This window comes from Diadema antillarum, unplaced genomic scaffold (assembly GCF_040938485.1).
Source record: "Diadema antillarum isolate AM-2024a unplaced genomic scaffold, OU_Dant_1.0 scf00000030, whole genome shotgun sequence".
Lineage (NCBI taxonomy): Eukaryota > Metazoa > Echinodermata > Echinoidea > Diadematoida > Diadematidae > Diadema > Diadema antillarum.
Genome location: NW_027270919.1, coordinates 3,320,541 through 3,392,629, shown reverse-complemented (window position 1 = coordinate 3,392,629; position 72,089 = coordinate 3,320,541). Strand labels below are relative to the sequence as shown.

Here is a 72,089-nt window from a genome sequence, read left to right as displayed (position 1 = left end):
TATTTCAAATCATGATAATGATAATCATTATATCACTATCATAATCTTATATAATTTATCAAGCAAGGCAGGTTCTGATGACATATTAATAATATTAAAATATCGATCAATTAAAGCAAGCATGGTTATGAGATAAGGAAAAATGATTATTGATTGAACACGAATAGAAAGGCTTGCATTATTGTCACCTTCCCTCCCCAGGTATATAGTATCACGATCATGAGAATGAGTACTAGGGACATGACATAATAATTTAGTGCTTATTTTATTCCTAATGCGAATGAGAAGGAAGAGAATAAGTGTATGAATATGCTTGTACATTACCATCACCAATACATAAAAGGTGTATCACACACTCGTATGTATAAATAACAATATCAATATGAAGCTATAATTGAGTGTATAGTGTTATTAGATATAGTGTCGATAATAGTGCAAAAAAAAAGACACTAAATGTTTTGAAAATGACATAGGGAGCAGTGGAATACAATCCCCATGACCATATGGATGGATCTGAAAGGGTTACTTTCTAGTTTTTCATTAACCAATCCATCATACCTTTAAGATGAAAGCCAGTCTAAAACTTTATCTATATTTCATGAGAATGAAAAAAAAAATCCAGGAGAACACTGCAAAAATGATAAAATCAGATTTTAAAAAAAAGGAAATAATGACATTCTGATATAAAAATTTCGGAAGACACTTCTTGTCCCATTGCTATGAATGAATGAATGAATGAATGAAGAAAATGAAGGACTACTCAGAGTCAACTTTATTGATCTGTATATCACAGTACATAGAAATTTAGCTTCCAGTTCATCCAACTTGTTACACACAAATAATCATTAAACACACATGCGTGCAGACACACACACACAATCAAACAGCAAGTGACATGCCCGAAAGAAAAAGACAGGAAAGGATTCCCATACGGTGGAATTCTTTGAAAAAAGAAAGGTCTCTTTAATAAATAATCAAACAATCCTGAAACATTGAAAATAGACAAGACATGTATGTAACAGAAGTGTATTCAAATCAAATCACAGCAGATAATAAACATGAAGCAAAAATGAATATGAGTCCCCAAGAAGCAGAGCTTGTGAGTGGAGCCCATTGTGAATGTACAACATTTTACAGTGTGAAAGGAAACTTGATTTATAGATGAGACATCTGGGACATTGCCCCTGCAGACTGTTAAAAAACAAACAAATAAAGAAACAAACAAAGAAACAAACATACCCTCTATCATGAAAATCACCTGTTATTTTCTTAATCCGTCATATCTCCAGATGTTCATTATGTGTGCACTTCCTTTATTGCAAATAAATAATGAACCACACATTCAAAATGTGCTTTAAAAACGAAATTAATAAGTGCCGGTAGGCCCGATAGTAAATCAGCGCCCAGCATGCGTTCTTTTTTGTTACATCTCATGAATATTCATTTCAGATCTCAGCGAGCCGTCCGGGTTATTTTCCACACGCATACATTGCGTATTATAGTATGTGCTACGTTTTATCCATATTCGCGCATGCGCTGTGTAAGTCGTACCACAATACGAAATGCGGTAGGACTTTAAAACCCTCGGATAAACTCTTTCACAGGGCTCTCAAAACAGATCATATTGTAAATCGACTTCGCCTGCTGTGATTGTAAGTATCTTATCTAAGAGTAAGGCTACTAATTTCAGTATAAAACCCTGTATTTTGGTCTCTGGTCACGTAAATGCTAAGCCATATCAGGTGCTTCCGTGACAGGATAGGCCTTGCTGTGCGACCCCTTTACGGTACGTATTTGTCCGTATGGGGTCGCTGCTGCGGTTACACAGGATAGTACCACAGGACAGTACCTCACGACTTGTCCTGTGGTATTTTGGGACGTTCCACAGGGCAGTACCACAGGACAGTACCACAGGAAAGTACCACAGGATAGTACCACAGGACAGTACCACACGACTTGTCCTGCAGTATTTTGGGACATACCACAGGGCAGTACCACAGGACAGTACCACAGGATAGTACCACAGGACAGTACCACACGACTTGTCCTGTGGTATTTTGGGACGTACCACAGGATAGAACCACAGGGCAGTACCACAGGAAAGTACCACAGGACAGTACCACACGACTTGTCCTGTGGTATTTTGGGACGTACCACAGGATAGAACCACAGGGCAGTACCACAGGAAAGTACCACAGGACAGTACCACACGACTTGTCCTGTGGTATTTTGGGATATACCACAGGACAGTAACACAGGAATTGTCCTGTGGTATTTTGGGACGTACCACAGGATATTACCACAGGACAGTACCTCACGACTTGTCCTGTGGTATTTTGGGACGTACCACAGGACAGTACCACAGGACAATACCACAGGGCAGTACCACAGGACAGTACCACAGGACAGTACCACAGGAAAGTACCACAGGATAGTACCACAGGACAGTACGACACGACTTGTCCTGTGGTATTTTGGGATGTACCACAGGACAGTACCACAGGGCAGTACCAAAGGACAATACCACAGGGCAGTACCACAGGACAGTACCACAGGAATTGTCCTGTGGTGTATTTTGGGATGTACCACAGGACAGTACCACACGACTTGTCCTGTGGTATTTTGGGACGTACCACAGCACAGTACCACAGGGCAGTACCACAGGGCAGTACCACAGGACAGTAGCACAGGATAGTACCACAGGACAGTACCTCACGACTTGTCCTGTGGTATTTTGGGACGTACCACAGGACAGTACCACAGGACAGTACCACGAGCAGTACCACAGGACAGTACCACAGGTAAGTACCACAGGATAGTACCACAGGACAGTACCACACGACTTGTCCTGCAGTATTTTGGGACATACCACAGGGCAGTACCACAGGACAGTACCACAGGATAGTACCACAGGACAGTACCACACGACTTGTCCTGTGGTATTTTGGGACGTACCACAGGATAGTACCACAGGGCAGTACCACAGGAAAGTACCACAGGACAGTACCACACGACTTGTCCTGTGGTATTTTGGGATATACCACAGGACAGTACCACAGGAATTGTCCTGTGGTATTTTGGGACGTACCACAGGATATTACCACAGGACAGTACCTCACGACTTGTCCTGTGGTATTTTGGGACGTACCACAGGAGAATATCAAACAGCAGTACCACACAGGAGTACCACACAGGAAAATTGTAAGGCAGAATCAACTGAAATTTATAACAAAAATACAAACAAAAAAGCACATATCAATATTCCTCAATTAATTGATAGATGAGTTATGCTGTGAATTATAACAATTGATTTGCCATTACTTATCCTGTCCTATACTCCTACAGTGTTACCTATTTAGTGAAAGTGCTGATGTAAAGCATGACTATTACACGCACCACTAGCACTGCTACAGGCGCCAGTGCCAGTGCTGCGTGTAGTAGTCTTAGTGCACATAAACTTTTTCTTAGACAAACAAGGGTTTTGCCTGCAAACTAACTTTTCACGCCAAGCTGGGGTCGGTGTAGTGTAGTTTCTAGCCGTTTTTATTTCGTCTTTATTTCAAGAGTTCAAGCAAGCCGAGTTAGAGCGCATACCCGGTGACTGTGATGACCGGAATGCAATCACTGGGTATGTGCCCTCATGATCTGCTTAGCGCAATACTGCGGGCTTCTGCATAATACACGAGCTGCAACTCAGAGAAATAAGTAGAAAAAAAACGGCTAGAAATTAAGACTAGGGTCGGTAACACTTGTCGCTATTGGGGCAATGAAAATGACAAACTTACACAGTTTTTGCATTTATTTCATGAAGAATTCATCAAAACTGCACAAAACTATATATGTACATGTTGCTAGAGATGTCATCCATAGAGTGGGATTCATTGTAAGTTATAATATTGTGCATGGTTACCATGGTAACCGGATGACTAAAGGTGACTGGTAACCCCCAAAATGCCTCCTACTGCTGCAAACTTTGATTTTTTTAAATCTTATAGATGCAATATTAAAAAAAAATGATTATTGTTTAAAAAAAGATTTTCTCCTGTTGCCATGGCAACCAGTATTATCCAATCAGAATTCAGTTGTCAATAACTCAAAAACAAAAGCCCAAAATTTCAAAAAGCTCAATAAGCATGTCCTTCCTTCTGCATAAAGTGTACGACATATTTGTGAAGAATATTTTGAAGCATTCTCAAATTACAGCAAAATTTGTAAGCAAATGCATAATAAACGGCCATTGAAAGAAAGATATCATTTTTGAATAGTAAAATGCATGAAGAAGTTGCATCCGTCGTACTTTCAACACAAATATGACTTCAAAGTATAGGCAAATGTATATAGTTTTTAATAATGTATGGACACAAATTTCCCTTAAAAATATAGGTGAATACAGAGAGCAAAGCCAATATTCTATTGTTAGCTCTTTTGAGCATTTACAGAGCGATGGCTATTCAAAACAATCCTGGAAAAGAGCAGAGGAAAACAATTATTGATTGCTTATGTTCTTAAAGGAAGTTTACTTAAGAATGCCGATAAATTCCTTTCTAGAGAAGGAATATACACGTGCGCTGGATTATCCATCAAAGAACAAGGAAAAGTAGAAATTACGCGGTGCGTAATATATGTGACCGTGCACCTCAAAACGAACATAAAGTCGCAAACACTGATTTTGCGTGAGGACTGAAAAGAAGTGAAATAGGTCAACCTAGACGAACTTGACTTTTTCATATTTTCTGATAGAGCGGGTCTTCTTTTACATTATACTAAAATTTGGTATCATAAAACGGGCAGGAAAGTGTGTTTTCTTAGCAATTTATTTCTAACATTTTTGGTAGAATAGTGTGATTAGGTGTGTCTTTAGAATCCCTTTTTCATTTCTGAGAAACCTTGTCCACACTCTTCACTTTCAACTCTAATAACTTTTGAAAGGATAGTGCTACTGCATTGAAAGTTGGCATTGATTATGGACAGAATGTGTTAATGAGGCATCTTTAATTTCAATTTAATCTGATAATCCCTTCATTGTTGTTGCTCTGGTGGTTTACTTCCTGTTTTTTGTCCCATTCATAGCACAGCCAGCACGGTTTGGTAAAGATTAAGCGCTTGAATAGACACTGTACTTCAGAGCCTCTTTTCTCAGTTCACGCTTTTCCTGGGTTTGTGCTTTCTTTCCAATATTTAGATAGGTTAGGATGGTCCATTTGATTTGAGGTATACATCATTTTAAAGCTTAAAGTCTGCTCTTTCGGAATATGGTCTTAACTAAAAATTCATGTCTGGCGACTTTTTGGTTGTTTTGAGGTGCGTGGTCACATATGTCCCCGCCGGAAGTAGCATTTAGTAGCAAAATGTACAATATAGGTAAAAAGATGAAGGTCAAAGGTCAAAGAAGTCAAAGGTCAAAATTCTATGTAGAAGTTTTGAAGCCCTCACCTAGTGCCATCACATAAAGCAAACGGAATCGAAATCGGGTTAGAAATGGCGAAGGAGTAGCATTTTGTAGCCAATGTACAATATAGGTAAAAAAATCAAGGTCAAAGGTCAAAGAAGTCAAAGGTCAAAATTCTGTGTAGAAGTTTTGAAGCCCTCACCTAGTGCCATCACTTAAAGCAAACGGAATTGAAATCGGGTTACAAATGGCAAAGGAGTAGCATTTTGTAGCAAAATGTACAATATAGGTCAAAAATCAAGGTCAAAGGTCAAAGAAGTCAAAGGTCAAAATTCTGTGTATAAGTTTTGAAGCCCTCACCTAGTGCCATCACATAAAGCAAACGGAATCAAAATCGGGTTAGAAATGGCGAAGGAGTAGCATTTTGAAGCAAAATGTACAATATAGGTCAAAGGTCAAGGTCAAAGGTCACAATTGAAATTCTGTATAAAAGTTTCAAAGCTCCCATGCAGTGCTATCATATAAAGCAAACAGAATCAAAATCGGGTTAGAAATGGCGAAGGAGTAGCATTTTGAACATTTTGATCACACACGGACGCACACACGGACGGACACACGGACACACGGACGGACACACACACGTACGGAGCCCGTTTCATAGTCCCCTGCTCGAACTCGTTCGGCGGGGACAATTAAGCGTACTTTTGTGTTCGTTAGCTATTGTAAAAAATATATATATATATATATATAGAATAAAATGAAATATCATGATATGTAAATTTGTATCAAAAAGTGCAGTAATGAATTAATGCTTAGGAGAGAATGAGGGAAAAATCTTGGGCGTCTTTCCCTTTTATCCAGGCTAATTTTACAGTGTAGAGGTAGATAGGTACAGATCTACAATGGGTGAGGTGCACGAAAGGCAAAAGAAACAAACCTGTCTAAATTCCAGATATTTTGGAGGGTTACCAATCACCTGTAGGCATCCAGTTACCATGGTAACCATGCACAATATTATACCTTACAATGTATCCCATTGTATTGCTGACATCTCTAGGAACATGCACATATATAGTTTAAGGCGTTTCGATGAATTCTCCGTGAAATAAATGCAAAAACTGTGATACTGTAAAACATGATACATTCGCGGCATGAATTTTTCGCGAATTGGAGCCGACGGCCTTTTTTGCGGCATGAAATTTTCGTGAACTGGAACTGGTATTCAATGCATATAGTGTAGAAAAGAAATTCGCGAAATTAAAATGCACACGAACATTTCTCGTTTTACAGTAATTTTGTCATTTTCAGTGCCCCAATAGCGACAAGCGTTACCGACCCTAGTCTTAATTTCTAGCTGTTTTTATTTTGTCTTTATTTCTCTGAGTTGCAGCTTGTGTATTGTGCAGAAGCCCGCTGTATTGCGCTAAGCCGAGTGAGGGCGCATACTCAGTGATTGCCACAAAAAAAAACGGTTCGGGCGTCACAATCACTGGGTATGCGCTCTCACTCGGCTTGCTTGAACTCGGAGAAATAAAGATGAAATAAAAACGTCTGGAAACTACACTACTCTGACCCCAGCTTAGCGTGAAAAGTTAGTTTGCAGGCAAAAACCCATGTTTGTCGCGGAAAAAGTCTTTGTGCCCTAAGACTACTACACGCACCACTTGCATTGGCGCCTTTAGCAGTGCTAGTGGTAGGTGTACAGTAGTCTTAGCGTGCGCAGACTCTTCCTCGAAGAATAGGGTCTTGTCGCAACTAAAGTGGCCTGTAAAATTTTATTGATACCATAATTTTGAATCACATACTACCTAGGGGTGTTCCAGAGGGTCCAACCGACCACCCCATGCCGTCAAACCTTTCCTGCGGGGTGGATTGAACGAAGTCATTTTTTTCTGGCTCCCTGCGCCTGGACTATAAATGAAAAACTAGTTCTCCCTAAAACAAATAGCTTCAATTTCTAAATCTGGAACCTTTGAGAAAATCTGAATTAAAAGGCATGTAGCTGTATTTCTTAGCTACTTCTCAAGTAATTCAGTGTAATGTATATCCATCGCTCATGCTTCAGTGAGCATCTAACAGGGGCGGCGCAGCCGTGGGGGCCGTGGGGGCTCGGGCCCCTACACTTTTTGTGCACCATACAAAGGAATACATAAGGTGTCATCACTTTGGGCCCCCACACTTTTTTCAACCCGGAAGTACGTAAGTGGCACTAAAATAGAAATAGATAGAGATCTTGAAGTACGGCGGCGGGAAGGTTAAGCGTTTTCTCAGAAGACCTTTTTTTTTATAACACCCAGAAATGGGAGGGGAGAGAATGAGCTGAGGAGTTTTTTTTTTTTTTGTGCTTGTCAGCTGAAGAAACCCCGGAAGTGGACGAGGACGGGGAGAGATGAGCTGAGAACGTTTTTTTTTTTTTTTTTTTGCGAGTTAGCTCATGAAAACACTGCACCGGCCCTTTGGACATTAGAACAAATTTTGAGTTTTGAATGACGTGCGGGCAGAACATCACGGTAGAGTGACCACAGGGTTACAATTGATTAAATGGCAGGTTGAGCATGTTTCTCGTGGTAAATTTTATCCTGACAGGCCTAATTCATGTTTTGCAAACCTAATATTAAAAAAATGTTTGCACATAGTATGTGTTAATTCACTGTTGAATGAGCACATTATAAAACAAAAGATAACCACACTCAAATTGTAAAGTATATACTGCTGTAATTCTGAATTCACTGAAAATCAATGGCATGAATTTTTTATTACAGTGTTTATAAATTTTGTACAGTATTCCTATGGCATTGTTTGTTAGTTTTTTTCAAGATTTTGCACCTCAACGAGCATGTGGGTCAGGAAAACCCCATCATGTTAATGAATTATCATTTTGTATGTTAGGTTTACCTTTGGTTAAGTATTGAAGCATTCCTGTATTCTGATCTTATTCGGATTTAACCCCCCCCCCCCCCCCCCACACACACACACACACTGTAGTACACTTCAGTGAGCACAGAGATGAGCAATTGTGCTAATTACATCTTTGGGACCTCTCTGGGTGATGAATATTGATTTGGGGTTAAGATTTTGAATCTTGGTGATGTCTTGAAGCCATGCATTAACTCATGGTAAAAATGAGTACTGTATAATTAAACAATGAAAAAGGGTTCCAAATTTCATTTCTGTTAAAGGCGCGTTGTCCCGGTAGTGTTGAGGGCCCTGTTGATGAGAATGCCAATCACCGTTGCACAAATACAAAGATTGCCGAAGTTGACCTGTCATCAAGAGTAAAGCGCATGCTAGGTGTTGATAGGTACATAACATTGTCTTCGCTGTCTCCTATACAAAGGAAACGGATTTACAGTCCATTTATAGGGTAAAAAGGGTTTACTAGCTGCATGTGCTCGTTGAAGCGTAACACCTTGAAGGAAAAGGCACAAAATCACTGCACATGCACATCGGTGTTTTCATAACACAATGAAGAAAATGTCATCCAGTCGAGTCAAGAGCACATAATCAAAGCACTACGTGTACTGCATAATTTCAATATGATTCCTTGTTTCTTTTATACTGTGTTCATTCAACCGTAAATTGGCCAATATCATGTGCAAAAGTCATTGTTAGCTTTCCAAAACATAAATTCCATCTGTTGGAATAAATGTATCATGGGAAACATATCCAAACTGCCATTTAGGCAATATTTACCCCTTGGTCATTAAACCGTGAGATTTTACCCACAAGTCATACAATATGCCAAGAAGCACATAAATTGTACATTGCGTGCCTTCTTATGCTGGAAAATTGACATTTGTTCCAATATTATTGAATCAAATATATATGAAATACGGCTTGTGAATGTCAAAATGTGACCATTTTGCCTTAAGAGGATGCTCAATGAAGTGTGACCTAACGATAGCCACTGAATTCCACATGAAAGTTCAGCTACTTGCTCCTTTGTTTAAATTTCCTAAAAGATTCCTGATTCAGAAATTACAGTGATTGGTTTTAGGGGAGCATATCTTTTGTTTAGTGTTGTTGTATTGTATTATCAAACAACAACTTGGTTCCCCCCACAATACACAAGTCAGTGTTCTTTTTTTCATAGCCATGCCGTCAATCCCTCGTTTGAGGCGAGACCCCTCGAAGCTGATGGGGTGCTATACCCCCCTAACGACTCTTTGTTTGAGAGTTGGGAGTTGAAGTATTTGTCCATTGCAAATTAACTTTCTGCTCAGGCGTGACAAACCTGGAGGCCAAGCCAGGGTTTAATGACTACAGCAGCTGTCATATTACGTAAGAGCATGATAAGGATATCTGCCTGTGGCAGACCATTCAAAGTGCACTCAATTTTCTCTATTGTTTCTAAAGTTTTAGATTTTATATTCTATTGAGAAATTCTATAGTCGTCATTTTGAATTTCGAACGAAAAAATTTGACCCATAAATAACGAAAATACAGGAATAAGAAGGAGAGCATTGTAGAAGTTTGTCGACACACACACGCACCATGGAGCTACATAGCCCATGCCAAAACCAAAACAATCTCCTCCTATAAATTCATAACTTTTTAACGGATTGTCCAATTTTCCTTAAACTCTCACTGTCTCCTACTAATATGCAGCTGCATTTACTCAATCCACATGTCTGTGAGGGTGGACATCCGTTTGTCCTTTAAGGCACTATTGAGATTTGGAGCAAGTATGAAGTTTAGCACTTACATGTGACCTTTGACCTTTTCTCATTTGATTTACAGCAAGAAACACCCCAGAAATTCTCTATTGGCTATCAAGTACATTTACATATTAAGTTTCATGAAATATTGTGCAGGCATAAATTGGAGGGAAACAATAAAATTATGAGTTAACCATGACCTTTGACTCCTGATCCTGAAATTTCCTAGATAGTCACTGCCAGTCAGTACACGTATGCATACAAGTACTGTTAAAGCGGATATTTTCTTGTGAGTAATTTTTCACACTCGGCTTGGTAAGATTGATTTCATGTATTTTTAATCCTGTGGAATCAGGACACCAACTACTGGAAAATATGGCATACAAAAATACAGTTTTCGCCTGCTTTTATTGTAGCATCTGGTTGCCCGAAATGCGTGAAAATGTCTCCATCGCAAAAATTTAAAATTTTACAGTCTACAGTAAGTTCCTCGAATCATTTGGGAAATATTGAGAATACAGTGAAATTGTGATATTTTCACATGACCTTTGACCTCACGTCCCAAAACTCTCTTTGGAGAATCTTTATTTGATAGTAATGACAATGACAAAATGTCATAAAACTAGTTGTATTGCATTATCAAGCAACAATGGTTCCTTTCCTAATACCATAATCACTGCTATTACATTCATGGTTTTCATCTGTTAAGAAAGAAAGATTTCAAAATTTGTACAAGAATGAGTAGCATGATCAGACATATCATCAGGAAAAGGCATTAAAGCAACCAAATATTGTGTGCATGAAGATTCTACATTGTATGTGCAGGATTGTGTGGAAAACCTTGTACTTAGTGACCCTCCACTACAAAACCAACAAAAAGTTGTCAGACATAAATTAGTTTAAGGGCAAATTCTGAAAGAGGGCATGCCAAAGATAAGTTAACTCACACTTTATATCCTAGGGACATTTCAGAGGCCTTTGTGGCCTGAAAAAATAGTGTAAATGGCCTCTGATTATACTACACGTCATAGTGATTGTTATGTAGGAGAAGTATAATCATGTAAAAAAAGGAGAGAAATTTTAAAAAAAAATGACCTTGACATTCACAATTTAGAACAGAAATTCTTTGCCGTAACACATGAGACCAGAAAAAACAATGTTTCTGAAACTTTTTTTTTTACCCTGAAAAGTCCCTAAAAGTATTTCATTTTGCAACTTCTATCTCAGTTTCATAAAAGTCATAACAACCTCACAATTATCAGGTATAATTTTCATGTCTATTGTCATGAGGCAAACAGCTCCATATTCTAATTATTCAAGGGGATGGCTACAAATGTAGTAACTGATCAGTGGGAATGTTGGGGGATGACTATTCCAATCCTTGTGGGATGCATTTAGGAGTACATTATAGATCAATTGTTATGTAAAAATTATTTGCTTCAGATTGGTCTCATATCCACGTAATGTGTAGTTCAATATTTCCAAGTTAGCATGACTGTAAAGTGTCGGGTCGTTAACGATTGCCCGACACTCAACGGTTATAATGATAACTTGGAATCATGAGATCTTGCACAGGACAGCGTAGGTACCAATGCCGTGTACCGTATTGTATCCCAAGTACAATCAATGTAACCTTTAAGTTCATCTTCACAGACATGCAGATTGAGTGAATGCAGCAAGAGAATCCATTTACAGTTGGAGTTTGAGGAAAATCAAGCAATCCATTCAAAAGCTATGAATTTTTGAATTTTCTGCTCAGTCACTGCTGGATGAAAAGATTACTGCAGCTTGTGATGTCACATGTGTAGAACAATAACAAAGAAATTTATAGACAATATTACATACTTGTATTTTCACTTTTTTTTGCATACCTGGGGGGACATTGGACAGGCGGGTGAGTTTGGACAGTTCAGAAAAAAAAAGATTGTTTCACTTACATTTCTTTTGCCGTTGGTTTTTCTGAAAATATTTTTGTAGGTTATGAAAGGGGGATATGTGAATATTTGAATGACTGCACTTCTCTTGTATATATTGCATTACCTTATATGTATTTGGGGCTTTTCTTTGCAGGGTCCATGGAATACTTGAATTTTGTGGCCGTCGAACTTTTGGTACTCTAGGAATACAGAAGTATGGAAGCTCAAGCCTATTTGTTGGATAGTGAATATGAAGTGGTCATGAACCCACCTGTAAACTCAGGATACCTGACCATCCTTACAAATTTCAAAAAAGGTCATGTCCAATTTCACCCCTGAATTTGGGGTCACTTACGGGGTGACTTTGGACACCAAAGAAGTACCAAATGTTCGACGGCTGCGCAATGTTTTTTCTTTCTTTTACAGATGAGATAATAAGGTAGGATGGGGAGATCATATAAAAGACGATCTGGGTCAAGAGACTACAGAAATTTTCCAGAAGAAAGCATGAAAGATGCTGTGAAAGCTTGCAAAAATGGAATGTCGATCAGGAAAGCATCCCCATGTGAAGAATTTAACGTTAAAAGAGGGACTTTGTGTATTACAGACTGAACAATCGGCACACAGGCACACAAGATTTCCAGTAGACATTGCTTTTCATTTTGTGAACCTATGTCCAAGAATTTAAGCAAATATTTCCTGTAGTTGGTTTTACTTTTGTGATTCCTAGGGCCAAGAAAACCTTGTATTTCCAATAGACATTGGCTTTACTTTTGTGATAACTACAGGGCCAAGAAAAGCCTTGTGTTTCCAGAAGACACAATCTTGTTCTTTCTTTCCAAATGCATTTTTTTTTTGAAATAGAAATGTGTTATTTTGCAAACATTTCAAACTGACCTAAAGTTACAATGAACAACATTCAAAGGAAATTACAAAATCATCTTGTACGTGTAGAACTACATACCCCGGTACTTTAATCTGGCCAACATCATGTGTACACTGTACATGCATTTCTTGGGGTAAAACCCCAAATTATTCTTTAAAATTACTTGAAAGTGATTTATGACCCATTTGAATAGTAAATTAACATCTGTAGAATTGGACAACTCAATGATAGTACATGTACAATACCTCACTTATCCATGTGATCAAACTTGCTGACTATCCTAATTGCAAGAAAATTCATGCAGTGCCTTGTTTAAGTAGCATCCTTTTTCATTTTTGTTCTAAACTATTATGAATATTTAGGTCTATTGAAAATTCAGATTTTCAAATGTAGGGGTACCAGTAATTCTATTACTAGTATCTTGAAAAAATTGTGAAAAATTGTGCAACCAAATATCTGTGAATGCCTCTTTAAAGTTAAATTCTTCACATGTTCATTACTGCAGAATTTTGCTTGTAAAAACTACCATACACAATGTATAAATCATTCTTGTGTATTTTGTATACTTGCTGGTTGTTATGAAATATTTCAACATTGTGTTAAAACTTTTTTCAAAACTTGTTATGAAACATTTATACATGTTAAAGTTGTTATAACTTTTAAAAAAACTTGTTAGTAGTCTAAACTCCCCCCTTAGAGAGTTAATCCTTGGACTAACAACAATCCTGTAGGGTATATTGACATGGTTTATATGGTTGTCCAAAGTTGCCCCGAACCCAGGGGGCACTTTGGACAAACTTTAACCAAAAAAAATTAACATGAAATAGAATAAACTGAAGAAGTCTCTATATGGCATGATATCCTCTTTATTAGTACTTGTTAACCCCCACATTAACCCCAGAATTCCTTTGTTCTTAATGAAGATATCAATAGAAATAGTTCAAATTTGTCCAAAGCCACCCCGGTTTACGGTAATGAAAAAAAACACTTGACTTGCCTCTGCCAGAGGGTAGGGGGAATGATACATGTAGTAGGCATGATTCGGCATGCGCTTCTTCACTGTGGATGAGCATGTGTTTCTTGAGTCTATGAGGTGTTCCACATGACTTCCGGCAAATGTGGCAGACGAAGGGTTTTGGAAACTGCTCTGGTACACCATTCTGTACTTCACCTTTTCTAGGAGTGTGTACATAATCTTGTTTGAGAACTTGGCTCTTCCTGTGTGTTTCCAGATTCCAGCCATGTGGAAAGCACCTGGAACTGCACTCACAATTCAACACATTTCTCCAGGCAAGGGTTTCTTGTGAATGCAGTTTCTTGTGCTTGTTAAGATTCCATTCGTTGACGCACATTCCATACTTGTAAATGGATTGCCCACAATGTAGTTGTACTTCTTCAGGATGCACTATTCTCGCATGCTTGTTCAGGCCCGACTTTGTCCAGAAGTCTTTTGAACACAACTTGCACTGCCATTTTTTTTGCCCCTCATGTAGCTGCATGTGTCTTGCAAGATTGGCAAAATGGCCTCCACAAATACGACACTCTTCACTATGGGTCAAAGGCACATTCCCATGAGACCCAGAGTTGCATTCCACAGAAGTGTCTGTTTTGGCACACACACTCAGGACCTTGGCCAGTGGTCTAAGTTTCCCCGGTCCAGACTGCATGTGACTGGATGCCTCTGATGCCAAACTTTTCTCAGCATCAGCTCCACCTTGGACTCCAGTGTCCAGAGCATCATCTATTTCAAAGGAGTCAAACAATTATAGACAACATTTGTCACAGATATCACACAAAGTATTTGAGTGTATATATATAATCATATACCGTAATATACACTCAGCAAAAATAGTAAGTTCCCCCCTAACATTTTTGGATATATTTCAAAAAGTATTTTACGGATTTTCATAATTCAAACGGGATTGGATAGGAAATTTCATTACTCATAGTAACATGAGTGGCATATCATTGCCATCAGATGTCATTATTGGTGTAAAAAAAACGAATTTTATGTCAAAATACATGGAAAAAAAGTTGCACTTCAGGCTATATGAGGCATATTGTGTACATTTCCTATGTAAGTTAGCAAATGACCTTTTTAAATTGTGTAATAGTCTAACACTCAGGAATTTCTTCATGGAAAATTTGTGCTTCCTTATTCAACAGATGTTATGCATACTTTTTAAACAATAGGCCTTTTCAATATGAAAATGTTTGGTAGAAGCCATGTGATTTGTAATTGCAATTTGGGTTGATCACATTAATGTGCCTATGGCTATTTTGCATCATGCGCTCAAGTTGTAGATCAGTTTGTTAATGGAAATGGCATCGAACGTATGGAGTGGCCTGCAAGATCACCTGACTGTAATCCAGTAGAGAATCTTTGGGATATCATTAAGCGGAAAGCGAGCAAGAAGGTGAAAGATGACACTCCACTGCAAGAATTTCAGCGCATCTTGCAGAGAGCATGGGCCAACATTGAGCAGCGCCAAGTACAAACTTTAGTTAACAGTATGAGGAAGAAATTGAAGCGGATGGTGGACATATCAATTATCAAATGCTTTACTGTATGCTCACGAAAGAAAGAGATAGAGAAATATGCAATAACCCATGCTTAAATGTTCAGAATCATGAGTGATTGTTTGATTATTTGTGTAAAAGTCATTGCAAATCACTGAAGTGCAACTTTTGTTTCCATGCATTTTGACATAAAATGCATTTTTTTCACACCAATAATGATATCTGGTGGCAATGATTTACCACTCATGTAATAAAATTCCTTATCCATTTCTGTTTGAATTATGAAAATCGGTAAAATACTTTTTGAGATATGTCCAAAAATGCTAGGGGGGAACTTACTTTTTTTGTTGAGTGTACAACTGTATATAGTGACCGTGCGTCACAAAACGAACAAGAGACTTGGGGGTCTCGTGCTCACCTGAGTATCGCAAGTTCACCTTCCATGCATTCTTGCAGATTCTTACCTGAGAACATTGGAAACATGTGAGGGGTAGCTTTCAGAGCTGTGTCCATTTGCGTATATTTCTTCACACTGGTAAAAATGCCTGCCAAGTACCCTGTACTTTATAGTATGTTGGATTATGCTGTTTGTGGGGGGAAAAAAGACCTAATAAAAGCAATATCACTTTGATTCTAGAGAAGAATATTATTGATATATTCCTCAATTTAGGAGGTTCTGGACTCTACAGGGTCTCAGGGAAAGCATGGTGCCCATTCAAACACTTTGAGATCCTATCCCCATAGGAATGCTATCTGCCAAATTTGGTGAAAAACCAAACTGGGGGGGGGGGGGGGGGGGTAGATAGGGAACCTTAAGGCCCCCAGGTGGGGCATGGTGCCCATTTGATGGAATTGAGATTCTGTCCCCCCAGGCATACTTCCTGGGAACTTTGGTGAATATTCATCATTACATTTTCAAGAAAAAGATGAAAATGTACAATTTGAGCCCCATTAGGACTCCTCCCCACTCCCCTCCCTGCCCTGGGTCCCAAGGGGGGGGGGGGGGGGGGGGCATCCCTGATTCCTCCATGAACAAACTTGAAACTACAGTCATCAATGTAGGCCGACTATCTCATAGTATTAAGTCAGCTCTATCACTTCTGGTTCTAGAGAGATTTTTAAAGATTCCCTAAGTTTTGGGAGATGGGCCCCTCTTGTGCCCCTCGAGTGAGGTATGGTGCCCACTTGAAGAAATTGAGATCCTATTCCCCTAGGGATGCTACCTGACAAGTTTGGTGAAAATCGGTCAAGGGGTTCTCAACAAGAAGATGAAGATGTAAAAATTTTACGCAACACGGATGACAGACACTGGACGAAGAGCAATCGCAATAGCTCGCTTAAGTCTTCAGCTCAGGTGAGCTAATAAAAAGTCGCACCCCTTGATTTTAAGTCAGGACTCAATAAAGGTGAAATGGGTCAACAAAGTCGATATTGGGTTTTCAAATTTTCTGAAAGAACTACCCTTCTTCTACATTATTTTTGAAGTCAGGATCCTAAAATGAATGGGAAAGTGCATTTTCACTAATCAGCAGTTTCTCTACAACTCTGTTTTTGTTTTTGTTTTTTGTAGAATATAATGTGAGAGCAGGTATGTCTGCAAAGAGACCCTTTTCATTTCTTGAAAGCCCTTTGCACACTCTTCACTTTCAAGTCTACTGACATTTGAAGGGCTAAAGTCAATGCTTTGAAAGTTGGCATTAAACATAAACAGAATGTGTTGGTAGAGCACACAATTTTAGCCTAATCTGATACTCTCTTCATTGTTGTTGCTCCAGTCGTTTACACCCTGTGTTTTGTCCTGTTCATTGCACAGCTAGTATGGTTTGGTGAAGATTAAGCGCTTGAAGAGACCCTGTACTTCAGAGCCTCTTTTCTCGCTTCACCCTTTTTCCAGAGTGTGTGCTTTCTTTCCAATATTTACATAGTTTAGAATTGCATGCATGCTCTTTGAGATCTCATAGAGTGGTTTCTGAATATCTCGCAAAACGTTAAAAGCTAAATCCTGACCTCGACCAGAACTGTACACATCCTTCAATGCTCTATTTACAGGGCACAAGGAGGCATTTTCATGTGTTGTTAAATTCGCGATCCAACTGTGATTCGCGAAATTCGCAACAGTACCAGCTCATACAGTTTATTTCTTTTTCTGCTTATACACAAAAAAAACACAAAGTTTCATTTTCAAGCATGCAACTAGGCCTTTAATTCAATGCATTGTGGATTAACTTAGACCTCGATTTACATTGAGTAAATAGGCCAGGCTCAGCCGTTCCTTGCCGTACCAAAATTGGCCATGCATTTGGCCAAGCTCCAGAGGTAGTCTTGGCCATGGCTGAGCTGCGGCGGAGCCCGGCCTCTTCTCACTGTAAACACAAACTGTGCTTAATGTGGTATCAAATTTAGTCTGGCTTCCAGACCCTCTTTCCATACTATTTTGCTATTCAGGATATCGATGCTCTCAACATCAAAAACTAGTATAGCTTCAGGTGGTTTTGTCCTGCAGAGGAATTTGCCTTATACTGCAAAGGCGGCGACACCGCCGCGGGGCGCCGACTTTGTCGCCACGGAGTCCAGTTGGCAAAGGGTCTGGAAACCAGTCTATACCACATTGTGACCAGCCTCCTCTCAATAAATAGTGTTTGTTTGAACCTTGACAATTGTCTCAGTGGCATCTAATCTACCAGTCCAACAAAGACTGTCAAACCATCAGCTTGGTAAGTTGCAAGTTGCTACCTTTGGACCAGAACCACTTCATCATCAAATGCCACTTTTATGGTTTGAGAATAATGCATATTGGTTACATTCCTATCACCATCATTACCTGGTGGGGCGGGGCTCTCTTGGGTGTGTCTGGATCCATGTCTTGTTAGGTGCTGTCTAAAATCTTCATTGCTTGTGAATGCTTCTCCACACTCCTCACACAGAGGTAGCTTGTAAGTCCTGACCACAACTTTTCTTTCCTTCTTCAGTTTTGGAATGGATGAAGTTGAACATGGGTTGGCATCATACTCTTCAGCAACGGAGCATTGAAAGACATACATATTGCATAGAATTAGAAGGTACTGGCACCATTCATGAAGATGTTCATCATAAAGTCCATTCATTTCAGTAAAATGGAAGACTCTTTTAGGGAGTGAAAAGGTGAAATGTCCTTGGCAATAAATGCTTCACTTACCATCAATTATACAGTGTACTACAACTTTAAATTTGAGCATCTCAAATTAGAAGTTACTGGCACCATGGTGACCCTACACCACAAAACAAACAAAAAGTCGCCAGACATGAATTTTTAGTTGAGACCATATTCTGAAAGAGCAAACTTTAAGCTTTAAAATGGTGTATAACTCAAATCAAATGGACTCTCCTAACCTATCTAGATATTGGAAAGAAAGCACAAACTCAGGAAAAGTGTGAACTGAGAAAAGAGGCTCTGAAGTACAGTGTCTATTCAAGCGCTTAATCTTTACTAAACAGTGCTGGCTGTGCGATGAATGGGACAAAAAAACAGGAAGTAAACCACCTGAGTAACAACAATGAAGGGATTATAAGATTAAACTGAAATTATCTCTTAAAGGACAAGTTCACCTTCATAAACATAAGGATTGAGAGAATGCAACAATATTAGTAGAACACATCAGTGAAAGTTCGAGGAGAATTGGACAATCGATGCAAAAGTTATGAATTTTTAAAATTTTTGGGTTGGAACCGCTGGATGAGGAGACTACTACAGCTTGTGAGTCATATGCGTACAACAGCATAAAGAAAATGTAAAAGAAAATTCAACATATTTTCACTTTTTTCGCATAATAAAAGAGCACTTGACTTGCCTCTTTCTAAAGGCAGGGGGGATAATATTACCCATAACATTTGTCGGTAACGAGTCAGGGGAATATGTACTTTTTTCAAAAAATGGAATTTTGTGAAATTCTCTTTATATTTTCCCTATATGTGACCCGCGACAACGGTTTCAGGCAAAAGTCGGGCATTTTGAAAATTCATGTTTTCACTGAATCACATTGCCCATTTCCTCAGCTTTGCATTGATATAAAACACTTGTATTCTTCGGCACCATAAGTTGGCATGGAAAGCGAGATAAAATGCACTTTTTAAGTTGTTCGCCTGACAAAATTGCGAGAAAACGGGCTTTGAAGTTTCACCTCTTACTCAAAGACAATGTCCGAGCGGAGATGCGAGGTGAGAATCACCCATCCGTACGATGGTGCCAATCGATGTTAAGCTCCGCCTCTAGCAACCACATCGCCTTCTGATTGGCTCACTAAGAGAGTCAAATTTCCCGGGCGCGTTTTTTTTTTAAGACGGCACAGATTGGGGCATGGCGCGTGTTAAACCTATGGGAAAAACGTTGGGTTAGGGTTTTTGGTTATGGTTATGGTTAGGGTTAGGGTTAGGGTTGGGGTTAGGGTTAGGGTTAGGGTTAGGGTTAGGGTTTGATGGTTAGGGTTAGGATTAGGATTAGGGTTAGGTTTAGGGATAGGGTCCCCGATAGATTTTTAGTTTCCCCAATCTGTGCCGTCTAAGAAAAACACGCTTCCCGGGCACCCTTCCTAGTAGCTCAGCGTATGGAGCCGAAAAACAATGCGGTTCGCTCGAGTTTGTTTTACCAGTACGTCTTTCAAGATGGCGGATACGATAATTGCACGTATTGTGTACATTGTGTATGCTATACGCATGACGCAATGGCATCCACACGCCATGACCATGTGCATGTAAACGGGAGCTGGTGGCGAATCCACACATTTACAAATCGCGTTTTCATTGTTGTTGATTTGACTTTATCATTGACGACCCTTTTGAAGGCAGAAAAATGCCAGTGCTGGCAAGGGTCATGATTCCTGTTTGTTTTGGCTTTTACAAGCCGTGCATATGTTGCCTTGTTCGGTGGTGTTCATTATATCAAAACAAACAAACAAACAAACACGTACGACTCGTTTGGTGCGATCTTGATGTGTAGTATTTGAATATAACTGGTTACATGTGACCTCTCCTTTCCTCTCATCATCCTTCCCTTGAGTCAGTCTGCTGTCATAATTCTTACTACATGTAGAAGTAGACTATTTGTTTCCTTTTCACACGATTATGTCGTGCTACATGATTTTTGTTTCACTTCCGTTGTCGAACAATGCGGTAGAATAGTTTGGATAGAAAGCCAAACGAAGAGCACGCACTACAGAGCGAGCGTATAAACCACTATAACAAGAACAATGGAGCATGTAATCATGCACGCGTTGCGCGTGGACAAAGCATTCCCAAAACGCTGCAACTGGTGTCTCCGAAGGCCGAATTATGTAAATGTGTGCGACGCACCAGCCAATCGCATGCGAGACCCTGCGCCGTAGCAACGCTGGGGATATTGGCGCGGCGTTCGAAAGAAGCTCGAAACTGACGAGTGCGATCCAACATAGGGTGCTTAAAATTCCATTTTCGATAGGAAAAACATAGTCTTATGCTATGAAATTTAGTGTAGATGTAGAAAACATATCAAAGATTCGATTTCTGCAAAAAACCCAAATCGACAAAAATAATGGTAAAGATCTTTGTACCCCGCCTAGGAGTGAATTTGCTCTTGCGACTTTTGCCTGAAACCGTTGTCGCGGGTCACATATTGTTGTACGCATGTGACATCTAAGTTATTCATACACTGCAGTAGTCTTCTCATCCAGCAGTTACTGCACAAAAACTTTAAAAATTCATAACTTTTGAACGGATTGTCCAATTTTCCTCAAACTTTCACTGATGTGTTCTACTAATATTGCTACATTCTCCCAATCCTTATGTTTATGAAGGTGAACTTGTCCTTTAATGTGACAGGCCCAAAACCCCTAACGTGCCAGAGGTTTTTACCTAGCGAATGTTTCGAAACTGTTGTTTTTTCCTGAGTTCATTTAAAAGAGGAAGAGTAAGGGAATAATGTCATGTCATTTTCAGAAAATTTTCCTCCCCGACTTTCGAATCCTTTTGTTGCAGCGGGTCACATATTTTAGGGTCTGTCGGGATATGCCAAACATTTTTTTCTTGGCCCTATATTTTATCATACATTCTGCATTCTTATTGCTACAACAATACTTTGACAAGAACTGCGTCAGTATGACAGAAATCATTTTACATGCACACTGTACCTGCTTCAGTGATGTCTTCCATCACCTTCCACAGGGATGCATATTTTGCTGCTTCATTTTCATCATCTTCTTCCTCCATCTTAATCCATGAGACTGCCATGTCCATCTGTTGTATACTGGAAGGGAGTCTGCAACTGGAAAAAAAAGACAAGCAAAGGGACTGAATCTGTGATCACATGAGATGAATGAGAGGTTCTTATTTACAAATGTACATTTGTACAGGACATGAGACCGCATGTGACACACATCACAAAACCAACAAAAAGCTGCACACTCCCATTTCGTGTGAGGACTATAAATGGTGAAATAGATCGACATAGTAGTCTAGACTCTTTGATACAACTTTTTGACAGGCTGAGAGTTATTCTATATTCTTCAATTTCCTGGGAACGTAAACAAATGGGAGATGACATTTTTAGCTGTTTTAAGTACAACATTTTCAGTAGAATATTCTGATTAGGTATCTTTTCATGTTTTTTATTAACCCTGTACACACTTCACTTCTAACCAAATCACTTTTGAAAGAATACACTAAGTGCTATTGACAGTGTTCAAAGCTGGTGTCAGTCTTATGATAGAATATGTGACCTGTCACTTGAAAATCAGCCGCACGTTGCTGGCATCCAAATTAGAATAATTAGACTTTAGTCGAGGTGCCAATAAAAAAATTGAAAATTCAACTTTTAGGCTGATTGGAAATCATATGGTTTTATCTATCGTGAGCTAAAATTTCAATACATCATGCTTACCAGAAAAGAGGGAAATAATTATTTGTAAGGATTTTTTTTTTCGGCTTCCCAATTTTTGCTAAACAGCTTGAGCAAGGGCTACTATGTATGTTCAGTAAATTTCCTAAGTTTCGCCCCTAGCAACTGCTCAAAGCTGACTGGCTGGTGATGACATAATGAAGTTGTTCATTGCCCAAGTGCAAAATTCAGACCATAATCGATATTATAACTCAGGGCATTATTGTTCTATTAAAGAGATGCAGACTTCAGTGCAATAGTTGGAGCAAACAATAATGACAGCGTGCGCCCTGTCGGGCAGGTAACCGGACATAATCCCGTAATCAGTTGTGGTCCTTCCTGTTGATTTACAGGTGCATGTCCCTCGCCTGGCAAAGTATACACTGTAGTTCTGAATGGCTTGGGCTGCGTGGCTTTTGTGCTTACTACTCTGCCTGTTACACATGAAACATTTATGGGGTAGTTGTGAATGAACATGTTACCAAAGAAATATTAGAGTATTTGTGAATGTACTGTTTATTGGCTGTTCACAGTACACAAACAGCTACCAGTTTCATATACATATTAACCAATTCGAAAATTTGAGGTCTTTGTCACACTTTGATACGTGCCATGTATAAAATTTCCAGTAAAACCACAATCCCGAAAAAAAAATGTGACCATGTAGGACCAATATAACAGAAAACTAGAGATTGGTGCTCGGCGGGTCGCGCAGCTGAGCACATCCCCCGAACCCACAGCATCATACATCATCGCAATATATAGAGCTCACACAGAAATTTCATAAATTTTATAAAATACAGTTATCGTGGCAACAATAATCCTGTCCACATTTTGCCTCTGGGTACCAAATTTCATGACAATAATATGATGCAGCGGTGTAACTCTGCAGTGCTCTGTCAAATTTGAAGATGATCATATATAGAAGAAATGCAGCCAGTAGAGTGCTCACAAGGAAATCTCTGCTATATCCACAAAAATTCTTGTTACCATGGCAACAATGTCTCTGCCCACACCAAAAATAGGCGGCCTTGCTTTTAATACCATAATAGACCTTCATGCCAAATTTGAAGATGATTGGAGAGAAGAAATGCAGCCAATAGAGCGCTAACAAGAAAATCTCTTCTACATCGTATTTCCACAAAAATTCTTGTTACAATGGCAACAATGTCTCCGCCCACACCAACAAGGAAAAGTAGAAATTAGGCAGTGCGAAATATATGTCCCCGCCGGAAGTAGTAGCAAAATGTACACTACAGGTAAAAACTCAAGGTCAAAGGTCAAAGAAGTCAAAGGTCAAAATTCTGTGTAGAAGTTTTGAAGCCCTCACCTAGTGCCATCACATAAAGCAAACGGAAGTGAAATCGGGTTAGAAATGGCAAAGGAGTAGCATTTTGTAGCCAATGTACAATACAGGTCAAAAATCAAGGTCAAAGGTCACAGAAGTCTAAGGTCAAAATTCTGTGTAGAAGTTTTGAAGCCCTAACCTAGTGCCATCACATAAAGCAAACGGAATTGAAATCGGGTTAAAAATGGCGGAGTAGCATTTTGTAGCCAATGTACAATTATAGGTCAAAAATCAAGGTCAAAGGTCAAAATTCTGTGTACAAGTTTTGAAGCCCTCACCTAGTGCCATCACATAAAGCAAACGGAAGTGAAATCGGGTTAGAAATGGCGAAGGAGTAGCATTTTGTAGCCAATGTACAATACAGGTCAAAATCAAGGTCAAACAAAGAAGTCAAAGGTCAAAATTCTGTGTAGAAGTTTTGAAGCCCTAACCTAGTGCCATCACATAAAGCAAACGGAATCGAAATCGGGTTTAAATGGCGAAGGAGTAGCATTTTGTAGCCATAGTACAATATATCTAGGTCAAAAATCAAGGTCAAAGGTCTAAATTCTGTGTAATAGTTTTGAAGCCCTCACCTAGTGCCATCACATATTAAAAAGCAAACGGAATTGAAATCGGGTTAGAAATAGCGGAGTAGCATTTTGTAGCCAATGTACAATATACATGTAGGTCAAAAATCAAGGTCAAAGGTCAAAATTCTGTGTAGAAGTTTTGAAGCCCTCACCTAGTGCCATCACATAAAGCAAACGGAATGGAAATCGGGTTAGAAATGGTGAAGGAGTAGCATTTCGTAACCAATGTACAATATATAGGTAAAAAATCAAGGTCAAAGGTCAAAGAAGTCAAAGGTCAAAATTCTGTGTAATAGTTTTGAAGCCCTCACCTAGTGCCATCACATAAAGCAAACGGAAGTGAAATTGGGTTAGAAATGGCGAAGGAGTAGCATTTTGTAGCCAATGTACAATATAGGTCAAAAATCAAGGTCAGAGGTCAAAGAAGTCAAAGGTCAAAATTCTGTGTAGAAGTTTTGAAGCCCTCACCTAGAGCCATCACATAAAGCAAACGGAATCGAAATCGGGTTAGAAATGGCGAAGGAGTAGCATTTTGTAGCAAAATGTACAATACAGACCACAAAAATCAAGGTCAAAGGTCAAAATTCTGTGTAATAGTTTTGAAGCCCTCACCTAGTGCCATCACATAAAGCAAACGGAAGTGAAATCGGGTTAGAAATGGCAAAGGAGTAGCATTTTGTAGCCAATGTACAATACAGGTCAAAAATCAAGGTCAAAGGTCACAGAAGTCTAAGGTCAAAATTCTGTGTAGAAGTTTTGAAGCCCTAACCTAGTGCCATCACATAAAGCAAACGGAATTGAAATCGGGTTAAAAATGGCGGAGTAGCATTTTGTAGCCAATGTACAATTATAGGTCAAAAATCAAGGTCAAAGGTCAAAATTCTGTGTACAAGTTTTGAAGCCCTCACCTAGTGCCATCACATAAAGCAAACGGAAGTGAAATCGGGTTAGAAATGGCGAAGGAGTAGCATTTTGTAGCCAATGTACAATACAGGTCAAAATCAAGGTCAAACAAAGAAGTCAAAGGTCAAAATTCTGTGTAGAAGTTTTGAAGCCCTAACCTAGTGCCATCACATAAAGCAAACGGAATCGAAATCGGGTTTAAATGGCGAAGGAGTAGCATTTTGTAGCCATAGTACAATATATCTAGGTCAAAAATCAAGGTCAAAGGTCTAAATTCTGTGTAATAGTTTTGAAGCCCTCACCTAGTGCCATCACATATTAAAAAGCAAACGGAATTGAAATCGGGTTAGAAATAGCGGAGTAGCATTTTGTAGCCAATGTACAATATACATGTAGGTCAAAAATCAAGGTCAAAGGTCAAAATTCTGTGTAGAAGTTTTGAAGCCCTCACCTAGTGCCATCACATAAAGCAAACGGAATCGAAATCGGGTTAGAAATGGTGAAGGAGTAGCATTTCGTAACCAATGTACAATATATAGGTAAAAAATCAAGGTCAAAGGTCAAAGAAGTCAAAGGTCAAAATTCTGTGTAATAGTTTTGAAGCCCTCACCTAGTGCCATCACATAAAGCAAACGGAAGTGAAATTGGGTTAGAAATGGCGAAGGAGTAGCATTTTGTAGCCAATGTACAATATAGGTCAAAAATCAAGGTCAGAGGTCAAAGAAGTCAAAGGTCAAAATTCTGTGTAGAAGTTTTGAAGCCCTCACCTAGAGCCATCACATAAAGCAAACGGAATCGAAATCGGGTTAGAAATGGCGAAGGAGTAGCATTTTGTAGCAAAATGTACAATACAGACCACAAAAATCAAGGTCAAAGGTCAAAATTCTGTGTAATAGTTTTGAAGCCCTCACCTAGTGCCATCACATAAAGCAAACGGAAGTGAAATCGGGTTAGAAATGGCAAAGGAGTAGCATTTTGTAGCCAATGTACAATACAGGTCAAAAATCAAGGTCAAAGGTCACAGAAGTCTAAGGTCAAAATTCTGTGTAGAAGTTTTGAAGCCCTAACCTAGTGCCATCACATAAAGCAAACGGAATTGAAATCGGGTTAAAAATGGCGGAGTAGCATTTTGTAGCCAATGTACAATTATAGGTCAAAAATCAAGGTCAAAGGTCAAAATTCTGTGTACAAGTTTTGAAGCCCTCACCTAGTGCCATCACATAAAGCAAACGGAAGTGAAATCGGGTTAGAAATGGCGAAGGAGTAGCATTTTGTAGCCAATGTACAATACAGGTCAAAATCAAGGTCAAACAAAGAAGTCAAAGGTCAAAATTCTGTGTAGAAGTTTTGAAGCCCTAACCTAGTGCCATCACATAAAGCAAACGGAATCGAAATCGGGTTTAAATGGCGAAGGAGTAGCATTTTGTAGCCATAGTACAATATATCTAGGTCAAAAATCAAGGTCAAAGGTCTAAATTCTGTGTAATAGTTTTGAAGCCCTCACCTAGTGCCATCACATATTAAAAAGCAAACGGAATTGAAATCGGGTTAGAAATAGCGGAGTAGCATTTTGTAGCCAATGTACAATATACATGTAGGTCAAAAATCAAGGTCAAAGGTCAAAATTCTGTGTAGAAGTTTTGAAGCCCTCACCTAGTGCCATCACATAAAGCAAACGGAATCGAAATCGGGTTAGAAATGGTGAAGGAGTAGCATTTCGTAACCAATGTACAATATATAGGTAAAAAATCAAGGTCAAAGGTCAAAGAAGTCAAAGGTCAAAATTCTGTGTAATAGTTTTGAAGCCCTCACCTAGTGCCATCACATAAAGCAAACGGAAGTGAAATTGGGTTAGAAATGGCGAAGGAGTAGCATTTTGTAGCCAATGTACAATATAGGTCAAAAATCAAGGTCAGAGGTCAAAGAAGTCAAAGGTCAAAATTCTGTGTAGAAGTTTTGAAGCCCTCACCTAGAGCCATCACATAAAGCAAACGGAATCGAAATCGGGTTAGAAATGGCGAAGGAGTAGCATTTTGTAGCAAAATGTACAATACAGACCACAAAAATACAATGTACAATTATAGGTCAAAAGCCATCACATAAAGCAAACGGAAGTGAAATCGGGTTTAAATGGCGAAGGAGTAGCATTTTGTAGCAAAATGTACAATACAGACCACAAAAATACAATGTACAATTATAGGTCAAAAGCCATCACATAAAGCAAACGGAAGTGAAATCGGGTTAGAAATGGCGAAGGAGTAGCATTTTGTAGCCAATGTACAATACAGGTCAAAATCAAGGTCAAACAAAGAAGTCAAAGGTCAAAATTCTGTGTAGAAGTTTTGAAGCCCTAACCTAGTGCCATCACATAAAGCAAACGGAATCGAAATCGGGTTTAAATGGCGAAGGAGTAGCATTTTGTAGCCATAGTACAATATATCTAGGTCAAAAATCAAGGTCAAAGGTCTAAATTCTGTGTAATAGTTTTGAAGCCCTCACCTAGTGCCATCACATATTAAAAAGCAAACGGAATTGAAATCGGGTTAGAAATAGCGGAGTAGCATTTTGTAGCCAATGTACAATATACATGTAGGTCAAAAATCAAGGTCAAAGGTCAAAATTCTGTGTAGAAGTTTTGAAGCCCTCACCTAGTGCCATCACATAAAGCAAACGGAATGGAAATCGGGTTAGAAATGGTGAAGGAGTAGCATTTCGTAACCAATGTACAATATATAGGTAAAAAATCAAGGTCAAAGGTCAAAGAAGTCAAAGGTCAAAATTCTGTGTAATAGTTTTGAAGCCCTCACCTAGTGCCATCACATAAAGCAAACGGAAGTGAAATTGGGTTAGAAATGGCGAAGGAGTAGCATTTTGTAGCCAATGTACAATATAGGTCAAAAATCAAGGTCAGAGGTCAAAGAAGTCAAAGGTCAAAATTCTGTGTAGAAGTTTTGAAGCCCTCACCTAGAGCCATCACATAAAGCAAACGGAATCGAAATCGGGTTAGAAATGGCGAAGGAGTAGCATTTTGTAGCAAAATGTACAATACACACCACAAAAATCAAGGTCAAAGGTCAAAATTCTGTGTAGAAGTTTTGAAGCCCTCACCTAGTGCCATCACATAAAGCAAACGGAATCGAAATCGGGTTAGAAATGGCAAAGGAGTAGCATTTTGTAGCAAAATGTACAATATAGGTCAAAAATCAAGGTCAAAGGTCAAAGAAGTCAAAGGTCAAAATTCTGTGTAGAAGTTTTGAAGCCCTCACCTAGTGCCATCACATAAAGCAAACGGAATCGCAATCGGGTTAAAAATGGCGAAGGAGTAGCATTTTGAAGCAAAATGTACAATATAGGTCAAAGGTCAAGGTCAAAGGTCACAACTGAAATTCTGTGTAGAAGTTTCAGAGCTCCCATGTAGTGCTATCATATAAAGCAAACAGAATCAAAATTGGCTCATAAATGACAGAGAAGTAGCAAATTGAACATTTTGATCACACACGGACGCACAAACGGACGGACGGACAGACGGACACACAGACACACACAAATACGGAGCCTGTTTCATAGTCCCCTGCTTGAACTCGTTCGGCGGGGACAACAATAGCCATCTTCGTCTTATCTCATACACCTTCATGCCAAATTTGAAGATGATCTAAGAAGACCTGCAGCCAGTAGAGTGCTCACAAGCAGACCCTATTGGATTTACCTTTTCATGTATAAAGACTGAACAAGCGAGGCGCCATCACCAAAAACCATAGGCATCTTTGTCTTATCATAATACACCTTCATGCCAAATTTGAAGATGATCAAAAATAAAGAACTGCAGCCAGTAGAGCGCTCACAAGCAGACCCTATTGAATTTATCTTTTCATGTATAAAGACGTAACAAGCGAGGGCGCCATCTCCAAAAACAAAAGGTCTCTTCATCTTACCATAATACACCTTCACGCCAAATTTGAAGATGATCGAAGAAGAACTGCAGCCAGTAGAGCACTCAAAAGCCAGACCCTATTGAATTTACTTTTTCATGTATAAAGATGGAACAAGCGAGGGCGCCATCACCAAAAACAATAGGCCTCTTCATCCTACCATAATACACCTTCATGCCAAATTTAAAGATGATGGAAGAAAAACTGCAGCCAGTAGAGCACTCACAAGCAGACCCTATTGAATTTATCTTTTCATGTATAAAGACGGAACAAGCGAGGGCGCCATCACCAAAAACAATAGGCGTATTTGTCTAACCATAATACACCTTCATGCCAAATTTGAAGATGATCGGAAAAGAAACGCAGATGGTAGAGCGCTAACAAGGAAATCTCTGCGGTGGCGACGGCGGCGGACGCGGACACGGCGCGACGAGGCCAAATCCATAGTATCCTCCGAACTCTGTTCGGGGGATACCGGGTACAATAAAATTCTGGAATGGATTTGTGTACCGGTATGCTTGTATTCGCTCAGAACCTCTCGTGAACACTGATGGAGTCGGAATTTGTAGCTCCCGCAATTCCAGCATTCGCTCCAATGAATATGGAAGGGGTACGTGCAAGCTTTTGTGTCTTCCGCGTAATCCTCAGCACCCATTTAAGTATTATGGAGCTGGTAGCACTGCACTTTCCGCGTATTCCTTCAACATCTTCACCTTCAACATTATTTGTATTGTACATCAATGACCTTCCTGAGTGAGGTGCTCACAGTCCAACTGTGTACAGCAGAGAGAGTGCAAAAGAGGGCAACCAGGATGATCCTCTCTTTGAGACAGCGGTACCTGCCTAGCCTCACACCACAGAAAGGCTTTAACTCCTCAACATACAATGTACCTTGACCGAAAGATCGGTCTGTATCTATTCGTCGGGGAATGTTCCGCGGAGACTGCGTCTGGCTTCACGGATCCCCTCCTCTACGGAGGACAGCGATAATGGCAAAATATAAAAGAGTCCTCCAGACAGACGGATCTTTCTGTAACATACCATGCCTTGCATGTACTACCCAAGTACCAAAAAAAAAAAAAGAAAAGAAAAGAAGAGAAATGCCAGGACTGCGCAGTGTGTGGCTAAATCGTTTTCGTGTGCGTCTTCACTATGTCATTATGTGGAAAGTGTATTATTACCAAAGAGATTATACCACAAGAGGGTGTAGTCCAGTGGGGAGGCAGCCACGCGAGGGAGCTGCCATTTCACGTTGTGGAAGCCGCCATTGCACGGATCCTGTACAGTTATTAATCAGTAGATGGCAGCGCAATGTTTAATGCGCTCGACTTGAATATTCGGCACAGTGACCTTGCGTTGTTTTATTGTGACATCACAATTGTCATGTTCAAGCGTCATAATGGTGCTGATGTTGTTTGATTTTATGGCGTGAGTTGGGAATGTACGCGAAACAATCGTCATAAGGCTGCGTTCACATAGAAGTATTCGTTATTCGTTATTCGGTATTCGCTATTCGGGCACCGAGTACACCATCGCCCGCACCGTCAACTCACCATCCCATGCAGTGAGGATTTCTTCCTCCTACAGTACCCAGTATCCCAGCAAATCTTATTAATAATTTCTAAACTGCATCAGAATGTCAGTCTACATGCTTATTTTTGCTAAAGGGTAAATCCAGACCAAAATTGTCATTATTTCATAAACGAGAGACGGCATACGCTGCAAGAAAATCGAACAAGCTCGATTCCCACTTTGTTATACTATTCGCAGCTATTCGGTACTTTCGAATAGTGCCCTCTTATGTGAATCGGTGTCAGGAAATCCTATCGTTCGATTCAAGCTATTCGCGTGCCCTCGAAAACGAGCCCCGAATACCCCGAATAGTATACTTCTATGTGAACGCAGCCTAATGCTCAAGTACTGTCTAGTCTACACCCAAGTTCCCACTGTTTATTTTGCGAACAACAAAAAGGTCTGGACTCTACCAAATAATGGTTCAAATGATTATGATATCATCATAGTCCTAGAAACTATATAAAACAATTAACCAAATTGTGATTCTGAAAATGAAAATGTGTAATAAAGAATAGCATATCATTCCAGATATGATACGAGAAGATATGATTTGAACGTAGACTTAGATCCAGTGCCAGGAGCTGAGTGTGCGCTCCCTCTTCAATTTTGGATGCACTATTTGTACGCACACGTATGGCGACTACGTTTTTACCGTACTCTATACTATAGACTCTAGTAGGGTGGGACATCCAATTACCGGACGCTTTTTTTCGTGGCTTTGATTTCCGTACTCAGTGGATGAAATTTCGGCTAAAAATAACACCACTTATTCACAGACTCCTGGAAATTACGAATTCAGCCAACTTATGTCAATTCTTCGTTCAGTTTTTAGAAAATATGCTTCAAACATACCCCTCTAAAAATAATTGTATTTTGCGCGGTGCTACATCGCATTGTATTACCGGACGCGATTTTCGTAATCGAATAATCGAGGTCTTTCGCACCTAGTCCTTGCACCAGAGTCATAATTCATCCCACAAATCACCGTACACATTCTCACCGAGTGGATGACAAAGAAAAAATCGGCAAATGAGGCTTAAATTTTGTATTTTACGGTAAAATGTCTGTCTTGGACATTTCGAACAGTTCACACAATAAAGCCTTGTGAGAAATTGACAACTGGTTAGACTCTATACTTCTAGTTTACGTGCTTTGTCTATAGGAGCTGCACGCGTGGGTGATGAGCTGCGGGCCCCTAAGCGCACAACTATTCCGCATCGTTCGCGTTTGAAGACGATAGCTACAAATTTCCGATATCAATCAGTGAACTTTTGGTTTTATTGGAATCTTCAGCATTTTTCCTGTATGTGAGTGGGATTTCATAGAATTTCAGTCATGAAATGTGATTCAAACATGCATAAATATTAACTATGAAGAAGTGCGGGTCACTCAACTATAAATTTGAGGTAAAATGTGAATTTTTTTCGTGTTTTTACATTTTTATGTGGCGTTTTTTGCGATTTCGGTCCACACAAAGTTTTGTGAGGCTAATCTACGAAGTCTCGCGCGTACAGAATGTCATTAGTACGCAAAAATGTGCGTGTCCGGTAATACCATGCGTCCGGTAATACCTTGACCGAAAGATCGGTCTGTATCTGTCCGTCGGGGAATGTTCCGCGGAGACTGCGTCTGGCTTCACGGATCCCCTCCGTATACAGACCGAAGTCAATGATTGCGGCTCCTGTGTGGAGCAGTCGCGCACAGATCAAACGTTACGATAAACCAAATTTCAGACAGCTTTTTTACATTCAAACAAGTATGACATGACATGACACATTATGCAGCAATATTTGGGATAAATTTCTCACATTGTGCAATCGAAATACTCACATAACCTCGGTTATAATGCAGAAATTTTATCGATATCGCAACATCGCCGTTCGCGAGCAGTAAGTCGCCATTTTGAATCTGTAACAATTGCTAAGCCAATCACATGCGAGGTACTTGTTTTAGTAAAACAAATACGTAGAAACTACCTCGCATGCGATTGGCTAATAGATTCATAGTGTATGTTTCTGCAGTTTGGATGTGACGACGCGACAGGCTGTGTTTTACGTTGAAAATTCTCCTAAAATGTTGGATTATTCATTAATCTGGTGAGTGTAACGTATTCTTAAAAAAATAATTTCACCATACAAGCTTAAATTTGCCGACCTAGGGCCGTGAATTAGACGCAATCGAGAAGGGTGAGGTACCGGGGTACCTCACCCAATTTTCCATAGAGACAGTGGTTAAGAACATCCACACAGCAATGGGTACTGCAACCTTCCGTCTGTCTACGGAGGACAGCGTAAATGGCAAAATATAAAAGAGTCCTCCGGACAGACGGATCTTTCTGTCTAGGTAATACCATGCTTGCCCCTACACATGTACATGTAGTTGTTGTAGGTACTGTATCTCTTTGATTACACAGTCAGGACAGTAGTCATCATCAAATTTAAATTTAAACACTAAAATTTCAACGTTAAAATGAAAAAACTAAGAATTACATTTAGTCACAAAACATTCTAGATTCTATCTAACCAGTAAGCATGGTTAGAGAAGAGAGAACTATTGCTGGCTATATCATATTGTTGCCTTCTACTCTATGACATACAAATTGTATGGAATACAATGACAAAGTTACTCACCAACTGTATTTCATGTAGGTGGGACTAAGATTACGTTGAAAGCGATTAATCCTTATTTTTGTGCGCACTTTACAGCCAAATGATTGCAGTGATCAAGTTTAAGCGATAATTCCACGTCATTTCCTTCCGAATTAAGATCCTGGCGGACAGTAGTTGTAAAAAAGATGAATTCTGATGACAAGATAACCCAGATTCTAATTCTAATCGCTAGCGAAGTGTGATTTCTAATCCTCTATTCGAACTGCGTGTACGCATTTGCACCACCGAAAACTATGGCTGGCCATCGCTGCCATCATGGAATTAGGTCCATGGACTCATGAACCTATTACATACGTGTATTGATGTCGGTCTCGTGGACAGTATGACTTGTGGGTGTCGGCCTAGTGATCCCACGAGGCCGTGGTAGGGTCTCTCAGTAAACACCTCTAAAAGTATGACAGTACTAAATTTTTACATAGCATGTGTATAGACTGCTCCATTCTCTTTTCAACGTAAGGAAATAAAAGTAAAAATGTGCGGCCCTGGCACTGATTAAAAAAGCAGACTTTAAAGAAACCCCTTTATCTGAAAAAAAGGGGGAAGAACAAAAAAAAAATGATTTGTCCTCGTGAATAGCGTAAGTTTGGAGGGTGTCGAAAAAAGACTTCACTAATATTGACATCCCGCCCAGTCCTTCTCGGGTCATCGATTTCTATCTCAAGGAGCCTAACCATGTCTTTTGACTGCATTAGTCCTTGCCTCCCTTCTAGAGGCAGACCATGAACCTCTGGGGAAATCTCAAAATACGAACGATTTTGTTTTCTACAAATTTAACAAGAATGCATGATCGCAGACACTGTTGAATATACAGTTGTACTTACATTGTACAACAACAAATCAAAGTTAAAAAGCAGTACAGTATTGTTGCCCATATTTTATACCTGTAGATATTTCACAAATAAAAAGACGTCACTTTTCTGCACGGTGCGTAATGTGTCGGTCTCGTGGGCCTTGTTGGCTTAGTTGATGAGTTGTATGACTCCTGAGCTGGATAACTCATGGTCTGTATGACTTGTGGGCTGTATGACTCGTGGGTGTCGGTCTCGTGAGGTGCACCCATTTTTCGCCCATTTTATTTCATGAGTCTGGTCGAAAACTGCCTATCATGGTGGAGTATTTTCCGCACATATTCAGGCCGAGATACAAACATGAAAAAGTGCTCTAATTGTTGCTTTTTGTGACCATCATGTGACAACTTAATGAGATTTTGCACAAGTAAAATCATAGAGATCTGTTCTGATTAACCACACAAACTCGTCAAGTAGAAAAAATGGGTCTAGGAACACTACCCCCTGGAAAACCACCCCCGGATAACTACCACCCGGATTATTACCCCCCAGGAAAATTCCCCCCTAGGGCAACTAGGCCTACCCCCGGACAACTACCCTCCAAGGGCAATTACCCTCCAGGGTAATTACCCCCTAGGACAACTACCCCCCGGACAACTACTCTCCTAGGGCAATCACCCCCCAGTGCAATTCCCCCTCGGATAACTACCCCCTGGGTAACTACCCCCCGGAGAACTACCCTCTGGATAACTACCCCCGGAGAACTACCTCCTGGGTAACTACCCCCCCGGAGAACTACCCCCTGGGTAACTACCCCCCGGATAACTACCCCCCCCCCCCCCCCCGGATAATTACCCCCGGATGATTACCCCCCGGATAATTACCCTCCGGATAACTACCCCCAAGATAATTACCACCAGGATAATTATCCCCAGGTTAACTACCTCCTCCTCCGATAACTAGACCCCAGATAACTTCCTCCCGATAACTACCCCCTCCGATAACTTCCCATGGATGATTACCCCGGATAAGTAGGCTTACAACTCCCCCTCCCCTATATAACTATCAAAAGGAAAATTACCCCCAGGACAGTGCACCACGTCAATTACCCCCCGGATAAGTACCTCCCGGGTCATTGCCCCCCCCCCCCCAAACTCTTACTTTTAATAAAAAGAATATTATTACTACAGGAAACGAAGTTCTTTGTATCATTTGCCAGGAATCACGGAGATGCCATACTGATACTTCATCTTATGAAAACAACATCTTAAGGATTTACGATTTGTATCTTTTGCATTTAGGACGATTTATGTACAAGCTTACTCCCTTCTGTATTTTGACTCTATGTTCATCAAAAACGAAATGTCCCTGCATATCCTACCCGGTAATCCAGTAAATGTCAATGCCTTTAACCAAAACTATTTTCGCTAAATCTGTACAGTGTATTTTCTCTTACTGTTCCGAAATTTCGGATTTCTCTTGATAGTAGTATAAAAGAAGTTTTAAGTTTGAATGCCTTTACCATTGAACTAAAGACATTTTGAAGAAATGTTACACTTCACTTTTTGCAATATTTTTTTTAACCACAATCGTCTATCGTTTACCACAACTCCATGCAACACTTCTTTATTTTGAGCTTATATCTCATGCCTCACGTGCCCTGGTTTTGACCCATCATCTTCCTCTTCCCTCTCGCTTTTCTCTGTCCATGTACCGTGAAGGTAGTCTATTCATGTCATTCATTACTCACCTTTCCTCTTTCTCTCATTACCAGGGATTTATCTCGTGTGTGTTCAATGTGCAGTGCACTCCCGTTATGACGAAATGCTCAGGACCGGCAGTTTTTTTATTTTTTTCGTTTTAACGAAATTTCGTTATAACCGAACAAATATGATATGCAATGTATAACGAAAAGGAGGAAACCACGCATAAAAAAAAAAAATGTTTGTTGAATCATCATCATACGCTGGAAAGCTATGTGAAATGGGAGAGTACCTTTTTAATTTTGTTTAAATATTACATTTTAAAAAGAGCATAAAGTTGTTTGTGGTGTCACAAATGTAGAGAAAATGACGGTGTATAGGATTTGGTTACAGTTCGTTATTCTAAAGGTTCTTTTCTTACTTAAGTACGTTACTCCGAAGGCTCCTTATTCCGAAGTTTCGCCATTCCCGGGATTCCGATGGTTTGTTTATCTGAAGGTTCGCATTTCCGAAAAATCATTATTCCGAAAGTTCATAATTTAGATTGAAATAATATTGTTCATTTTCCGAAGGTTCGTTGATCTGAAAATGAAATGAGGTTCGTCATTCTGAAGGTTGATTATAAATTTAAAAAAAAAATAGAAAGGTTCACTATTCAGAAAGTCCGTTGTTCCGAAGGCTTTTTCATCCGAAAATGAAATAAGGTTCGTTATTCCGAAGAAAGTTTGTTAATGAAAAAAAAAAATGAGAAAGGTTAGTTATTTCGAAGATTTCTTTATCTTAAGACGATTATAAGGATTGCAATTCTTAAGTTTTGTTAGTCTACTCACTTTTTTCCACCATGGATTAACGATTCTTTTTGTAATGTTCCGATTAACGAACGTTTTGAATTCCTATCATTTTCGGTCTAACGAACCGTATAAGAATAAGAATAACAACCATATTTTATTATCGGATTAACAAACCTTTGGAATAACGCCAAAATGTGCTTAATATTTCATTTCCGAACTATTACGGACATTTAGTTGTATCAGAATCTGTGTGTTTTGTATTAAAGGACTTCGGAACAATGAAGCAAACCTTATCTGAATTCAGATTATTGTATTACAATAACGCAAGATCCCCTCGGAAACTGTGCGTGATACATGGAGTGAACATACAATGACGTGAAGCGTTCGCTCATGCATGCAGAGACGCTATAAAAATGCTTGTTCCGCTACGCATTTCGTTGTAACGGAGCACATTTCTGTTGTTTTTCTTTGTCAGTGGCGCTCAGAAAAGACTTCGTGATAACGAAAATTTTGTTATAACCGTCTTCGTTATAAGTGAATTTTGTACCATAGACTTTAATGGCGATAATTTTGGGACCAGAAGTTTTGCTTCGTTATAACGAAATTTCGTTATAACCGTGTTCGTTGTAACGGGAGTACACTGTATCTTTATTTGTGTACTTCGTCTCTGTCTTAATTTGCTTTCTTTACATTTCATCAATTTTGTAACTGTTTTACTATTATACCATTAACGCTCATTTCAGAATTGCCCTACTGCATCATTGGGCGTTAACAACTAGTATATCAAGGATGCGGAAAGAGATTGTCACATCCTTGGTATGATCACCGCAGAGCATTACCTCCCTTGACAATTACTCCTTATTAGAATTAGGCTCCAAACAATCACCCTCTTGCAATAACTCCCCCCCCCCCCAGAAAAGTACGTCTCTCATTGTCATTTTCGAACAACGTTTGCTATTTGAATTGAAAAAAAAAACAAACATTTTTTTCATATCGTCTGGTTTTAGTCAAGACCTAACTTCAGATTTTTAACATCTTTTGGGTGAGATAATTAGAAACCCCTTACGAAATATTAAAGAGCATGTTATTCCAAGAAGGATTCAAGTTTTTGTGAAAAAGAAAATACATGAAGTCTTACAATGGCCGGGATAAAACAGAGCAGCCCTAATGTAAGAAGGATTCTGTCAACTACAACTCTCTAGATCTATTCAAAAAGAGGATGCAGGACAAAAGACTTCTTTAACAACTAGAGGTGTTTTGTAAAAAAGAAAAGAAAAGAAAAAGAAATACACGTTGTACCGTTAAACTCTTGATATTTTACTCTTTCTAATCAGACTAGCTTATATTTGAACTGGATTTCTCCTTAAAGTGTCGAGAACATTTAATTTGGAAACTAGCACAATTCTACTTGTATGTAAAATAAGCTGTAATTTTACTCAAATGACAGATTAGGGCACCGTTTGATAAAAGTTGCCAGTGATGACATCTTGTTAGTCTTTAATAATTTCAATAAAACCATGGGTTCTGCTTGATTAATAAGCTCGAGTCACTGACTTGTTACCATGGACCTGCTTTGATCGACCTACAACGACTGGTAATTGTGTGGAACTGACAGCTTGTCAGGACTGATAACTTTAATAAAACCGTGCCTGGATCCTATCAGAAACTATGGCTTTATATCGAAGGGTCCCTCGCTAATGTTATGGGAATATGAATTACAGTGAAATCAACTCTCCTTTTCTTATGTTTATCGTCTAATGTGTTATAATGGTAGAAAATGACAAGCCAAAAGAGTAAATGATGACAGTGTAAGAGAAAGGTGCATTAATGTAGGGCCTACATGAGCTTAGTCTTCTGATATGGTATATGAACTTATGGAAAAATTACAACGGGTGTATGGTAACTTACGGGGGGGGGGGAGAGGGAAGGTTGTCCAGTGGGTAAGTATCAGGAGGGGGGGGGGGGGTTCGGGGTGTGGTTATGGGGGGGTATCTCGGGGTGGTAATCCGGGTGGTACTTATCCTGGGGGTAGTTATCCGGGGGGTAGTTATCCGGGTGGTAGTTATCCTGGGGGTAGTTATCCGGGGGGTAGTTACCCAGGGGGTAGTTCTCCGGGGGGTAGTTATCCAGGGGGTAGTTATCCGGGTGGTAGTTATCTGGGGGGGGTAGTTATCCGGGGGGTAGTCATCCAGGGGGTAGTTACCCAGGGGGTAGTTATCCAGGGGGTTAGTTATCCAGGGGGTAGATGTCCTAGGGGTAACTGCCCTTGGGGGTAGTTGCCCTAGGAGGGTAGATGACCGGGTGGTAGTTGTCCTAGGGGGTAATGGCCCTGGAGGGTGACTGCCCTAGGAGGGTAGTTGCCCTAGGGGGGAATAGACCTGGGGGGTAATTATCCGGGTGGTAGTTATCCGGAGGGTAGTTGCCCAGGGGGTAAGTGCCCGGATACGAGAAAAAAGGCACAATTCTGAGTTATCATACATTAATATTTCATAATTATGTTTAGCGTAATCTTGAGTTCAATTTGTACACTAGGCAATCGCCTGTGTATTAGCTTACTTTTTCGGCAGTGTTGCAACAATGAGTACTATAAAAGAACATTTTCTTGTTTTACTTGAAATGTTTTCAGTTGCTGGGACACTTTTACAAACTATTTTAGTTACTTTGTAAGTGGGATAACTGGGGTAATATAAATTTTGTCTGACCTTTGAAGCATGTCAATGTCAACAAATTAGTGTACATGTGTAGTAAACTTGAAGTGTATGAAACATATCGTTATGTTAATAATAATAAGGTACTGAATATAATTTTCTTGTATTTCCTCACCACTGCCATACACTCTTCTGCTGTCACCCTCTTTTCTCATACCTGTACCTCTCTCTCTTTCTCGATCTTTTGCATTCATGCTTGCAGTTATTGCATACACACATGCACACGCACACACACACACACACACACACACACACACAGCCACGTCCCCTTCTCTCTCTCTCTCTCTCTTTAGGTACTACACAGCTCTTCATTCCAAACACAAAGTTTTGAGAAATAATGAAAGCATCCACACATTTGATATTGCCAGAAATATACTTTTCTGTAAAAACTTTAATTTCCATTTTCAGCTTGCCCTCTTTAGTCATGTTATACTGGTTGTTTCTTGAGGACTGCATGATTAATTTCACCATGAAGACGCATGCGCACGCAGCACAGTTGTATAGCAATCAAGCTAGAATGAAACGGTACGTGACATCAATTATTATAAAAGTCTGGGTGATTGCAACGTATTTAATAGCAGAATGGTCACCATTGTCTGATATTCTTGAAACCAAGCTGCATGAAAGTTACAAGCAAGTCATACAAAGACATTCTTCTGAACAAAATGTGACATCGAAATACTGACAATCCAAATTTTGGAAAAGGTACATTGATTGTGATAACATCAGTTCTCATCAACGAACACTGAAGTATTTGACATCGTTTGACTTTTGGGGTTATAACATTAGAAATAACCGATAAACAAAACAAAAAATAACATTAAAAAATCTGTCAACGACACCAATATTGTTAGATGCTCATGATCTAAAATCACTGCAACATGTAACACAATGTGAATGCATTTTATTTCTTTGAGTGTTTACCTAGTTTATCAAGAAAAACAATCATTTACTGCTGTATAATGTAATGACAGAGATAAACCCACATCAGCTCATCGTTTGACACATGATGGCTGAAAAAACAAAAAACATGCCTTGAATAAATTGAGATTACAGAAATGTCCAAAATTGTCTGTCCCTCTCAATTCCACTTTCAAATTTGATTTTTTTTCTTTTCTTCATGACCAGTCTTTCTCTTGATTTTTGCTGAAAACAAAACAATGCAAACATACAGTCTGTAGATACTCATAATACTACAATGTACTTCACTTCAAGTTTCTTACTGTACGATGTATTGACCCACAATGCAACATTTGAAATGGTCATTTTAAGCTTTTCTTCAATTACAGTGTACTTTGTGAGGTACACTGCTGTGCATGTCACTAACAATTCTGTTGCTATATCTCAATTTTCTTTATACAGCACTGCAAACAAATCTTCAGAATTGACATTTACGACTATACAAAATGGATACATGAAATATTTACTGGCAAAAAAGAAAATGGTTCTGCATACCAGAAGTTTGCACGAACATTTTCAACAATTACCTCAATGTGCTAAAAATGTTATCTTACAAAACGTGCAAAAACATACATGCACAGTAAGACAAATTCTCACATTTTGTAAAAATGCCAGCTACAGGAAAGATAAGAGCGAGCAAATTGTAGGTTAAATGGCATCAATTATGCATACAATGTCAACTTTCATTATCAATGTCACAAACAAGGAAATCTCCTTAAGAATTTAACTGTGTCAAAGAATTCACCATGCACGACGTTCACCTCGGTTGAACTAATGAAAACTTTCATGTCAGAACATCAAAGAGTTGATTTTATGAGGTAGATTCTTTGACATGATAATTACACCATACATGTAATCAATACTGTTCAAACATTAGATTCAAATAGAGTCTTTATAAATGGGTCACAGTTATCATTCATGTCATGATCAATCATAAACTCTCACTAGATAAAACAACGCTGTCATTATACATGTACACTAGGAATATCAAATTGATCTGCCACAGCCACAGTACTTTAATGTGGAAATATAAACTGTGTAGCCATGAGATATGCAGGCCTAACTGGACAGAAGTCTCATACATTGTATACCACCACTGGCAAGCTACACATATTATTTAGCCCACCATATTCTCTCTTTTGTTATGTTGAATCATTTTTTTATTGTCTGTATGTCTTACATGATTCATTTATATATTTTGTATTACTTATAATGTTTGATGTACACATGTATCACTCATAGGCCTTTTTAGGCCGGCCGTCCGTGTGACGGGTGTGATCTTTAAAGAATAAACTACAACTACTACTACATGTCTTGGCACATGAAGAATAGAAGAAGTAACATTAAAGCAACCTTAACACCCCATTCTTTTTTTGTAAGATACCACTCAATTGCAACAAAAATTCGATTAGAATGAAGTTCACTGGGCCAGATTGTCATTTGTGTGTGTGTGTGTGTGTGTGTGTGTGTGTGGGCTGGAAGAACAGCTGTTTTGTGCTAGCGGTAGGCTAAACTCTTTGTTTCCTCATGTGTTCATCCAACCTGCAACAGTGGACCCATGATTTGTGGTACATGTTGCAGGTGTAGGCCTACAACACATGTGGAGGCAGCCATGCTCAAGATCGTACACAGACATGTGGGGATCGAGGGACCCACTCTGTGCTAAGCACTTTATATAAACTTTGCACCGGAATGGCTTCTCCCTTGTGTCCACCCTCATTATGGTAAATCATATTTTTCTTTAAAGGACAAGTTCACCTTCATAGACATGTGGGTTGAGTGAATACAGCAATATTAGTAGAGCACATTGAGAGTTTGAGGAAAATCGGACAATCCGTTCAAAAGTTATGAATCTTTAAAGTTTCTGCTCACTCAAGGCTGCTTGAGAAGACAACTATAGCTTGTGATGTCACATGAGTACAGGTGATAAGCACAATCAGGGTATGCAATCATGACTTTCTCACTTTAAAAAATTGTAACTTCTAAAAAGAATGCACCAACTGACTTAAAAATTCACATGCAGCATGCTAAGACATCAGTAATCACATATGGTAAGACAATAGCTAATTTCTTCATATTTACTGTTAATTATTAAAGATTAATTACCAAAAAGTCCACCAAAACCCACGTAATGCGTCAAAAAAAAAGCGTTTTACAACTTACGTAAAATCAAGATTTGAGGTCCATATTTTAAGTCTACCCCTATGTGTTTGGCATCAAATTAATGGATTTTTTCCTAGTATTGCTTGCATGCAATAAAAAATAGTGGTTCTTTCAGCTGGAGAAAGTTATAAGGTCTGAAATCCCATCCTGGTAGGAGTGTAATGCTGGCTTATTTTTGTGACATTGTGACCTTTTAACCCATGCTGTACAGCTATACATGGAGAAACAGCTTATTTTTCTGCTTTTCCTGAAAGTACTGAAGACACACTACAATATGGTGCGCTGTTTGCCAATAAATGTTCAGCCAGTTTTGAGTTTTAAGCCATTTTCAAATGCTGAGTAAAATAAGTGCAGCCGTTTTTCAGTATTTTCAGTGAGGTACTGCAGTATATCCTAATTTGACTACTTTAAAGAATCTTTTCCCCTTATTGAATATCCTTGTTTTTTTGCCCATGAATTGTACATGTGTAGAAATCTATTGTGTGAAAATTTTAGCAAATTTGAGCAATAGGAACTTATTTTTTTATATTTTTACAAATTGCTGAGCATAAAAAAGTGCGATACACGCCCATGTTATACTGCATGAAGGTCATATGATGTGTTCAGTGTTCATATTTCAATGCTTGTTCAATTTCTAAAGATATCATAAGCAAAAAAATAGTATTTTGGCTTAATATGTCATTGTTTGAGTGTCACAGCTTGGATATCAACTCAAGTCATCATAAATCTCACATTCATTCTTCTATCTGTGTTTACAAATATGAGAATTGATCCAAACACTGTGCACACATTCAAGGTCAAATTGTACAGATAATTTTTTGATGAAAAATATAATATCTTCCAAAGTACCAGCCTTAATTTCATAAAAAATTGTAATAATGGCCACTATATGTCTGTTACCTATTCCTGAAAGTTTCCCCTCTTCACTCTTTGGCAAAAGTGAAATATGATAAAATATGTAAAAGTGGTTTTATTTGAATTCAAAATAATGCCTACAAAATTGATCATCCATTTCGAGAAGTGAAAATATGAAATTCATTCATATTTTGTGATATGTCATGGCTATGTGCTGGTGGTGAATGAAAGGGATATTTATGAGGAATATCTAACAGCAATATCAGATGAAAAAAAAACATTCTATTTTTTAATGAATTTTTCCAATATATAGGTCATTTCAATGTAATTCGACACCCCTAATTTAAATGCTAATTTATGCGCAGTTTAATGCACAATTTTGACTCTTTCTTTACATGAAATGAAAATTTGAACACTCAGCTACAACAAACAAAAAAAAAAGCATTTTCACCAAGTTTTTTTCATTTTTGCCCTGTTACACAATTGCATACCCTGATTGTGCTATCGACCTACAACAATATAAAGAAAGAATAAAGAAAATTCAACATATTCTCACTTTTCTCGCATAACAAAAGAACACTTGAATTCTCTCTTTCAGAAGGCAGGGGGAATGATATTACCCTTAACATATGTCAGTAACAAGTCAAAGAAAGGTGCACTTAATTCAAAAAGCAAAGTTTTGTGAAATTCTCTTTTTATTTTCTTTATATGGTTGTATGCATATGACATCATACACTATAGTAGTCTTCTCATCCAGCAGTGACTACTCAGATACTTTAAAAACTCATAACTTTTGAACGGATTGTTCGATTTTCCCCCAACTTTCACTGATGTGTTCTACTAATATTGCTGCATTCACTCAAGCCACATGTTTATGAAGGTGGAGTTGTCCTTTAATATTACTTTCCCACCCACTTTGCCCTGCTCTCTTTTTACAAAAGAGTGCTTGGATCTCTCCCACTCCGGCTCACTCTGGTTTTCATGTGATTTCATCCTCTTCTTTGACACATCAAGAGAGGTTGCCCAATAGTCTCACTAAACGAATCTGGGTTAGCAGTATTATATGTGTGCTTGGGACCATGCAAAGACATATGTGCCGTTTGAGGTTCGTATTCCATGAGAAGCACTATGGACAAACTTTACAGCGGACTGTCTTCTCCCCTGTGTGCACTCTCATGTGGACCTTCATACGGTGCTCAGATATGGATTTCCCGCACACTTTGCACTGCTGTTGTTTGCGTCTCTTCACTTGGGACTTGCTTTGGTCTTCATATGAATTCATCTGCTCTTTTGACACATCAAGAGAGGTTGTGCTCATAGCCTCACAGTAATTGAATCTGGGTTAGCAGTATCATATGCTTGGGACCAGGCAGACATGTGCCGTTTGAGGGATTCCTTTCTTGCGAAGCACCTTGAACAAACTTTGCAGCGGAATGGCTTCTCTCCTGTGTGCACTCTCATGTGGACCTTCATATTGTCCTTCAATATAGATTTCTTGCACACTTTGCACTGCTCTTGCTTGTATCTCCTCAATTGGGGCTTGCTTTGGTCTTCATATGAATTCACCCACTTCTTTGACACACTAAGAGAGCTTGTCTTATAGTCTCACTACACGAATCTGGGCATCAAAGCATTATTATATTTGTTTTTGGGACCGAGCAAAACCATGTGCAGTTTGAGGGACCATCTCTGTATGAAGCACCTTGAACAAACTTTTCAGCGGAATGGCTTCTCCCCTGTGCACCCTCATGTGGACCTTCATATTTTTTTCTTACTATATATTTCCCACACACTTTGCACTGCTCTCTTTTTTCATAGCATTGCTTGGATCACACCCCCTCGGGCTTACTCTGGTGTTCATGTGCTTTAATCCTCTTCTTTGACACATCAAGAGAGGTTGCCCTAAAAGTCTCACTAAACGAATCTGGGTTAACGTTATTATATGTATCCTTGGGACCATGCAAAGTATGCCGTTTCAGGGAGTCCATTCTTGCGATGCACCTTGAACAAACTTTGCAGCAGAATGGCTTCTCCCCTGTGTGCACTCTCATGTGGACCTTCATATTGTGCTTCAATATAGATTTCTTGCACACTTTGCACTGCTTTTGCTTGTACAGTGTATCTCCTCAATTGGGCCTTGCTTTGGTCTTCATAAATTCATCCACTTATTTGACACATTAAAAGAGCTTGTGTTCATAGGCTGACTAAACGAACCTGGGTAAGCATTATCATATTTGTGCTTGGGACCGAGCAAAACCATGTGCCGTTTGAGGGACCCTCTCTGTGTGAAGCACCTTGAACAAACTTTGCAGCGGAATGGCTTCTCCCCCGTGTGCACCCTCATGTGCAACTTCATATTTCTTCTGCTTATAGATTTCCCACACACTTTGCACTGCTCTTTTTTTACAAAAGAGTGCTTGGATCCCTCCCCCTCAGGCTTACTCTGGTGTTCATGTGATTTAATCCTCTTCTTTGACACATCAAGAGAGGTTGATCTCACTGTCTCACTAAATGAATCTGGGTTAGCAGTATCATATGTGTGCTTGGGACCAAGCAAAAGCATGTGCCGTTTGAGGGAGTCCCTTCTTGCGAAGCACCTTGAACAGATTTTGCAGCGGAATGGCTTCTCCCCCGTGTGCACTCTCATGTGGACCTTCATCTGGTGCTTAGATATGGATTCCCCGCACACTTTGCAGTGCTTTTGCTTGCGTCTCTTCAATTGGGGCTTGCTTTGGTCTTCATATGAATTCATCCGCTTTTTTGACACATTAAGAGAGCTTGTGCTCACAGTCTCACAAAAAGAGCCTGGGTAAGCATTATCATATGTGTGCTTGGGACCAAGCAAAATCATGTGCCGTTTAAGGGTCCTACTGTGTGCAAAGCACCTTGAACAAACTTTGCAGCGGAATGGCTTTTCCCCCGTGTGCACTCTCATGTGCACCTTCATATTTCTTCTCATTATAGATTTCCCACACACTTTGCACTGCTCTTTTTTTACAAAAGAGTGCTGGGATCTCTCCCACTCCGGCTCACTGAGTTCATGTGATTCAAGCCTCTTCTTTGACACATCAAGAGAGGTTGCTCTCATGGTCTCACTAAATGAATCTGGGTAAGCGGTATCATATGTGTGCTTGGGACCAAGCAAAAACATGTGCCGTTTGAGGGAGTCACTTCTTGCAAAGCACCTTGAACAGATTTTGCAGCAGAATGGCTTCTCCCCCGTGTGCACTCTCATGTGGACAGCCATATGGCTCTTAGATATGGATTTCCTGCACACTTTGCACTGCTTTTGCTTGCCTCTCTTCAATTGGGACTCGCTTTGGTCTTCATATGAATTCATCCGCTTTTTTGACACAGCAAGAGAGGTAGTGCTCATTGTAGTCTCACTAAACCAATCCTGGTTAGGGTTATCATATGTATGCTTGGTGCCATGCAAAGATATGTGCCGTGTGAGGGAGTTCTTTCTTGCGAAGCACTTTGAACAAACTTTGCAGCGGAATGGCTTCTCCCCTGTGTGCACTCTCATGTGGACCCTCATATTGTGCTTAAATATGATCATCCCACATACTTTGCACTGCTTTTTCTTGCCTCTCTTCAATTGGGGCTTACTTTGGTCTTCATATGAAGTCATCCACTTGTGTGACACAGCAAGAGAGGATGTGCTCATAGTCTCACTAAACGAATCTGGGTTAGTTGTAGTGTGCTTTAGACCATGAAGCAAAATCATGTGCAGTTTGAGGGACCCACTCTGTGCGAAGCACCTTGAACAAACTTTGCAGCGGAATGGTTTTTCCCCCGTGTGCACCCTCATGTGCAAGTTCATATTTCTTCTTATTATAGATATCCCACACACTTTGCACTGCTCTTTTTTTTCAAAAGAGTGCTGGGATCCCTCCCACTCCGGCTTACTCTGGTGGACATGTGATTCCATCCTATTCTTTGACAAATCAAGAGAGGTTGATCTCACTGTCTCACTAAACGAATCTGGGTTAGTTGTATCATATGTGTGCATGTGACCTTGCAAAGACATGTGCCGTTTGAGAGAACTTTTCTGTGAGAAGCAACATGAGCAAACTTTACATTGGAATGGCTTCTCCCCCGTGTGCACCCTCATGTGGACCTTCATATTGTGCTTTATTACAGATTTTCCGCAAACTTTGCAGTTCTCTCTTACAATGAAGGGCTTGGATTTCTGCGACTGGTGTTTGCTTTGATGTTCATATGATTTCCTCGTTTTCTGTGACACATCAAGAGAGGTTGCCCTCGTAGTCTCACTAAACAAATCCTGGTTAGCTGTATCATGTGTGTGCTTGAGACCATGCAAAGACATATGCCATTCGAGGGTCATATTCTGTGAGAAGCACCTCGAACAAACTTTACAGCGGAATGGCTTCTCCCCTGTGTGCATCCTCATATGGCGAATCATATTTTTCTTTAATATGGATTTCCCACATACTTTGCACTGTTTATGCTCAAGTCCCTTCAAAAGCTTGCCTTGGTGTTTGTGCGATGTTGAGGCTGATGGGGCTGTGTTAGTCTTCTCAAAATTCACTGAGGCTGTGTCATCCATTTTATCTGCAACTGGAAGGCACTTTGTATTTCTTGCAACATGTGCAGAATTGCAGTGTTGGTCGGATTCTGCTATATTAAAGTCTTTCTGCATTTCACTTTGAATAGGTGTGCTTGTTCCAGAAACAGAATCCTCATCGCCATTTACAACACTGTTCTTTGTTTCACCTGTGGAAATAATGAAATGACATTAAACTACAAAGTAAACACGAAGTAAAAATAAGTTTGCCCTAAAACAAATAGCTGTAATTTCTAAATCTGGAACCTTTCAGAAAATCTGAATACAGAGGCATGTAGCTGTATTTCTGTAATAGCTACCTCTCAAGTAATTCAGTGAATATCGATTGCTCATGCTTCAGTGAGCATCTAATAATGATACTCTAATAAGGCAAAATAGTCAATTTTTTAAGTTCACAAGCGAAATTTTGTAACTTCAATTTAATGACATTGGCACAATGCTGGAATTTCCAGCATGAGAAGGTAGACAGTATACAATTTATGTTCTGCCAGTCGTAACATATGACAAGAGGGCAGAATATCACGGTTGAGTGACCACAGGGTTAAAGATAAAAGTTTTGATACCTCAAAAGTTTCCCTGAGTTTCCTTGTCTTAGTTTGTGTTTCAGGTTAAAGTACCTTTCATATAACTAACACTGTGAGACTTACTCGCCCCAAAGTGCTCTCATGTCTTAGTAGTCATGCAATAATGGTTTCGTACAATACGTGTATATTGATTGTCGCGGTACCGTGTCGAGTCAATCTAATGGCTCGTTCGAATTTTTCAGAGCCCGCTCTGCTCTGGTACAAAACCATTATTGCAGGATTACTATTACTATTACTCTTATTCAGATAACCCCCCCCCCCCCCCCCCCACACACACACACACTGTAATACACTTCAGTGAGCACAGAAATGAGCAATTGTGCTAATTACATCCTTGGGGCCTCTCTGGGTGATGAATATTGATTTGGGGTTAAGATTTTGATTCTTGGTGATGTCTTGAAGCCATGCATTAACAGAATAGTAAAAATGAGTACTATAAAAGTGGATATTTTTGCGCTTGGCTGGGTAAGAAGAGTTTTGCGTGTTTTTAATTCCGTGGAATCAAGACATGACGCACAGGAACATATGGCTAACAAAAATATTCCCGTGCTTTTATTTTCGTGGTAGTTTCTGGTTGCGCAAAATGCGGGAAAACTTCAACACTGCGAAAATTCCACACTTTTACAGTATGAATAACCAATGAAAAGGTGCCAAATTTCATTTCTGTTAAAGGCACATCCCTTATAAAAATCGTAGGTTGCGGCAAGCTTGCAGCAAGCTTGCAGTAAGCTTGCGGCAACCTTAATTAGCTTGTATTAAAGAGCGCAAGCTTGCACATGCTTATTGCCATCTTACTGCAAGCATGATACAAACTTGGCATCCCCTGGTAAGCTTGCTGCAAGCTTGCGGTAAGCTTGCAGCAACTTACCATTAGCTTGTGGACGATTGCAAGGTCGCAGATATGATTGCAAAAATAATCGCAAGCTTGCAGATAAGTTTGCAAGACCATATGAAAGCTGTGCAAGCTTACGACAAGCTTGCCGTGAGACAACTAACAGCTCTGCAAGCTGGCCGTAAGCTTGAAGGTAATGCAGAAATCTCCGCAAGCTTACCACAAGCTTGCAGGCCATTATCAGAATTTCTGTGAGCTTGTCGCAAGCTTGCAGGTTGTTAAAGAAAACTCCTCAAGCTTACTGAGCTTGTGAACTGCCATAAAAACTTAACATTGAGCCCTTAAAGTTTGTTGACCCCTGCCTGTGACCTTTGACCTTGTGGTGACCATCCACTCTCCAAGTGACATCTACTATCTAAGTTTGGTAATAAACGGACCTGTGGATCAAAAGTTATGACCAATAATAAAAACACGCCACAAAAATTTAACATTGGGCTCTAAAAGTTCGTTGGCCCATGCTTGTGACCTTTAACCTTGTGGTGACCATCCACTCCCCAAGGGACATCTACCATCCAAGTTTGGTCACAAATGGAGCTATGAATCAAAAGTTATGACCCATAATAGAAATGCACCATAAAAACATAACATTGGGCTCTAAAAGTTTGTTGACCCATGCTTGTGACCTTTAACTTTGTGGTGACCATCCACTCCCTATGGAAAGGGACATCTACCATCCAAGTTTGGTTACAAATGGAGTTACGGATCAAAAGTTATGACCCATAATAAAACGCACCATAAAAACTTAACATTGGACTCTAAAAGTTTGTTGACCCTTGCCTGTGACCTCTGACCTTGTGGTGACCATCCACTCCCCAAGGGACATCTACCATCTAAGTTTGGTCACAAATGAAGTTATGAATCAAAAGTTATGACCCATAATAGAAATGCGCCATAAAAATTTAACATTGGACTCTAAAAGTTCGTTGACTCCTGCCTGTGACCTTTGATCTTGTGGTGACCATCCACTCCCCAAGGGACATCTACCATCCAAGTCTGGTAACAAACAGACCTATGGATCAAAAGTTATGACCCATAATAGAAACGCACCATAAAAATTCAACATTGGGCCCTAAAGTTCATTGACCCCTGCCTGTGAGCTTTGACTTTGAGGTGACCTTCATATACTAGTATGGCAAAATGTGAAACTTCGTATGACCCCTCTTCCCTCAAAGTTTGATTGCAATTGAAGCCTAGAGTAAAGAGTTATTGAAGTTTTTGTAGCGTTACAGACAGACGACGGACGGACAGACGCCGCAGGTGATTCCTAAGGGTGGGATTTCACGGAGCATGCGAACGATTTGCGAAGGACACGAATGACAAAATCCAACATTCGGAAAAGTTTTTCTCCGAATGCGTTCCGATAATGAAGCCAAAAACTATTCTTGCGCAATTTGTGCGAAGTTTCCATGACGTATGTGTGAATGTCGTGTGTATCATTGCAAAAGTACAGCATGTTACGTACACGAGGAACACGCGACAGAAATGCGAACAACAACAAATTTCCAATAATCATGGGATAAAATGTACCCAAGGAGAGGTGGAAGCTGTCTTGAGTTGAATTTTTTTTCTTTCCTCTATTTCTCCTTTCGTTTTCTCTCATTTCTCTATCGTGTGCTTGCCTACATTCTTTTTCCTAATACCTACAATGTATTTTAAGTGTATTCTGCGATTCTTTTTTTGTATATCAAACATTTCTTTCTCTTTGCTAGTCTTAAATTTCTTTTCTTTGATGTTTAGCTGTATGCCACAAAGTCATACATCCCCCAAACGTGCGCTAAACGTTCGCGAGAATGTCTCAAAAGGTACGCGAACAGTTTGCGATTACGTCGTAAAATGATCGGAAAAACTTCGCAGATTTCGCCTAACATACGCGAGACATTCTCCAAAGTTTCGAAGTCTCTTTGGGGTTTCACAAACATTTTGCGAACATTGCGCGTGTCTTGCAAAGGTCTTCCGCCTATGACGAGGCTTTGAAGACACTTTCGAGAACAATTCACGAGCAAATCACGACCAACTGACCAAGTGTGCGGAAAAGGTTTGCAAAAAATGTCAAACTTTTTAAAAATAATCGCCGTAGTAAAAACGACATTCGCGAACAACTGACAACACTTCTGAACCCTCACATTCGTTTGGCGAACTTTTGCAGACTAAAATACGAATGCTGGATTTTGCCCTTCACGTCCTTCGCAAATCATTCGCGTGCTCCGTGAAATCCCACCCTTAATCTCCCCACACCTCAGGTGGGCTCTACAAAATTACGGCAAAATCCATGAGGAATTGCTTTTTTGTGTTTTTAGATAAAGGGATATGATATACACTGTATCATACGCTTTGGATATTCCCTTTGCCGTCTTGAATAAAGGCCAAGCGCTGTGGACATCATAACCTTTGGATATTCCCTTTGCTGCATTGAATAAAGACTATGAAAGCACACCACACAACAAAACACCTGTAGACATACAGAAGACAGTGCTCTTCTTTGTATAGCAGTTTGTCTTGATTCAGAAGTATAAGGATATAATCAAAACGAGACCAAATTGGCTAAAAACTCATTTATTATGACTAAGCTATTGTACTCATTTGGAAATGCTATCACACCTTGACAAGCATATCTATGCCTGACAAACAAAGTGACACCAAAAAGGTTTTGCCACCTCAGGTGGTACCAATATCTGGCTTGGGCCATGGACTACATGTATTACAGCTTATGATATGAGACAGAACGTTGTACCATTTATTTGCTAGTGCTTCAGAGTGTACTTTTTATTGTGCAAGTATATATGTAGAATTAAATACATTAAAAAAAAGAATACTCTACAAAAACAGGACATTTCTTACCTTTGAGAACTCCCACGCTGCAAGATTTGGCTTGCGCTTCTTCATTGTGGATGAGCATGTGTTTCTTGAGACTATAAGGTGTTCCACATGACTTCCGGCAAATGTGGCAGACGGAGGGTTTTGTAAACTGCTCTGGCACACCATTCTGTACTTCAACTTTTCTAGGAGCGTGTACATAATCTTGTTTGAGAACTTGGCTCTTCCTGTGTGTTTCCAGATTCCAGCCATGTGGTAAGCACCTGGAACTGCACTCGCACTTCAACACATTTCTCAAGGCAAGGGTTTCTTGTGAATGCAGTTTCTTGTGCTTGTTAAGATCCCATTCCTTGACACACATTTCACTCTTGTAAATGGATTGCCCAAAATGTAGTTGTACTTCTTCTGGGTGTACTATTCTCACATGCTTGTTCAGGTCCCACTTTGTCCAGAAGTCTTTTGCACACCACTTGCACTGTAATATTTCTTCCCCCTCATGTACTTGTAGTCCCATGGGTTTTGCATGATTGAATAAGCAGCCTCCAGAAACATGGCACTCTTTGCTGCTTGTCAAGCACAAGTTCTCATGAGACCCAGAGTTGTATTCCATTGAAGTGTCTGCTCTGTCACATGCGCTTATGACCTTGGCCAGTGTTACCGGTACAAGTTTACCAGCTAACGACTGCATATGACTAGATGCCTCTGATATCACACTTTTCTCAGCATCAGCTCCGCCTTGGACTCCGGTGTCCAGAGCATCATCTGTTTCAAAGGAGTCAAACAATTATAGACAACATTTGTCACAAATATCACACAAAGCATGTGCGTATAAGAAATACGCATGTATATATGGTCTTGTTTCAGATCAACGGTGCAACTGAGGGACAAAATGGATAAAACTTAGAATTGTTTTTTATGCTTCGAAATGTTGTTGGACATTTCTCTCAGGGTTGGTATTTAATGGGGAAAAAATTTTCAGAGCTCATGTTTCAATGAAAAGGAAATTCATACAGGGAGGCAAACTGACACATGAAGCTAATTCTATAAAAATCCATTTTTCCATTTCTTGACAAAGAAGCATACAAATATATAACTTCTCTTTCCATCTTTATCAATATTTACTGCTTGGAATATAGACTCAAAATTTAAGCTACCATTTTTTTTTTTTTTTTTTTGATAGGGAGATGTAATTTTGCATATTTGAGGAGGAAAATGTAAAATATTAATTTTTTACAAAATGACTGTTTCTTTTTGTAATTTCTTTACTAAAAATGAGAGAACATGGATCAGTAACGGTGTAAATAGAAAATGTGCTTAGGAAGTAACATAATGATATAGGTATCACCAGATTTCAGTCATTTTAACTTATGGTGATATTTTTCTGGCTCAATGTTTCGGATGTGACTGTTAACAAAAGGCCATTGTTTTGGACATGACTCAGTAGTTAACATACAATTAAAAACACACCTGAATGTGAAAAAAAAAAAATTAAATACATTGTCAAGTAAAAAGTAATGTTACCACTGATGTCTCACGTCCAAATAGTATTTATTATATTCCACATATCATATGTACTAAGAATGTTGCAATTGGATTGGTCCAGAGCTGATCATGTGATGAAGCATAGTTTTGCCCATCACATCACCTGAGAAGAAGAGTTTGTTACACTCTATGTTGATAGTCCCTTTTGTTTCGCTGATCTCCACACAGTCCACAAAGCCCTAATGCAAGATGTGTACCCGCGAAATAATGCACTGTGGACTACCATGTGACCTCGGTCACTTGATAGTACACAGTGCAACACACTTTCACTTCAGTGCTGCCCGGTTCGCGCAGCAAGTTCCTTGTTTTGTCATCTACGCACATGTGTAGCCTAAGCCCTAAGGATACATAAAGACAGCTAAAACGGTTTCCAATGTGGAATAAAATCTGAATTTCTAGGACCCTAGATGTGGAATATAAAGCAAATAATCAATTTTCAGTTTCAGGCAATGAGATAAACTATCACTTTCTCAGCGATCTGAATGTGTACACTATCTTTCCTCAGCTGCGCTTCGGAAAGATAGCTACATCCAAATCGCCTCTGAAGTGATAATTTATCCCATCACCTTCATCAACGTTGATTATTTGCTTACTATAATGTAAACATCAGTTGTTTTTCAAACTAGCAGACTTTGTATAAACCGCAGAAAGATGATGTGAAAGATAATATCAAATATGAGTTACATACAATAGATAATTCAGGTTTATTTATTTTGGAACTCTACTTCCAATTTATCCTCCACGGATGAGTAAATGAAAGACACTCAGCTATCCCTATCCCAGGTTCATTTTATAGGCATACTTGTGTCTCTGGACTAGCAGGTGCCGTAAAATATTAGTTGTGGTTAATTCTACATCTTGTACCGTGTAAATTCAATTCATTTCAATTCAATGCAATTCACTTATTTCTATACTTCTCATTTATGGACATTATAACAGAAATCAAACAAGTTCTTTCACCTTGTAAACAATGTGCAAAACACAAACAATATACATGGTGATAATTAACAGTAATTATATGTAATGATAACTGGTCAAAATCGAAATCGACATGGGGTTGATCAAAGACAAGGCAATCGCCGAATTGTGTCTCGCCCATTCGCGTACAAGGAATTAATATTTTTTTTAAACTCCCACATGTTAATTGACCTGCTTATGACCTTTGACCTTGTGGTGACCTTCAACACCCTAAGGGACATTCACCATCCAAGTTTGGTCACAAACGGACAAAGGGATCAAAAGTAATGAGCCATAATCGAAACGCGCCATAAAAACTTAACATTTGGCCCTAAAAATTTGTTGACCCCTTTCTGTGACCTTTGACCTTGTGATGACCTTTAACTTCCCAAGGGACATCTACCGTCCAAGTTTGGTCACAAACGGACATAGGGATCAAAAGTTATGAGCCACAATCGAAACGCGCCCTAAAAGTTTGTTGACCCCTGTCTGTGACCTTTGACCTTGTGACGACCTTCACCTCCCCAAGGGACATCTTCCATCCAAGTTTGGTCACAAACGGACAAAGGGATCAAAAGTTATGAGCCATAAACGAAATGCGCCCTAAAAACTTAACATTGGGCCCTAAAAGTTCATTGACCCCTGTCTGTAACCTTTGACCTTGTGGTTACCTTCAACTTCCCAAGAGACATCTACCATCACCTAAGTTTGATTGCCATTGTCGCAACATGTGCTGAGTTACGTGTGATAAGAGAGTCTTGCAAGTAAACTTTAACGTATGACCTCAAATGACCTTTGACCTTATCATGTGACCTCTTATGGCATCATAACATGAAGGCACCCCCAGTGCATCCATCACCCAAGTTTGATTGCCATTGTAGCAACATGTGCTGAGTTACGTGTGATAAGAGAGTCTTGCAAGTAAACTTTAACGTTTGACCTCAAATGACCTTTGACCTTATCCTGCGACCTCCAACGGCACCATAACATGAAGGTACCCCCAGTACATCTATGACCCAAGTTAGGTTGTAATCCAAGCAAGTAATGTGAAGTTATTTGTCAAAAGAGAGTCTTGCAGGTAAACTTTAACATAGAAAAGAGAGTCTTGCACACACTCTTTAATATATGACCTCAAATGACCTTTGACATCATCACATGACCTCTGACAACACCATAACATGAAGATACCCCTAGTGCTTCTATCATTCAAGTGTGGCTGCCATTGCTGTAACAGATGCCAAGTTATGCATCATAAGAGAGTCTTGCAGGTAAACTTTAACATTTGTGACGGACGACGGACGGACGACGGACGGACGGACGACGGACAGATGCCATTTGGATCCCTTAGTCTCGCCTTCACCTCCAGTGGGCGAGACAAAAAGTACAACGGGACCTACATGAAAGCAAGCTTGTTTGGCTGTAAGCCCCGAGTAATCAGTGTTTGTGAAAAAGAAACGGTGAACGGATAGAAGATAAGACCAGATGATGTAATGGTGTCAAATAAGAAAAAAAAAAAACTAAAATGTGAACCATTACTGTTACCGAGCTATCACTGGTTTCAGGAGTACAACATGATTTGCATAATCATAAAGCCTACTTTGGTATACACAATATAAACTGTTGTTGCATTACAACTATCGCCAAGATATGATCAGTAAGACACAAAAAGTAACATGTACAGCTATTAAGCCATTTGATGCCTGCCGTCAAGCTCTGTATAGAAAGTTAGAGCGAGGAAGAGGGAAAGAAGAAGAGAGGGAAATGAAGTAGAATGTGGAATAGCTGATGATGAATTTCCGAGAGTCTGACAGCAAGGCCCAAAATGGAATCTGCAGTGGGTTGACAAGAGTGTTTGATCGGACAATAACATACCACAATATTACATAAGACATTGCAATTACAGACAGTGTATTCAGTTTCTGCAAGATATGCACTCAATAAAGACTCTTTTAATTTGCGTTTAAAGTAATATAAAGACGAGCAGCTTGTTATTTCGGGGGAGAAGTCATTCCAGTATCTAGGGCCCGTATATATTATCGTTTTTTGAGCGAAAATTGTTCGAGTACGTGGAAGGTGAAATGCGTCACTTTGGCGTGTAGGATAATTATGAATCAAATAGTTTTTCCTGAACAGGCAAGTAAAAACATCCGGTAACTCCTTGGCAGAAGATTTATACATAAAATATGCCGACATTGTAACTAAATAAATCTGATGTTTTCAGTATCTTATTTTTGAAAAATAAATCATTCGTGTTTGACAAACATCCCAAATGGTTGATATTTCTGATGGCACGTTTTTGAACACGGGACAGTATATTAAAAAGATTTCTAGGTGCATTCCCCCAAACAAGAATACCATAATCAAGGTACGGAGTAATCAAAGTAGAATAAAGATTAAGCAGGATTTGACTTGGAAAAACACTCTTCAGTTTATTAAGAACACCCATATTTTTGGAAAGAATATTACTTTACTGACGTGGGATTTCCAAGACAAATCACTGTCAATAAAAAGCCCTAGAAACGTTATGCTACTAACTTGATTTAATTCAGTTTCATTAAACTTAATGTTACAAGGTTCCCATATAAGTATTTGAATTTGAATTTTCTTTCGCAAATGACAAAAAGTTAACAGAAAATTGTAAACAAAAATGTATAGTATCTTGGGATGTTTTGCATTCATGCATAGGTGATACCTTCATATTGCTACAACGTACATGTAAATCTACACATCATTAGCCATGCATTTAAAGGGGATTCAAGCATGGGTGATACCTTCATACTGCTATGTGTAAATCTGCACATCATTAGCCACGCATTTATTAAAAGGGAATGACGAGTAACTTATCAGTGGGTATCAGTGGGAATGCTGGGGGATGATTGTTCCAATGCTTGTGGGATACCACAAAAATTGGAAAAATCATCCCCCAGCATTCCCACCGATTCCCACTGATCATCTACTACTGAACACTAGCCATCTCCTTTAACAATAATTGGTGCTCTCTCTGTGAATTTATTTTTTCCAAGCACTAAACTGATTCTCAAAGACCCTCAATTGTTAACAGAAAATGTCATGTCCAAAACACCAATCTAAAGTTACAACTGTAGTGTCACCTGTACATGAGGTGTTGTACTGTTCCAATGGTGAAAGGTATTTAGTATGACTTCTCTTCTTCCACAACAGCAATAATGAGATTTTAACTTTGGAAAGCTTCATTACATAATATTGATTACCCGTACCCTAAAACCTGCTGCAAATTTTTTCCCTGAAAAATGGCAATTTTGGACCACTTATGCCTCGCTGGCAAGGATGGATTGACCACAGAAGTTTGTTATGCTACGGAGGGGGCCTCCTGATCTCGGTCGTAGATCGCGCAATCGCGCTGAAAATTGGCACACACATTGTCTATGATGTAATCTACAGTACCACGAAAATAATTTGTGTAAAAAAAAATATTTTAATGATAAATTATGCTTGCCTAATTTAATCAAAATGATACACAGAATCAGACAATTTGCAATAAATCACAAAATAAAGTGCGAAACAGGCACATTTTTTGAGTAAATATTATTTTTAGTGTCTGTAGCAAATGTACGAGAAAAACAAATAGTGCCATCATAAAAATTTCTGAAGTATTTTATTGTTTTATTTTGAATTTCTCATGTCTTTGTTTTCAACTTTATTTCTTTTATTGTTTTTTTTTTTTGATGAAATTTGTCCATGACATTGTTCTGGACAAGAAGTGATATAATTGTTTTTAATCAATAAAACCCCCCCAAAATCATGCTTTATGAAATTTGCCTGTAAGCACAGTTTGCATTGAAATTGTACAAAAATTAATGTTTTCGAGCAACATTTGGTCTGACATGCACGTACGCATTTATGCGCAACTTCGGAACCGCGCCCGGGCATTGCAAATTTGGTCTCAAAAGATGCGGGAGACTCAAAAGAAAAGTCATGAAACATCGCGCCGATAGCTTTTCGCGATAGTGATACATCACGCGGAACGTCGAGGGGAAGGCACCCCCTCCCCCCCCCCCCCCCCCCTCCCCCCCCCCCCAGCCTAGTTAGAGTTTAAAAAAAAAATGGAAGCTTTAAGGTGCATAGTCCTGTTGAGGGCACTGTTGATGATACTGCCAATCACTGTCAGCATTGATATGAAGATAGCCAAAGTTGAGCTGTCATCAAGAGTAAAGCGTGTAGGTGTTGTTAAGTAACGTTGCCTTTGTTGTCTTCTCTGCACATCACGCAGTCTGTAGCAATGCCAGGGTGCGTGCATATGTGCTTCTTATTATGCCATCACAAAAGAAATTTGCTAAAGCTGTCATTCCCCTAAGCCTAATCATGAGCCGAACTGTGATTAGACCACTGACTACAGTGAATTGGACTTCTTCAGACTCGGGGAAGTGAGCCACAGCGTAAGAGCCAAAGAGGAGTCGATAACATATAGGTCTCTATAGGAAACTTGCGTCGTGCGTCCGCGTACACATTTGACAATGCACCTTTAATCTACGCAAAACTGAGACCTCAAGCTGGGGTCGCTGGGGTGACAAGACCTTGTATCTGCAAATTTGGTGAAAATGACTTTTTTGGATTAATGGTCAAATAATGGGTTAAGTGATGTCCTGTCCAAATCCTAACTGTCTTACTCCAAAAATGAAGCCACCACGGCATGTCACAGGAAAGATGATCCCATTCGTCACAGTTCTTTGCTGCCATGTTTTTTGGCTCTCCTGAACATTTGACATTTCGTAGATACGAGGTCTTGTTGCCCCAGCAAGCGACGATATGCAGATCACAAAGCCTATTCACATTTTAAGTATTGGAATTTATAAATAAATGCATTGTGGATTAACTTAGGGCCTGTTTTTTTATACCAAAATTCTTCCTATTAAAAATAAGACAAGAGACCCAGGGGTCTAGCGCTCACCTGAGTATTGCAAGTTCACCTTCCATGCATTATAGTAGACTCTTGCCTGGAACACTGGAAACTAGTCATGGGGGTAGTTTGGGAGCTGGGGCATGGTGTCCATTTGTATACTAGAAGCACTTGCAATCAAGCACATGTATCCCCCGACCCCATCTCCCATACTCCATCTGGATTACTTTTTAGGCCAGAATTTTGTATGATATGGCAACTGTTGTACACATAGGATACAATAAAATCCAAATAGGTGTAGGTGTATGGATTTGACTATGATTCATTTACATACCAAATTTGAAAAAAATCGGTCAAGAAACAAGGCAGGGTCTCACATACAAGCAGATCCTGTAAAATTTACCTTTTCATGTATAAAGACGGAACAAGCGAGGGCGCCACCACCAAAAACAATATGGGCATCTTTATTTCACTTTAATGCACCTTTTTGCCAAATTTGAAGAAAATCTGATAAGAAATGTGGCCCATAGAGCACACACAAGAAATGAGCATTGGCATCCAAAGTCGGAACACTGAGGGTGCCGTCACCACAAACTGTTGTGTCCTTCATGTAGAATGATCACCCATACTCCTCCCAAGCGAGTCTGAATAAAATCTGTTGGGTAACAAACAAGTTATTGCATAAATAAGCACTTTTGCAAATTTTGATATGATCAAGATGACCTTTGACCCTGTAAAAGGTGGAACGGTGAGGGCAGCATTATCAATAGGTATAGATGTATAGATTTGACTATGATACATTTACATTCCATATTTGAAAAAAATTGGTCAAGAAACACGGCCAGCGTCACACACACCAGCAGGCCCTTTAACAGTTACCTTTTCATGTGTAAAGACGGAACAAGCGAGGGCGCCATCACCAAAAACAATAGGCGTCTTCGTCTTACCATAATACACCTTCATACCAAATTTGAAGATGGTCGAAGAAGAACTGAAGCCAGTAGAGCGCTCACAAGCAGACCCTATTGAATTTACCTTTTCATGTTTAAAGACGGAACAAGCGAGGGCCTCATCAACAAAAACAATAGGCGTCTTCGTCTTATCATAATACACCTTCATGCCAAATTTGAAGACGATCGAAGAAGAACTGCAGCCAGTAGAGCGCTCACAAGCAGACCCTATTGAATTTACCTTTTCATGTATAAAGACGGAACAAGCGAGGGCGCCATCACCAAAAACAATAGGCATCTTTGTCTAACCATAATATACCTTCATGCCAAATTTGAAGACGATCGGAAAAGAAACAAGCTGATGGAGCGCTCACAAGGAAATCTCTGCGGCGGCAGCGGACGAGGCCAAATCCATAGTATCCTCCGAACTCTATTCTGGGGATACAATTATATCACACTGGTAAAAATATCTGCCAAGTACACTGTACTTTATAGAATATTGGACTGTGCAGTTTGAAAAAAAAAAAAAAAAAGACTTAAAGCTCTATCACTTATCCTGGTTTTAGAGAGGAACAATAATTGTAAATATTTCTTACTGTTGGGGGATATTGGGCCCCCTAGGGGCCCCCAAGGGGAGCTTGGTGACCTGTTGGGCAAATTGAGATCCTAATCCCCTGGCAGGCTACCTGCCAAGTTTGATGAATATTCATCAAGGGGTTTTCAATATGAAGATGTACAATCTAAGTCCCCATTTGGACCCATTCCACCCCACTGGGTTTGGGGGACAACCCTGATTCTGCTATAGACAAACTTGAAACAACAGTCTCATCAATCTGTACTGATTTATTGTATGCACTTAGCTTAATCACTTCTGGTTCTAGAGAAAATCTTTAAAGGACAAGTTCACCTTCATAAACATAAGGATTGAGAAAATGCAACAATATTAGTAGAACACATCAATGAAAGTTTGAGGAAAATTGGACAATCGATGCAGAAGTTATGAATTTTTTAAATTTTTGTGTTGGAACCGCTGGATGAGGAGACTACTACAGCTTGTGAGTCATATGCGTACAACAGTATAAAGAAAATGTAAAAGAAAATTCAACATATTTTCATTTTTTTCGCATAATAAAAGAGCACTTGACTTGCCTCTTTCTAAAGGCAGGGGGAATAATATTACCCATAACATTTGTCGGTAACAAGTCAGGGGAATGTGTACTTTTTTCAAAAGATGGAATTTTGTGAAATTCTCTTTATGTTTTCCTTATATTGTTGTACGCATGTGACATCTAAGTTATTCATACACTGCAGTAGTCTTCTCATCCAGCGGGTACTGCAAAAAAATTTTAAAAATTCATAACTTTTGAACGGATTGTCTGATTTTCCTCAAACTTTCAATGATGTGTTCTACTAATATTGCTACATTCTCTCAATCCTTATGTTTATGAAGGTGAACTTGTCCTTTAAAGATTCCTTACTGGAGGGGGTGGGTTGGGCCCCCCTGGGGGACCCCCAGGTAGAGCATGGTGCCAATATGATGGGTTTGAGATTCTATCCCCCTAAGGATGCTACTTGCCAAGTTTGGTGAAAATCCATCCTGGTATTTCCAAGAAAAAGATGAAAATGTACAATTCGGTCCCAATTCGGTCCCAATCTAGGCCCCCTGGGGCCCCCAGGAGAAGAATGGTGCCCATACGATGGGTTTGAGAATCTATCCCCCTAGGGATGCTACCTGCCAAGTTTAGTGAAAATTCATCATGGCATTTTCAAGAAAAAAATGAAAATGTACAATTTGGGCCCCATTAGGACCCCTCTTCACCCCATCCCCTGGGTCCCAAGGGGGGCACCCCTGATCCCGCCATGAAAAAACTTGAAACTACAGTCATCAATGTACTAACTCATAGTATTGACTAAGCTCTATCATTTCTGGTACTAGAGAAGAAGTTTTTTTAAGATTCCTTAATTTTAGGGGATTTGGGCCCCTTTTGGGGCCCTTCGGGTGGGGCATGGTGCCCATTTGAACAAATTGAGATCCTATCCCCCTTGGGATGTTACCTACCAAGTTTGGTGAAAATCGGTCATGGAGTTCTCAAGAAGAAGATGAAAATGTAAAAAATTTATGCACGACGGACGATGCATCACGGACGACGGACGAAGAGCGATTGCAACAGCTTAGGTGAGCTAAAAATAGAAGGTTTAATCTATGCAAAACTGAGACCTCAAGCTCTAGGTGATAAGTGAAAAAATATAGGGCATTTTTTTAATCTTTGTAACAGCAGGATTTGTCACTCTCTCAACTAATTTCAAATATTGTTATAAGCATCTTCACTATTACAATTCAGACATCCTTTGTCAAAATATCTACCTGCCACATGCTAAACAGCTCTTCACATAATGTAGAATTTTCATCGTTAACTTGACATATTTCTTGCCAGGTTTGCATTGCTAAAAAATAAAAATTCATCACCATCACAGTCACAGTAGTTGTCACGGCTGCTTGCTCGTACCTGGAGTTCTCCTGGCAGTGAAGATTCAACATTGACAATTGTATCAGTGGTATACATGGAACCTACCAGTGCCTCAAAGACTGTCAAACCATCAGCTTGGTTAGTTGGAAGTTGCTGCCTTCGTCATCACATGCCACTTTTATGGTTTGAGAATAATGCATGTTGGTTACATTCCTATCACCATCATTACCTGGTGGGGCAGGACTCTCTTGGGTGTGTCTGGATCCATGTCTTGTTAGGTGCTGTCTGAAATCTTCACTGCTTGTGAATGCTTCTCCACACTCCTCACACAGAGGTAGCTTGTAAGTCCTGACCACAACTTTTCTTTCCTTCTCCAGTTTTGGAATGGAGGAAGTTGAGCATGGGTTGGCATCATAGTCTTCTGCAACTGAGGATGGAAAGACATACATACATTGTATAGAATTAGAAGTTACTGGCACCATTCATGTATATGTTCATCATAGAGTCCATTCATTCAGTAATGGACTACACTTTTGGGGAGCGACAAGGTGAACTGTCTGTGGCAATAAATGCTTTACTAACTTATACTAGGTACAACTTTAAATCTGAGCATCTGAAATGAGAAGTTACTGGCACCATTCATGAAGATTAAAAGTACATAATTATTCAGATCACAAAGCCAATACACTTTACTATTGGAATATATCCCTGGGGAGTGGGTAAAAGAAGATATGAACTGTCCCTGGGAATAGTTGACACAATGTACACACACGTGGATGAAATAACAAGGCAAGTGCCATAATGTGTCTCACCCATTAACGTACAATTTCTTGTACGCGAATGGGATATAACAGATTAAAAAAAGAGATATAACAGATAAAAAGAGAAATAAAAAAGTGAAAATTTATGGCAAAAAAAAATGTGTCATGAAAACTTAACCTTGGGACCTTAAAGTATGTTGACCCCTGCCTGTGACCTTTGAACTTGTGGTGACCTTTGACCGTGCAATGACCATCCACTCCCCAGGGGATATCTACTATCCAAGTTTAGTCACAAATGGAGTTATGGATCAAAAGTTGTGACCCATAATACAAACACGCCATAAAAACTTAACATAGGGCTGTAAAAGTTTGTTGACCCCTGCTTGTGACTTTGACCTTGAGGTGATCATCCACTCCCCAAGGGACATCTACCATCCAAGTTTAGTCACAAATGGAGTCATGGATTAAAAGTTATGACCCATATTAGAAACGCGGCATAAAACACTTAACATTCGGCTCTAAAAGTTTGTTGACCCCTGCTTGTGACCTTTGATCTTGTAGTGATCATCCACTCCCCAAGGGACATCTACCTTCCAAGTTTCGTCACAAATATAGTTATGGATCAAAAGTTACGCCCCATAATAGAAACGCGCCATAAAAACTTAACATTCGGCTCCAAAAGTTTGTTGACCCCTGCTTGTGACCTTTGATCTTGTGGTGATGATCCACTCCCCAAGGGACATCTACCTTCCAAGTTTCGTCACAAATGGAGTTATGGATCAAAAGTTATGACCCATAATAGAAACGCGCCATAAAAACTTATCACTGGACTCTAAAAGTTTGTTGACCCCTGCTTGTGACCTTTGACCTTGTGGTGATCATCCACTCCCTACCGGACATCTACCATCCAAGTTTAGTCACAAATAAAAGTTATGGATCAAAAGTTATGACCCATAATAGAAACGCGCCATAAAAAATTTACATTGGGCTCTAAAAGTTCGTTGACCCCTGCCTGTGAGCTTTGACCTTCAGGTGACCTTCTTATACGGTAAATTGTGAAACTTTGTATGACCCCTCTTCCCTCGAAGTTTGATTGCAACTGAAGCCCAGAGTAAAGAGTTATTGAAGTTTTTGTAGCGTTACCGACGGACGGACGACGGACGGACGGACAACGGACAGACAGACAGACGACGGACGGACAGACGCAGCAGGCGATCCCTTAGTCTCCCTGCACCTCCGGTGGGCTCGACAAAAGAATGGTCAAGAAACAAGGCCAGCATAGCACCCACAAGAACACCCTGTTAAAGTTACCTTTTCATGTATAAAGATGGAACAAGTGAGGGCACCACCAGCAAAAACAATATAGGCGTCCTTCATTTTCCCATTTTACACCTTCATGCCAAATTTGAACATGATCGAAGAAGAACGGCAGCCAGTAAAGCGCTTGCAAGAAAATCTCTGCAGTGGACCCGGCTCAACGAGGCCAAATCCAAGTTGTCAAATTTCGCTCCCAAATGTGAACGTATGCTTAGGAAATGTGCAGGATAACGATGTTATTACAAGATATTCGATGGGTAACGACGAAAATGCGAAATATTAACCAAAAAGGTTCAGTCTCAGTACTTACCCGAACGGGGTCAGGCTAAACTCGGACTCAGGGATAACTCGGCTTCGCTTTGACGGCGGGATGAGTTATAATGGTTGTCCCTCTGATTGTACAGTGTTGTCCTATGGGAGCGGCAGGTATAAACTAGCGCTTCGTGTTCTGGCTACTATACTCGCAGTAATGGTCCAAGTTGTTACAACTCGCGCATCAAAAACCTCTTTTACGCGCATGCAAAATTAGTGTGCGCCTATCAAGCACCTTTAGAACAATCAAAGGCGCTTGATAAACAACAACAAAAACTCCAAAGACCGCGTGTCTCAGCAACTGAGGACCGCGCGCTGTCATTTTTGTTTTGTGTTGTACAGGATTATGTTAGCACACACTTTCCTGTCCATTCAGTTAGGCCTCATCATTTGGTATTATGCAGTGGCAAGTAGAATGTGGCGATCACTTACTGCGTGTGAATTGTCTGAAGTAGGGTCGAATTTTTCCCGAGACCGAGTCAGTCTGGAGCCTTCTAGAATAAAAGTCGGTTTTCCTACTATTATCATTTTTCTCAAAATACTCCAAACCGACTCATCATTCCGGCAAACCGCGTCAGCCAGGTAAGTTTCTTAGTGGACTCTTTCGATATATTGCAAGCAAAAATGAAATGGTGCTAGACGGGTTCTCAAGCACTTACTGAAACTTAGTTTTCACTTTAAGCCAATAGTTTGACAAAAACTGTGTCAGTTTGACAGAAATCACTTTACATGCACACTGTAGGCCACTTACCTGCATCAGTGATGTCTTCAATATAGACCACCTTCCACTGGGATGCATATTCTGCTGCTTCATTTTCGTCATCATCTTCTTCCTCCATCTCAATCCATGAGACTGCCATGTCCATCTATTGTATAGTGGAAGGGAGTCTGCAACTGAAAAAAAAAGCAAAGGGACTGAATCTGTGATCACATGCGATGAATTAGAGGTTTTACTGCACTGGACGTATGTGACAGGCATCACAAAATCAATAAAAAGCTGCACACCCCAATTTCATGTATAGTAGACTGTCCAAACAGTTGAGATCCTCTTTTCTCAGTACACTTTTCCACAGGGTGTGCCTTCTTCCCAATAAGTTGGCAAAGTCCCCTTTGAATTGTTTCACATAACTTTGAAGATTAGATACTCTTTCAGAATCTATTCTGAAACAAACATCTCGGTTTGGTGACTTTTCAGTTTCTGTTTCTGTTCTGGTTCCGTCCATATACCGAGAATTAACTGTACTACACCACAGAATGACCGTGGCGTGTATGTGCAGGGCAGGAAAAGTGTTTCACATTTGGAGTCTCTGCTTAAAGACTGTATTGGACGTAGATGTGACTGTTTCCTTGTCAAGCAGGTTCAAGTCCACTGCTGTCTTGTGGAAGAATGAGTACACACGGTATGTATATGTCTGTCTTGGTCAGTGTTCTTTGGATTCTTCTGCTGTTCCCTCTGCTCTGGTTGCTCTTCCCCCTCTGTTATCAACTTTAATGTAAGCGTTGGCGCGCAAGTCTATGCTATTTTCCACCAGTAACGCATAGGACATCACAAACAAATTTAAGCCATATACTTCAGTTAGGAATATTTATGAAAACTTAGGGTTCTACTTGTTTGGTTGTTTCTGGGAGATAGTAGGTATCTACACACAAAACAACAGAAATAATGAAAATTACTCATTCTGTAATTAACTCAAATGGTAATTTATTGTGCAGTAACACGTGGGACCAGAAAGAGGGCTCTTTTGTTTTCTTTCACTTTGTTTCTCAAATATTGTGAAAATACCTGTCACACTAAAAAATCCTTGTGAAACTACTGTAGAAATGTCGCTGTGGCGACTAATGTCTCCGCCATTTAAATGCATGATTCTCCCAATAGGTGTAAAGTACAATGTCTTCACAAAGTGTGATGACAGTTTCACATAACTGGCAAAATATTGAAATGACAGGTTTGTCAGAAATATCTTACATGTTCACTTTCCTTACACTGGGTTTGCTATAATTGTCTAAGAGTGCAGTTACACATATTTGGGGAATTGAGGATTTTTACTTGACTTCTGACCGACCCTTTTATAAATTTTTGCATCGAGTAATTCTCAAGGTATGAAGAAGTGAGTGTAATTACAGTACAAAATAGAATATATTTTTTTTTTTGCATTTAAACCTGGCCTTTGACCCTTAACCTTTGACCTTCGGGCTGGAAATTTCCCAGAGAATCTCCATTAGGTAATACATGCATATATTAAGTTTTAAAACTAATAATGCAAGCATTGCATATTATATACTAGTATATGAGGGAAATTGTAAAATTTTGAGGAGTTGACCTTTGACCCCTGACTATTAACCCATGACCCCTAAATTCCCTAGATAATCCCTGCCAGTCAGTACATGCTTACGTACCAAGTTCCATGAAAATATATCGAACCATTCGCGAGAAAAGTGAAATTGTAACATTTTCACCTAACTTTTGACCATTTGACCTTTGACCTTAAGACATGAAACTCTCTCTGGAGAATCTTTACACAGTAGTACATGTCTACACTAAGTTTCAAGAAAATATCTTTGGGCATTGCATAGATATGGGGGAAATAGCAACATTTTTAGCATTTGACCTTGACCTTTTGACCTTTGACCTCTTGCCAATGTCACTAAAATCTGCTCAACTAATTGTCCCATCATCCATCATCCTTGGACCAAGTTTGGTGAAAGCTGCTTCATCCAGTTTTGAGTTATCACGTAAACAGATAAATTTTAGGATTTGGCCTTGACCTTTGACCTCAGTCCGATTTCACTAAAAAACTAATCAAGTACAAAATTGTCCCACCACACATCATCCTCGGGCAAAGTTTGGTGAAATTTGCTCAATCCAGTCTTGAGTTATCGCATAAACAAATACAATTTCATGATTTGACCTTGACCTTTGACCTTTGGTCGATTTCACCCAAAACCTAATAAAGTAATTGCCCCATCATATTCTATACTTGGACCAAGTTTGGTAAAATTCCGGTCAATATTACTCAAGTTATCGCGTAAACGAATGCAGACGGACGTACAGACGTAAGTACGGACGGACGGACAACTCGAAAACATAATGCCTCCGGCACCACTTCGTGGCGGAGGCATAAAAACTTGTTACCGTACTAATATATTTACTTAAGGCAGAACATCATGTTTCATTAGTGTACAACAAGTACAATACATTCATTTCATTTTATGACTGGAAAAACAAAATAGGGTTAGTATCGCATTATTAGTTGACACTTTATTTGTTTAAAAAAGAAAAAGAAAAAGATTAAGACTGTGATTTATATGATATTGAAGGAAAAATTACGTCATCTCTTCAGTGAATGTCACAAAATATATTCACAATTAAGCAAAATATGGTGAAGACGTATGAAGTTATTAATTCTGTTTATTTCATTTCATTTGGATTGTTTTTGCTTTGCACAAAAATTTTTAAAATTTACTTCCAGCTCAGTAAAAGAATGGCAGGAATGTACAAGGCCAAAATAATAAATATTTTGAGTACTGCATCTCCAAATTCATTGTATTAATTCTATAAGGTCACCATGAAGCTTTCTACCATCAAACAGTTTACCAGTTAATCAACTTGTTTTTTAAATCGCCTTTAATAATATAATGGGTCTATTTCTTCCCTCTTTCAATGGCAGTTAACTTCTTAAATCAATGCTTGGGCCAACCTACAATAACCTGGGCTTGGAACGCTCCTTGTACACCGCTATTCTGTGGGAACACTTTGCGGTCAGGGTGGCTGCACTACCCTGCAGTAATTAAGGGCCTACCTAAAACATCTTTTAAATCACACTACAAGTGCAATGACCTCAATATTATGATAACCAAGGAACCCCCTCAACTCCCACTGCCCCCCCCCCCCCCAAAAAAAAGAAATAGAATAAAAAACAATTAAACAGGACTTAAATATGATCTGCATTATTGTCTCGTACCGGTACATACTATAAATAGGCCATAGACTCGGTCTCCACAGAGCATATCTCCAACGATCCGCGACGACCAGTGCAGTAGTTGTAGAAAAGTACTGTATTTTACACTGTGCAGACAAGTTTGCTATAGGAGAAGAACATAGTGAGGGGGTGCAAGGTTAACCAAGATCGCCGTCTGATCGGTCTGTATCTGGTCGGCAGGGATATGCTCCGCGGAGACTGGCTGTGTCTCACTTCATGGATCCCCTCACCTCGGAGGAGAGCGATAACAATAAAAGACTCTTCTGAACGGACGAATTTGTCCGTCTAGCCTAGGAGGTGCCTGCACTTCATGAGGGGCCCTAATTAGTGCAGTATGTATCAGTAAAATCTATGATACCTTAAACCTAAATTTACCTAACTATGACCAGCAGGGCTGCTGGTTGTAGTTAACTTAAACCCTGCTTTAATTGCTACTTAGCAGCACAGTTATGCAAGTGCACTGAACAAAAAGTATCATAGAGTTCTAGGCCCTATGCCTACAAGTTTTCAGGACTGTGACTGTGTTCAGGCCTGAAACTTGGCAGGGTTACCACAACCAAGCCATCTGTGGTGAAAACAGAGTCTGTTAGTGTTTCTTGGAAATCTTAAATCTAGGCCTAACATTGTTAGTAACAAGCGCACACTCACTTCAGTTTAGTTTTACAATTCAAATTAAATTACATGCTTTGCCTTTATGATAAAATTATAATTAATGCGAGGTGCGGGTCCTTAAAGGACCACACGTTGCTCTTCTGTGAGCTGGGCTAGTTCTAATAAATTTACGTAGTAGAGAGTTCCGTAATGTGATGAGAGTAGTAGAGAGCTGAGCTAACAATGTTGACAATGTCTGCCAAAAAGCTAATAACACCCTGGCCTTCCTGAGAAAAAAATCTGCACCTCAACTCACCGAAACTCAAAACCACAGCATACAGAACAAGGGACAGACCTCTAGTTGAATATGCCTCCCCCGTGTGGGATCCATCAACTGCAAGGAATATCAGCAAGATTGAGATGATCCAGCGGAGGGCAGCCAGATACACTCTAAACCGATACCGGAATACATCAAGTGTATCATCAATGCTGCGGGAGCTGGGATGGACATCACTACAACAGAGACGTGAACATCTCCGTCTTGTGATGTTCTACAACTTACAAGATCCACACCCAGCTTGTACCATTCAACTGTGAGGCTTTCATCACCAAATCCACCAGACCATCCAGAGGTGTGAACACCCAAGGCTAGTATTATAGCTACCTCATCCCTACCTCATCCCTCAATCCCGGACACAACAGCACCAAAACTCGTTCTTTCCTAGAACTGTAGTAGATCCTGGAATGCCCTCCCTGACGATGTTGTGACGGCCTCTTCAGTTAACGGCTAAGATTAAAAAAGTAAGAACGCCTTTCGTCTCCTGCTGACGGAAGGCAGCAACAGCTATTCTCGATTTCTAGATTCGAGGCAGTTTTTACTTGCACCCTGTAAATTATTGGCACATGTATGCACCTTACCCCTACGACACACACTATCATCAAGTTCTGCAAGAATCTTCAAGGTTGAAGGAAGCAGACTACTGACAAGAAGAAGAGGAAGAAGGAGAGTTCCGTTACCAGGTACTAGACCTAACAATTAATTAGTGAAATTATGTGATGATAACCCCCCACCTAGCACTGCCCCCCCCCCCCTCCCGCTAAAATTTTGGGGAAAAACAGAAATTTTGCCATTTTGGTATCACAGATGCTTTCACATCAATGTCTGTAGGGCCTACGTAGAAATAGCCTAACTGTTAGTGGCAGAAATAAAAAAAAACTGTAATTTTTAGGCCTAAATAATGACATTTAACGTTACAACAAGGGACATTTACTCACCAACTTTATTTCGCGTAGGTGGGACTAAGATTTGCGCTGCTACCGATTAGTCCTTATTTTTGTGCTACTTTACAGCCAATTCTTCCAAAAAAAAAGAAGCACCAGGTGTAGTTGAAAAAAAGATGAATTCTGATGTAGCGAAATACACAGTAGTAACGTTCAAAGACTGACGGCAGCGGCCCGGCATTGTCCTTGACGCGATGGATGGACGTCGTACAGTACTTTGCTGAGTTGTATCCGTGGTTTTGTATCTCATGCTGTGTACGTTTGCCAAAAAGAAAATCTCTTTGACGTTTGCACTGGTGTGTACGTATAGTCTGGCTTCCAGACCCTCTGCTAACTTTCTCAACTCAACTTTCTCCTTCGTCCGCGATTTCTTGAGCTAACACCCCCCCCCCCCCCCCCCCCCCACACACACACACACAAATAAATAAATAGAAATAAATAAAATAAAAATCAAATTACATTAGGTTAAATAAAAAGCACTTCAGTTCATCTTTCTCTTTCGAATTCCGGGTTTCTTCAGCTGACAAGCAAGCAAAAGAAAAAAAAAAAAGAACAGTAAAAAAGGGAGGGGTCTTCAGCGCAAAAGCATAAAGCTTACCGCACTCACACTTCAAGATCATGCTGCGTATCCAAGGCAACTACCCCAAGAGGACAATTACCCCCCCCCCCCCCCCCCCCCCCGGCTAAATATTGGTTAGTGGTAAGGTTAGAGTAAAGATTAGAGTTAGGTTTAGGGTTAAGAGTTTGGGTTAGGGTTAGGGTGAGGTTCAGGATTATAGGATTAGGGCCAGGGAAAGGGTCCGGGGTAATTGCCCTAGACCCCTATAGATCTATTTCTTTTGAGTGCCACTGACGTACTTACGGGTTTAAAAAAAAAAGAGAGAGAGAGAGAGAGAAAACAAGGTCAGGGTTAGTGTTAGGGTAACGTGGACCCGGGGCCCGTTTCATAAAAGTTCACCT

At 39.7% G+C, this 72,089-nt stretch overlaps 2 protein-coding genes across 3 annotated transcripts; both read right to left on the bottom strand.

Moving 5' to 3' along the window:
• Positions 1 to 13,652: 13,652 nt before the first annotated feature.
• Positions 13,653 to 33,449, bottom strand: LOC139741077 (uncharacterized). Of its 2 annotated transcripts, none has more exons than XM_071651669.1 (4): positions 33,210 to 33,449; positions 21,507 to 21,640; positions 18,191 to 18,379; positions 13,653 to 14,590 (listed from the first exon to the last, which is right to left on the bottom strand). In XM_071651669.1, the coding sequence occupies exons 1-4, from the start codon at positions 33,221 to 33,223 to the stop codon at positions 13,776 to 13,778; spliced, it is 1,152 nt and encodes a 383-aa protein (XP_071507770.1). In that variant the 5' UTR covers positions 33,224 to 33,449; the 3' UTR covers positions 13,653 to 13,775. The 2 variants fall into 2 exon arrangements, with proteins under 2 accessions (XP_071507770.1, XP_071507778.1); XM_071651677.1 differs by having other exon boundaries at positions 21,507 to 21,634.
• An 11,720-nt stretch (positions 33,450 to 45,169) lies between these two features.
• Positions 45,170 to 71,331, bottom strand: LOC139741056 (uncharacterized). The gene is made up of 5 exons (XM_071651646.1): positions 71,124 to 71,331; positions 66,029 to 66,171; positions 63,117 to 63,314; positions 52,119 to 52,856; positions 45,170 to 47,953 (listed from the first exon to the last, which is right to left on the bottom strand). Exons 2-5 carry the CDS (start codon positions 66,141 to 66,143, stop codon positions 45,366 to 45,368), a joined length of 3,639 nt encoding a protein of 1,212 aa, XP_071507747.1. The 5' UTR covers positions 66,144 to 66,171; positions 71,124 to 71,331; the 3' UTR covers positions 45,170 to 45,365.
• Between the last annotated feature and the right edge of the window lie 758 nt (positions 71,332 to 72,089).

Bases quoted from the DNA above. Each gene is read 5' to 3' on its own strand.
- LOC139741077 (XM_071651669.1), bottom strand. The intron at 18,380-21,506 runs GTACAGTGTGCA...CCGTTGCTGAAG, and splicing joins GGAAGACATCACTGAAGCAG to AGTATGATGCCAACCCATGT. The intron at 14,591-18,190 runs GTAATGATGGTG...CCTTTGAAATAG, and splicing joins AGAGAGCCCCGCCCCACCAG to ATGATGCTCTGGACACTGGA.
- LOC139741056 (XM_071651646.1), bottom strand. From the start codon at position 66,143: ATGGACATGGCAGTCTCATGGATTGAGATGGAGGAAGAAGATGATGAC. The intron at 63,315-66,028 runs GTAAGTGGCCTA...TTCCATCCTCAG, and splicing joins TGAAGACATCACTGATGCAG to TTGCAGAAGACTATGATGCC. The intron at 52,857-63,116 runs GTAATGATGGTG...CCTTTGAAACAG, and splicing joins AGAGAGTCCTGCCCCACCAG to ATGATGCTCTGGACACCGGA.